This window comes from Coffea eugenioides, chromosome 6 (assembly GCF_003713205.1).
Source record: "Coffea eugenioides isolate CCC68of chromosome 6, Ceug_1.0, whole genome shotgun sequence".
Classification (NCBI taxonomy): Eukaryota; Viridiplantae; Streptophyta; class Magnoliopsida; order Gentianales; family Rubiaceae; genus Coffea; species Coffea eugenioides.
Window position 1 is genome coordinate 9,590,431 of NC_040040.1, and position 60,948 is coordinate 9,651,378.

General features: G+C 39.4%; 3 protein-coding genes across 3 annotated transcripts; all 3 read left to right on the forward strand.

The window, feature by feature from the left end:
* The first annotated feature begins 20,023 nt into the window (after positions 1–20,023).
* On the forward strand, positions 20,024–32,172 carry LOC113776082 (golgin candidate 1). The gene is made up of 21 exons (XM_027321160.1): positions 20,024–20,328; positions 22,553–22,633; positions 22,937–22,986; positions 23,090–23,710; positions 23,824–23,886; positions 24,162–24,239; positions 24,358–24,561; positions 25,201–25,257; positions 25,369–25,443; positions 25,559–25,630; positions 26,784–26,846; positions 26,926–27,024; positions 27,693–27,770; positions 28,885–28,953; positions 30,179–30,226; positions 30,318–30,413; positions 30,558–30,634; positions 30,934–30,979; positions 31,069–31,167; positions 31,274–31,318; positions 31,673–32,172. Exons 1-21 carry the CDS (start codon positions 20,301–20,303, stop codon positions 31,742–31,744), a joined length of 2,121 nt encoding a protein of 706 aa, XP_027176961.1. The 5' UTR covers positions 20,024–20,300; the 3' UTR covers positions 31,745–32,172.
* Positions 32,173–36,007: 3,835 nt separating this feature from the next.
* LOC113773505 (probable RNA-dependent RNA polymerase 5) lies at positions 36,008–47,467 on the forward strand. The gene is made up of 19 exons (XM_027318149.1): positions 36,008–36,525; positions 37,279–37,507; positions 37,590–37,725; positions 38,016–38,090; positions 39,621–39,774; positions 40,057–40,276; positions 40,353–40,440; positions 40,548–40,691; positions 42,025–42,072; positions 42,191–42,262; positions 43,069–43,175; positions 43,622–43,770; positions 44,033–44,258; positions 44,514–44,739; positions 45,252–45,394; positions 45,775–45,937; positions 46,459–46,597; positions 46,813–46,985; positions 47,069–47,467. The coding sequence occupies exons 1-19, from the start codon at positions 36,120–36,122 to the stop codon at positions 47,309–47,311; spliced, it is 3,141 nt and encodes a 1,046-aa protein (XP_027173950.1). The 5' UTR covers positions 36,008–36,119; the 3' UTR covers positions 47,312–47,467.
* Positions 47,468–49,874: 2,407 nt separating this feature from the next.
* Positions 49,875–60,739, forward strand: LOC113776047 (probable RNA-dependent RNA polymerase 5). The gene is made up of 19 exons (XM_027321115.1): positions 49,875–50,264; positions 50,775–51,024; positions 51,104–51,242; positions 51,569–51,643; positions 52,268–52,421; positions 53,259–53,481; positions 53,564–53,651; positions 53,766–53,909; positions 54,750–54,824; positions 54,946–55,017; positions 55,181–55,287; positions 55,686–55,834; positions 56,133–56,364; positions 57,292–57,517; positions 58,081–58,217; positions 58,970–59,132; positions 59,550–59,685; positions 59,866–60,029; positions 60,109–60,739. Exons 1-19 carry the CDS (start codon positions 49,895–49,897, stop codon positions 60,343–60,345), a joined length of 3,141 nt encoding a protein of 1,046 aa, XP_027176916.1. The 5' UTR covers positions 49,875–49,894; the 3' UTR covers positions 60,346–60,739.
* Positions 60,740–60,948: the final 209 nt, after the last annotated feature.

The following is a 60,948-nucleotide window of genomic DNA, read 5'->3' on the forward strand; positions in this document are numbered from 1 at the left end:
TGACCTCGATGCTTTAAAGATAACTACTCCCTCCGTCCTATTTTAATAAATTTAAATTTTTTTCCATATAATTTTAAAATATTAATTAATTTTATTAAAATAGTAAAATTAATTTATTATATTTTTAAAATATTCTTACATTAAATAAATAAAATATGACTAATTAGCTTTACGTTAAATATATTAAGTTATGCTCAATAGCAATTTATATTAAATAAGGATATTTTAAAGAAGTTACCAGTTAACTAAGTGGATTATAATTGGGACAGATAAAAAGGGAAAACAATCCTATTAAAATGGAACTATGGAAATAAATGTTAAACCAAAGTTACACCAAAATAATTTTTCGCCGGGGGGGTGGGTTGCAAATCATTGGCTTAATTGTGCGAGTTTAATGCTCCGATTTCGTGTTATAGCAGCCTGCCTGTGATTCTAGAGAACATAACAGGCATGCATGCTTATCATTTCTAACGAATTTTTATTGCTTACAAACTCACAAACTACGGGCTGTTTAGAGTTTGGTGGGTAAACTTGGTCTTTATAGATCCAATAGTTTAGATTGCATCGTACCATCTCATCAAGTGATATGGCACAATCTGTGCCATTGAATATTTAAAAATCAAGTTTATCCAAGTTTGGCCTAACCAAACCATGGCTACTTAAACTAGTACTACCATTAGGCTTTTCTTGATTTAATTTGGCTTAATAATTTCCAAAATAGTAATAACCTCCTGGACACATCCATAATCCAAATATCTCTAATCATTTAAATGGGATGGCTGGTAGTCCATTATAGAGACCTTCTAGTAAAGTCCAAAATGTGACCTCCAAATTACAGATCTTACAAAAAATATCTCTGAAAAAAGAAATTTTCCTTGCATTAATTTTACGACTAACCATTCCGCCAGATAGCGCGTGAGCATCACTTTCTCCATCCACCAAAAGCATCTTGGGTTCTTCAGAGTTCAAATCGTTCGGCCTCATAATTTATTTTTTGTGCTTCTGCAGTGCAAATTTGTTTTATATGTATCAATAACTTAAGGTATTAGTATATTGATTTAGCACACTTGCTACTTAACTAATAACCCAAGTAAGAAATTAATGTCTCAAAGTATACTATGAGTCAACTTATTGCATTAGTACTTTAATCACTCGTCGTGGAGTTAGTGGTCACAGAGTTACGCTCCTATTTAGTTGATCAGTTTTTAAATTCTGATTACAAGTTTGAGATAGGGAGGGAAAAGGAAAGTGGGGGAAGTAAAACAAAAAAAAAAACCTATTGCAGCAAATTAAATTTATAACTGTGAAGTATATTAGTACTTTAAGTGTTCTAATATAAGTAACCTAAGGAGCCAATCAAGATTCAAGGCCTCCACATTGATCGGTTGAAAAACTTTTTTAGGTGAGTTTCCAACCACTCGCTATGAATGAGAGTGTGATAGTCTTGTGAATGCTCTCCCATTTAATTAATTAATTTTTTTATAGTTTGAATCCTCTTCGTTCCCTTCACCACAAGGACCTATATATATACCTCTCTCGTCATTTCTCTCTTGCAAACCATTCGAAGAAGGAAAAAAAAAAAGAAGTTTTCTTCTTCTCCTCCCCTGCCTCTCTCTCTCTCTCTCTCAACAGGCCTTCAAATTTACCATGGAAATCGAACCAAGCTCACCACCACTAATAGCCAAAAAGCTATGGAACATTGTGAGAATAGTGTTCTACATGTTGAAAAAAGGCATAACCAAGAGCAAACTCATGCACGACCTTCACATGATGTTCAAGAGGGGAAAACTTGCCGGAAAGGCCATAAACAACCTCGTGCTCCACCTCCAAGAAGACTACACCAACTCCCTAACTTGCCGCTCCACCGACGTCCGCATGTCCATTGTCCACCCCCGCGAGTACGAGTTCAGCTGCAGCAATAGCCCCGCCTATCCTACCTACTTTTCCAAGCGCAGAAACCATCACCACCACCACCACCACCATCACGGCTATAGCTACAAGCACAAGACATTCATGTCGTCCAGAAAGTGTTCGATGTCTTGAATCATTACGACAAAGTTGAGGCGGTCCCTATGGTGCTACCGGGCTTTGGACTAGTCCACGGTGAGGCAGCTCCGAGTCACTGACTCGCCATTTCCGGGTGAAGGATAATGAGGAAAATCCTCAAGTGGATAAAGATGGCTGAGGAGTTTCATCAAAAAGTTCTACAAGGATTTAAAAACACGCCGGCGTAGGCCGCCCTGGATTTCTCCGTCGCCCTATCATATATGGGCAGCAGCACGATGAAAAAATTCCAAAAAAATAAAAGAAATGCAAGATTGTGGTGTCAACTTGATGGTTGAGGAAATTCCGACTAGGATTTTCGACATGGGTACGTTATGCTGTGCGCATGGCGACCGTCTTCATTCTTCCTTTGAGAAAAAAACTACATACGCACATAACATTGACATTTAACATCGGGTTTTCGCTTCAAGTTAAAAGACTGTATATTAGCTCACTCGGAGGGGAGGGGAAGGACAGTATGGTGCTGCGTATGCTGGCTTTTCAACATCCAAACCAGACTCTTTCCAGCAAATAATTTTGCCTTTTGGGTACTTTTTTTTTTTTTTTTTTTGGTGGGATAAACTTTTACCTTTGGCTTTTGTCTGTGTGTAAATTTTGGTACTACTGTGGAAAAGAATAATTCTCGAATACCAATTCTCCTTTTATTTTTTTTTCTTCTCCGCCAAAAAAAAAAAAAAAATTTATTCTCCTAGTTGTTTGTTTTCTCAAGGTTCGTATCTACTGAGATAGTTTGTTGGATGTGGTAAAGAAAACCAGCCCCACGCATTTCTTAGGCTTCTGGAGTTGGTGGATTCCGGGGCTTGGCATTTTTGAAGGGTTTTCGAGACTTTTGCTACAACTAGTCTACTACTGCTGCTACTACTTTTTTTTTTTTTTTTTTCTTTTGTCTTTGCACGGTCTCTCCAACTTTGTGTTTTTAGCGGCTCAAGTTTATTGAAGGTAGTTGAAACGTCACCAATCCCAGTACATCAAATGTAGCAAACCAAATTACAACAGCAGAATCATGTTACAACCTCCCGCGAATCACTTATGTTTTCAAGCCATTGATGTTAATTAGCTAAACCAAGGATGCTTTCTACAAATTAGAAGAGTTAAAATACATTAGCGGACCCATAACTTTTCTTATTAAACAAAAAAGGGATGAATTCAGCATATTTTTTTGGCTTTGTGAGGGTTATGTAAACATTTAACATAAACCAAGGGTGCGGCATATACTTTTCTTGACAAATTTTTTATTTTTCAGCAGATCTTTTGCAAATTTTCATATGTATACCGACATATATAGAAGCTAAAATATCGAGTCTTGGAGCCGAAAACCCATTTCCTGGCATAAATTCCCACCTTTAAAAACATGTTAGTTAAAGTCTCTTGGCGCTATGATTTTACTTGCAGCATTGACCGTCGAGCAGTTGAACCAAGCGTGTCCTTTCAATTCTTCAAGGCGCCAAAGACTCGCCCTCTAAGCAGACAAGTTTCACCATGACATATATGCATAAATGGTACTATAATAATAAATGTACGGCTAAAAAATTACTGTCCTTTCTCCTAGCGAAGAGCGAACATCAGCAAAATACCAAATGATTTGCAGTAACAAAGATTTTGCATTTTGAATCTTAGGCTGATGGTCGGCCACCACACCAGCCCTTGAAATCCATGATTAGAAGTAGAAATAAGAAGTTGCTCCCCCCCCCCGGGGCGGGGGAGACCCTGTAAACATGATTAGAAATAGAACTGAGAAAAGCAAATCAGATTTAGGTGTATAATTATCTGACAATGAAAGCCCGCATGATTACACACGCTCACAGAACCACACTTTTTTCCCTTCTTATTTCTTTATTTACACATTTTTCTTATTGGTTAAGTAAGATACCCTACCCTATTACTCCTGAAAAAGAAAAAAGGTTGGATACCGTATTGCAATATTAAGGTGCAGAATCTTGGTCCTGCCCTCTCGAACCTTAGGTTAGCAGTCAGCTTCTGCGGTCAGCTGTCAGTGGCTGTATTTTGGTAAGACCAGGTTGTCAGGTTCGAACCTGCATATACGTACATATGTATAGTTGTTTGTGTACGGGAAAATTTTATAAGAGTCTCATATTTAATTTCGATAAGATAACTGCGCGCCTCTATTCAATGATAGAATACTTGCTGGTCCTTAACACAAGTTTTTTTAGGCTCCTCCTCTCCTCTAGTTTAGAATAGAATAGGTTATACAGTTGTTATCATTTTCGGAAGAAAAAAAAAAGAAAAAAAGAGTGCCTCTATTCAATGATTTCTTTTTTTTTCTTATGGTAGATACATGAAGCTACATATACTTTGAAAGAAAATTTGCTCAATTCGAGCAGAGAATATATTATTGTTGAGGTAGAAAATTTTTGTCCCAATTGCACATTAGACAGGCGTATCCCATATGTGGCATTAGTGTGCAAATGCCAAGTAGATATTTGATGGAGGAAGCAATGGGGTCGTGGAGGGCAGCGGTATTGGAAGCAGATGGCGGCTGCCTGGGCTAGGTCCCATAGTTTTATGGTTTTCTGCAGCTCTAAGATCTAAAATAATCATGATCAAATCATTGTATCACGCTTTCATTCATTGTATATTCATGATTGATCAAGTGCTCAACCAGTGGAGGTTGCTTAAGTCATCTTCAATCTGGTCCATTATTCCCCGGTTATGCTTTCAAGAAATTTAATTTTTGTACCACATTTACCAACAATGGTGGGAAGTAGGAACCTTTGATGTTCATGGCCATCTCTCTTAAGTATTTTTTTTGTCTGCTTTGTCCCTGAGGAGGGTATTTCCAGGTCGGCAGAGCTGGGGTCCCGCCCTGTGTCTCGTAGGAAGTCGATCACCTCGCCGTTCGCCTCCCGTCAGGACTTCAGCCTAATTACAGCCTCGGCTAAGGTTCTCAATCACTTAGCCGAAGTCAATTATGGTGACCAGGCAACCGGAGTTGTGAAAACATGAGCTCTGACACCTCTGATACCTCTGGTAAAGCTGCTCTGACACGCGCCGACTGACACAGCTGTCCCAGCGCACCTTTCTGCAGAATCCATTAAGTCACTTTGATACGCTGACTCTGCCATATCTCTAGGGACCTGTGCAAACAGTCCCTCTCTCCTGTCCATCCTCTATAAATACTCAAGACTTCTACTGAGAAGGGGACGGCCAAACTTCTGGTAAAAGCATACTAGTCTTCTCTATACTCATTACTGCTTCACTCCCGAACTGACTTAAGCTTCGGAGTTACACCGGGGACTTTAGTCCCTCTTACAATTTGAGCAGGTGACCTCGTCTGAGTCAACCACCTAGGATAAGAAGTCTTCTCCAGCTCGGGTGATCCACTCCAGCAGGACAAAAACGACCTCTTCAATTGGCGCCGTCTGTGGGAACGCGAAGACATCAGAGAATGAGGCCTACGCGTTCTAGGAGCAGGAAAGCTCTCACCATTGGTGCTGAGCAGGGCAATGCAACCCAACAAGAAAATATTCCTGAAGGGCAGGAGTCTCCGAAGACTCAGCCCGCGAACGAAGAGGCCATCACTCGTATGGCCGAGTTCGTAACTGAGAACCCCAACATCTTCGAGGAGTTGGGGAGATATTTAAAAAGACAAGGCAAGCAGAAGGCCGGGTCCTCCAAAAGAAAGTCAGAAGGATCTCCCGAAGGCTCATCCGAAGAGGAGTCTGATGGGAGGCGCTTAAGCCGGAGTGCATCGAAGCGCGCATTTTTCAAGGCCACCTCCAAGGTAGCCTCCCTGACAAAGGCCTTCTCTCGAGGTCTCATGGGCCGACAACCTGAGGGACCTCGACCCGTGGAGGGAGCCGGGGTGGATTACCAGAGGGCTCCGCCCTTCACCGATGACATCAACGAGGAGAGACTTCCTCCCAACTTCAAGCTTCCCTCGATACCGTCTTATGACGGCCGAGGTGATCCGGAAGACCACATTCATGCCTTCATCTCGGCCTTCCGCCTATATTGCATCCCTGATCCCGTCATATGCAGGGCTTTCCCGGTATTCCTCCAGGGAACGGCTCGAAAATGGTTTTGGGGTCTAGAACCTAGGAGCATTTCAACCCTGGGGGAATTAGTGGAGAAGTTTCTTCACCGTTTCATTTCCTCCCGACCGGCGACCCGGACCTCGGCGTATCTGTTGAATATACAGCAGAACCCGGGGGAATCACTTCGGTCGTACGTCCAGAGATTCCACGAAGAAAGCGTGCAGATACCTAACCCTAATGAGCAGGTCACCATTGCCGCTTTCACCCACGGGCTCGTTGCCGGGGTATTCAACACGGGGATCCATAAGAAGTATCCCCGTTCACTTCACGAACTATGGTTGAAGGTCGAGAAGGGCATACAGGCCGAGGACCTCAACCGCATGAAAAAAGAAGTCCAAGCTGCTCGCCCGAGGGTTGACGCCCGAAGAGGGAAGGAGCCTAGCCGAAGTGAAGCAGGAACAGGAACTGGCTTCCAGAGTCCCGGCCGAGATCGCCGGAGTGTGTTCGACAGGATCTCCAAGGGAAGGCCACCCATTCCTGAATCCGAACTGACTCCCTTAAACACTTCCCGATCTCGCGTACTGACAGTAATGGAGCAGAACAACCTCGGAAGGGCCCCTCCCAAGATGTTCGGCAACAAAGACAAGAGGAACTCGAACCTCTACTGCCTGTACCACCGGGACGTCGGGCACGAAACCGAGGACTGCAACGATCTCAAAAAAGAGATCGAGAACCTCATCAGACAGGGCCACCTGAAACAGTTCATCCGCCGAGGTGGCGGACAGCCACGAAATGAGCCCCGACGTGACCACCGAAGTGATCAACGCCGGGACGAAAGGCGGACGTCGAGAAGCAGTTGTAGGCCCCCGGAGGATCCTAGGGAGACGAAAAGGCCTCCCCGAGACGGATCCTCAGGTCATGGGCTAGGGTATGGATCCAACATAGCCGGGGTCATCAACACAATTGCCGGAGGTCCGACGGGAGGGGACAGTCAGAACTCCCGAAAGAGGACCTACAGGCAGGCCAACCCGAATCAGGCCGAGGAGAGTTCCCGCCTATCCGAGGTAATTACTTACGGACCTAGTGACCCCGTCCCGGCCGCCTCTAGCAGTCATGAAGCCTTGGTGATTGAAATTCTCACCAATAATTACATCGTAAAAAAGGTCTACATTGACCCAGGAAGTTCAGTTGACGTCATGTACCTCCGTACCTTTGAAAGCTTCAAACTGGCCAGGGAGTGCATGACCACGGTGAGGACCCCTCTTGTTGGGTTCGGGGGACACATTGTGCATCCTGAAGGGATGGTGGCTTTGACGGTAACTATAGGGCGTCACCCCCGCTGTAGAACCATCCTAGTCAACTTCGTAGTCGTCAAGGCTGACTCCCCCTACAACTTACTTCTCGGCCGACCTACACTTAACGCTTTGCGGGCAGTGTATTCCACCTACCATTTGAGTTTTAAGTTCCCTACTCCCGCTGGGGTAGCCGAGGTCAGCAGCGACGTCTGCGCTGCCCGAGAATGCTATCTCGCCACTCTGCAAGCAGCCTCCCCATCAACCTCCGGGGCAAGGTCCGAGAAGAGGTCAAATATCCTCTCAATAGATAGCATTGATCCTCAGCGAGCTGAGAAAATCCCGAGGCTAGAGACCGGGGATGAGGTGGAAGAGTTCCCTCTGGACCCCACGAGGCCTGATCAGACAATTCGCGTTGGAACCCGACTGCCCGGCCCTGTCAAAAGAGCCTTGGTTGACCTCCTCAGAGAATACCGGGACGTTTTTGCTTGGGCCGCGGAAGAGGTTCGAGGAGTCCCGCATCACCTCATGATACATGAGCTGAATGTCGATCCCCAAGTCCGCCCGGTCAAACAAAAACGGAGGCACCTCGGCCCTGAGCGTAGCCGAGCTGTGGGTGAAGAAGTGGATAAGCTCCTCCCTGCAAAGATCATCCGGGAGGTCCAATATCCGACCTGGTTGTCCAACCTGGTTATGGTGAAGAAGGACACCGGGGCCTGGAGAATGTGCGTCGACTTCACCGACCTCAACAAGGCTTGCCCCAAGGATTGCTACCCGCTGCCTAAAGTCGACACCTTGGTAGACTCGGCAATGGGATATGAAGTCCTGCTTTTTTGACGCTTTTAAAGGGTACCACCAGATCGGGATGAGCCCGGAGGATCAGGAAAAGACCGCCTTCTACACTGATAAAGGCACATATTGTTACACCACCATGCCCTTCGGACTGAAGAATGCCGGGGCCACGTATCAACGCTTGGTTAACCAAGCTTTTAAATCTCAGATCGGCCGGACTGTCGAGGCCTACGTAGATGACATCCTATTGAAGAGCCAGACAACCTCCACGTTCCTTGCTGACCTGAAAGAAGTTCTGGAAGTCCTTCGGAAGACTCGAATGATGCTGAACCCCAAGAAGTGTGTTCTCGGGGTCACTTCGGGAAAATTCCTAGGCTACCTCGTCTCCCGACGAGGTATTGAGGCAAATCCGGACAAGGTAAGGGCAATCCAGGAGATGTCCCCACCACGGTCAGTCCGCGACGTCCAGAGACTGACGGGGCGGTTGGCCGCCCTGAATCGGTTCTTATCACAGTCAGCCTCTAAGGCGTTGCCCTTTTTCAAAGTCCTTAAGAAATCTGACAAATTTTCCTGGACGGAAGAATGTCAACAGGCCTTTGAGCAGTTAAAGGATTACCTCAACCACATCCCAACTCTCACCTCACCTCGCCCAGGGGACAAGTTATTCTTGTATCTGTCTGCTGCAGCCGAGGCGGTGAGTGCCGTACTGATAAGGGAGGAAGATGTCCAAATACCTGTTTATTATGTCAGCCGAGTTCTCCGAGGGCCGGAGACGAGGTACACTCAGGCGGAGAAACTTGTGCTGGCCTTGATCCATGCAGCTCGTAGGCTTAAGCCTTACTTCTTAGCTCACCACGTCTGCCTGAGGACAGACCAACCACTTCGGCAGGTACTGTCGCGACCAGAGGCCTCTGGACGCCTCACCAAGTGGGCCATCGAGCTGGGTGAGTATGACTTATCCTATGAGTCTCGCACGGCAATTAAAGCCCAGGTTCTTGCAGATTTTCTTGCCGAGCTTACTTTTGACGAAGTAAAGGAGACCATCCCGGTTACCACCCATGCCGTCACTTCGGCCACCCCAGAGCCTCAACGATGGACCTTGCATGTGGATGGCTCGTCCAATAGTGAGGGCAGTGGAGCCGGCCTGCTCCTCGAAGACCCCCAAGGAGAGATATGCTCATATGTCTTGAGGTTCGATTTTGCTGCTTCCAACAACGAAGCCGAATATGAAGCCGTCATTGCCGGTCTGCAAATAGCTCGTAAGCTCGGGGCCGCGCATATCATGGTCTATAGCGACTCCCAACTCGTCGTGTGCCAAATACTAGGCGAATATGAAGCCAGGGAAGAGGTGATGCAGCGTTATCTCTCCAAGGTATTCCAGCTAACCACACACTTCGAGTCTTTTGAAATCCAAAGAATACCGCGGTCACAAAATCGAAGGGCTGACGCCCTCTCCCGGCTTGCTTCCACCTCTTTCTCCGATCTGAACAAGACGGTTCTCGTAGAAGTTCTAGCCAAGCCGAGATATTTAGCTGAGGTCGTGTACCCCATCTACCCTGGGGACACATGGATGGGGCCCTTGACTCGATATCTCAGTCGGGGTGAGCTCCCCGAAGACCGAGCTGAATCGCGAAAGCTTCAGCGAAAAGCAGCTCGGTACACTCTCCGGCAGGGCCTCCTGTACAAGAGGTCCTACCTCGGCCCCTGGTTACGGTGTATCACCCCGGAAGAGGGCGAGAGGGTCCTTGAAGACATTCATGAAGGACTTTGTGGTGCCCACGTCGGCTTCAGGATGCTGGTGAAGAAAGCTTTGCTTCTGGGGTACTTTTGGCCCACCATGAAGGTGGACGCCCAGGTCATGGTGCTCTGTTGTCCTTCTTGTCAACACCATGCCCCTGAGCACCACCAACCGACTAATCTTATGATCCCCATCACCTCGCCATGGCCCTTCGAACAATGGGGGACCGACATAATCGGTCCATTCCCCAGGGTCCCAGGCAGCTATGCCTACGTGGTGGTGGCGGTGGATTACTTCACTAAATGGGTCGAGGCTGAGCCCCTGAGAAGCATCACTGGATTGGCTGTCCAAAAGTTTTTCTGGAAAAACGTGGTCTGCCGCTTCGGATTACCTCGAGTGGTGATCTCGGATAATGGAAAGCAGTTTGCTGATAACCCTTTCAAGGCATGGTGTGAGAACTTGGGGATCAATCAACACTTCACCTCGGTAGGGCACCCTCAGGCGAATGGACAAGCCGAAAACTTCAACCGAACTCTCCTCCATGGCCTTAAGACCAGGCTCCACCGGGCTGGATCATCGTGGATGGAAGAGCTCCCCAGTGTGCTATGGTCCTACCGGACTACGCCGAGGTCAGCGACCCAAGAAACACCGTTTTCCCTAACCTATGGGTCCGAGGCCGTCGTTCCAGCTGAATTCATCACACCCAGCCCGCGAATGGCTGCGTATGCTGCCGAAGTCAATGAAGAGGAGCGGCGAGTTGACCTCGACCTCGCCGAAGAGAAGCGTGATATGGCCGCGGCCAAAGTTGCGACATACAAAAATATCCTAGCTGGCTATTACAATGCTCGGGTCAAACACTTAAGGTTTAGTCCGGGAGATCTTGTGCTCCGGAAAAACTCTGTTAGCCGAGCTGAGCCCCAGGGAAAACTCAACCCCAAGTGGGAGGGACCCACCGTGTTATTGAGTCCAGCCAAAATGGATATTGTAAACTAGCTTACCGAGATGGTTCGCGGGTGCCCCGAACCTGGCATGCTGAGAACCTTAAGTTGTATTACCCATGAGGGGTACGTGTTTTTATATCTCACCTCTTTAAATCATTTCTCACTTATTCTCATTCTGTCTTAAGTGAAAAATAAGGGGACAAAGCAGCAGCCAAAGAAGAAAACTGAACTCAATCAAAAAGAAGACAAAATGCAAGTCAAAAAACCAGTTGTATTGAGATACGAAAAGCAAAAAGCCGAGGTTATCTATGACCTCGGCTTACCTATTACAAAAATCAGCCTATTATCTACGCGCCCCTTGTTTCGGCTTCCTGGTTATCTCCGGTGGCTTCACCTCCGCCATCACTGCCGATGTCGTCACCTTGGAATTCGGCCCCGTCCAGATCAAATTCAGATAGCCATTTGTTGAACTCCTCCTTCACCTCGGCCAAATCCCTTCCAGTCCGGATGCCTTCGGCCATACGATCGAATAGTTCCTTTGCATCCTCGTTGAAATGTTCCTTATCATGAAGGGACTCCAGCTGATCCGGGGTGAGGAAGAGAGCCGCATCGCGAACTGCCGAAGTGTATCCGAACATGAAGCTCGGCAAGGTGAGCTCGCCAAGATCCTTGAGGAAACCCTCTGATTTCCGGAAGGCTTCCAGCGCCGAGGTCCCCGCTTCTTCGATGGCCGCCTTGGTAGACTCTTCTTCTTGAGCCCTTCTATCTTTTTCTTCGGCAAGGGCAGTCATCAAGGAGTTCTTGGTAGCCTCGGCCTGTTCTCGCGCTGCTTCGGCCTTGTCACGCTCCTGCTCGGTCGCCTTCAGTTTTTCTTCAAGCTCGGCAACCTTCTTCTCGAGCTCGGCAGAAGGTTGGTAGTTTTCAACCAACCTTGTATAGCGTTGGGTCAGCTCGGCGAGGAAAGCAGTGGTGGACGCCCAGGAGACGGAAGCACTCTGCATCAGTTCACCTGGGGAGAGCTTCCTGGCGTAAGTATTATCTCGGGGAAGAACTGAGTGGACCAGAAGCTCCTGAGCCACCAAGGGGTCCTTGCAGCGGTCATTCACGTTGAGCTCCCACTCCGGACACCATTGCGCGCCGGAGTGCCGTTTATCCTCCCCGGCCTCTTGTGAGGGGACGTTGTGAAGATTAAATAGAGAGGACCCCGTCACGAGGACTATGGGAAATGTCGTTGTCCCTCTGCCCCGAGGCGGAGTGGCAATTGTTATCCCCCTGATCGGCACCCCAACGGGAATAGCCGAAGTACGACCCACCCCGACCGGAATCGTTGAAGTGCGGGAGCCCTCCCCGGTGATTATCACGGGAGACCCCCCGCTTGCCGTCGCCGTAGTGCCGTGGGCCGAGGTGGTCTTCTTCTTCGGCCGAGTGGATGGTTCGGCCTGGTCTTTACGTTTGGATGGCCTCTTGTTGACCCCGGAAGGCCCCGCGGTGATCAGATCGGAAACCTTCTTCACTGCGAAGCATAGAGGGAGAGTTAGTTAGAATCAAGGAAATAAATAGACGAAGTAAGGAATAAGGAAGTACAATGCTTTTCAAGCCTATTAGAATAGAATGGCGGATGATCCGGGCTGATAAGAGCTCGGCTGATGCCGCCGTCGACAAGAACTGGTTCCGGAAAATCCCAACAATTGATCCAGAGGCCCGACCCCGTCAGCTTTCTGAAGTTATCCTCCTCCAGTTTACCCGGAGAGGTCTCTTTGACCGGGGTAGACGGCCTCCACCAGAACCCCCTGGGGAAGTCACCAGCCGGGACGAAAATGAAGTTCCTCTTCCATTCTTTGATGGAAGAAGGTGCATCTACCACCAACTTCGGGACTTTGTTCCCGAAGTAGTACCACCCCTTCTCAGTACCACTATTCTTGAGCGAGTAGCAGCGACGGAAGAGGTTGAGTGTGGGAGTTATTTCTTGATGTCGGCACAACATTTGGAAGCCGACCAGGACCCGGATTGCGTTGGGGACGAGCTGAGTGATTCTCACCCCCCAATATCTCAGACAGTCCCGGAGGAACCTTGTGGTTGGAATCCTTAGCCCTGCTTCCAATTGATCGATATATATGGCCACTCTACCTCGTGGAGGGAGCTCGGCTGATTGGTTCGTCTGAGGAGTATAAATACTGTAGTCCCTCCTCCAGGGATACTGACGAACCACCTCGATGATCATTGCTTCCGTCATTACGCTGCCGAATTGAGGAACAATGCCGTAGTCAATTGCTCCCAGGTTCGGAGGAGTAGTAGGCTCCTGCACTCCCTCGTCCCTTGGAACTTCGTCGCCGAGGTCATCGTTGTAGAGGACCTCTCCCTGGACCTCGGTTCCATCGTTTTCTCCCTGGGGTGTCCCGGCCTGATGAGACGCTTCGGTCCCCCCTTCCCCGGCCTCAGAAACCGCTCTCTCTTCGGAGGGTTCAGGCCTCTCTGCTGCGGCGAAGTCGGGCCTCACCGTCTCTTTATGAGTACGGGCGGTTCTAGCCATTGCTAGAGGGAGAAGTGAAGAAGAAGAAGAAGAAGTGAACTTACTCAAGGTGTGGTTTGAGAGTGTGCCGAAGTGAAAAGATGAAGAAATAGAGCTCTGTGGTGATTCTTGATTTCTGGTAAAGAGTAAATTGGTAAAAAGGGACCCCTATTTATAGGCTAACAGGGAGGAGATGAAAGGGCAAAATCTTGGGGATCCGTAAGGGCGCAACCTCTCTCCTCATTTAATGAAGACTGTTCATCTGACCGTTGATTTCACGCCCATCCACGGAGTCATCATTAAAAGCTGACAGCCGTCCTTTCACCCCTCATTCAGTCTCACCCGCACGGTAATGACGTGTCCCAACACTCCGTGTCTTACACCCTTATCAGCCCCGGGAAGTAGCCACTTCGGGGTATCGCGACTTCGCCCTTCCCGAGGCTTGGGGGGCTTAGTGAGGAGGGTATTTCCAGTTCGGCAGAGCTGGGGTCCCGCCCTGTGTCTCGTAGGAAGTCGATCACCTCGCCGTTCGCCTCCCGTCAGGACTTCAGCCTAATTACAGCCTCGGCTAAGGTTCTCAATCACTTAGCCGAAGTCAATTATGGTGACCAGGCAACCGGAGTTGTGAAAACATGAGCTCTGACACCTCTGATACCTCTGGTAAAGCTGCTCTGACACGCGCCGACTGACACAGCTGTCCCGGCGCACCTTTCTGCAGAATCCATTGAGTCACTTTGATACGCTGACTCTGCCAGATCTCTAGGGACCTGTGCAAGCAGTCCCTCTCTCCTGTCCATCCTCTATAAATACTCAAGACTTCTACTGAGAGGGGGACGGCCAAATTTCTGGTAACATTAGCCATATTGCTCTCCAGCATATTGCTCTTTAAAATACCGAACTAACTTAAGCTTCGGAGTTACACCGGGGACTTTAGTCCCTCTTACAATTTGAGCAGGTGACCTCGTCTGAGTCAACCACCTAGGATCAGAGGTCTTCTCCAGCTCGGGTGATCCACTCCAGCAGGACAAAAACGACCTCTTCAGTCCCAAAAGTGAAAAAGAAAAGAAAAGATAAAAATCTTCCAAATTAAGGAAACCACATCCATGTTTGACGGAGAAGGCCTCAGGTTTTTGTGCCGCCACGTAGAGGGAAATTCCCTTGCAATGGGGGCTAAACAAAGAACAAAGAAAAAACTTAAATCATAAGAATACATAAATTGATCTTGTTTTATGGCCAAAGAATCGGGGTTGTCAGGGCCCCTGGAGGAGGGTGATACTCTTTTCTACTCATTTTTCATCATCAGTCTTGTCAACCTCCATTGAAAACGACCATAATTTAAGAAAGATTCATGTTGCCGGGCCAATCAAGCAAATAGACAAGGAGGAGATTATAATTAACTTTTGCTCGTGTACTTGATCATACCGTGTTGCTCAATTTTGTAATGATTAAAATTGTGATGCTTGATGATTTTCATTGACCTTAGTTTGATCATGATAAATATCTCTTTTTATACAGATTGGGATGGATCAATAATGCTAATGCTCGGATGTATGCATACATATCAAAACACACGCTTTATATATATGGATAAAAAATACACACACTTTGGAAACGATACTACCTACTTGGATGCCAAATTAAATAATTGAGAGCAAATATTAATTATAAGGGTAACTATATAGAGTATTTATAAGCTTCTTAGTAATCTTGAATCCAGAAAGTTCTGCTACTAATGATATTTTCTTTACATATATACCTAAAAACTTAGTGCAAGGTAACCTTCCATTGTTCTTAAACTAAGTATCAAGCAATTCCATTGTTCTCAAGTTTCGATATACTTGTTTTTTTTTTCTTTCAAACGATAGAAACCAACACACACACACACAATTAGATTACACTCAGAGGTTACATGAAATCGATATACTTGTTCACCAGTTCTTTTTTTGATCATAATTTTTCACCTATCAAAAAAAAATTTCTTGCGAAATTCAATCTAATTCAATGGTCAATAACATTTTTGCTCGACACAAATCTTGATATTTACTATTCTTTCAGCAACTGCAGAAAACTGACCAACCCAGGCCATCTTATTCTATTTTAGATTGAGAAGCATGATAACAAGTTAACAGGCATCAGTCTCGGGCCATGAAATAAACACAAGCATGCGTGTTGGGCACAGAATTACTCAACTAGATCTAGAAGTAATAAAGGAGGGCCCTGAAGGGTTGTGGTTGTGGCGTTGCATGATTAAAGCATAGTCTCTTTCAAGCATTTAAGGGTCATCGCTTCCTCCCTCTCCCTCTTTTTTCCTCTCTCAAATTGACGGGCTAAGGTCGATGCTTATCCCGTACACGCTATTAGTTCCCATCTCCGCCCAAACCTGACTGATATTTCCATAATTTTGTGGCATAAGGTTTTTTTCTTCAATTTCTGCATTTCGTTCCAGACTCTAACAGGCTTAAAATAGGAAGAGACACGTGCCACCAGGAATTCTTTGACATTGATGAATCTGGCAGCCCACAATTCTAATCATTGTAATCATCATAGTTCAAAAAGATAAAGCAAGGAGTTTGGACATGCTACGTCGACCCTGAACCAAATCGGCACACGTCATTTGATCGGAGATGACACCTCAACCATGATTTAATACTATGATACAACATATGTCATGGCATTAGCTGCGCACGAGAAGTCAGATAAAATTCGATCAGATCAGAGGTGCTGCTTATAAGCACATCTTTTGTGTGTGTGTTTTTTTTGAGCCTTTATGAGTATGTTTGTCTTTGAAGATCAAAATTCTTATAACGAATAAAAATGGCTAATCTATTTATGATTAAGAAGTGTTAATGGAGGTGAGGTCGTGGCTAGCTTCTCAACCCATATATAGCTCTCACACCACCCTCAAATAGTAGTATGATTGATAGGTCGTAAATCGTGAGAGATGCATGTAGTACTGACTTACTGACCAGGAAAAAGAAGAAAAGAAGAAGAAGAAGAAGAAGATGATGATGATGATTAATTAGAGCATTTTTATTTTGGTTCGGAGAAAGAGAAACGAAACAAAAGAGGCTGAGGTTGTACTCTAGATGATTAATGAGGCTAACATGCAAAAATTCCTAGTGGATTCAAGCTAGTAGTTGGAGCAAATTGATTTGGTTCAGGTAGGGCACACTTGAAAATCCTTTTCTTGACACTTTAATTAAAGTGCATGCTTGCAACCCCCTTTTTTTTTTACCGGGGCATTGCATCTTTCTGAGCTTTGTGGACTGGAGAATGGTACGTACACGATGGTCCCATGCATTCCATTATTGATTTGATTAGTCGTCGTAGGGCTACTAGAAACCCCCCGGAAGCTGCGTCCCTCGTGTAACTGTTGGGGAAATGGCCCTCTAATAATGTTAAAGAGCAGCGGCTATACATACACTATATATGTATATATATATAAAGCATCATGTCTGGTTCCAAGAAATTTGTGGCTGCTGATTCAAATCCCAAACAAAGTTGCAGGTGTTTTCATTATTAATCCAATTGTCTCTTATACTACTTTGTTAGTTAGGTAAAAGAAGAGCCGCCTGACAGATAGGGCTCTCCCTTCACTTTCGATCATATATAATTCTACTTAAACTAGCTACTAATATGTTGTTGCTATGCTTTATGTTTCAAAAGCTTAAACATGCTTAAAGTAGGCGTAGATGGTACTAGGAAAGCATTGTTCTTTGGTTTTAATGATTTAATATCTGTAATTACCTTAAATTATGATTACGTACCAGTTGTACTGATTATGTACCTAAGTTGTTGTCCATCTATTATTTCCTCTGGATTTCTGGTAGAGGTCCAGCTAGCTACCTTTTCAAAACTTTAACTAATCCAATATGCTTGGGATTAAAAACTAGTATACTGTATTCTAGTTTTCAGTATATGTTCGTCTTTCTTTCATAATCTTATCCACCAACTTTGTTTACGGATCCTCTAAGGACATATCTGAACCAAAAGAATATTGGGCGGCGAGACAATCAGCACTCCTTTTTCCCTCGCCTACCTAATCGCTTTGGGATCTTCATTTATGTAAACTGCACATATGGAAAAAAAGAAGAAGAAGAAGAAGATAGGGGCAATATTTATTAGGCAATTAGTATATATTTCAATTTCTTATTTACTTAAATATATTCCATTTTGTCTATGTATGTCCTTAATTACGGAATTAGTAAACTCTAGGATCGCCAGGCACCGGTTGCCAGCGGCCCTTACCGCGTTTGAACTTTTTCTGTGGACTCTGGAAGTGACCCAGAATACAAAAGCAAAACGGGTAACCAACAGGAATATACTTCTAAAACGTGAAGTCAGGTTTTGGGGTTTGATTACTATCTGAAATCTCAATTGACTTGTCAGAGCTTAAATTTGGAATTTGTGACATAATTAAAGTTCTGCTATTAGTTGGACATGGGGATAATTTTGGTGTCTTCTTTTTATACAGAACGTTCTCGTCAAGATTAATGGAACTGGCAACAACAGCTAGTGGAACAAGAGTTTCACAGTGAGAAAATATATATTAAACCTTTATGAGGTTAATATTTGATTTGGTTTATACAGATTTGTGAGTGGATACGGTGGATTTTCAATTCATGCTGTATATCCCTTTTCAATTTGAGGGGCTTAAATAACATTTCCTTTTACAACTATAACATCCCTCTAGGTATGAGGATCCGAACTGGTACACTTTTTGTACATGTTTGCATGTTAGCATCCTTGCTAAATTTTCTTTTGAAGTTTTTTATTGATAAGTTGGAGGTTTTGAATTCAGAATCTATTACTTACAATTTCTTTTCCTTACCATCCAATCCAAATCCCCTCCCCCCAACATCCTTTTAACTACTTTTGGCGGAGAGGAATTGGAAAGGATGGATCTTTGAAATGGAAGTCCTTAACGTTTGGCCACCTTGAAATGAAAATGAAAACAATGTGCCTCTTTCCCCTTCTTTGGAAGTTTGAATTGTCCCATAAACACACATTTTACAGGCGAAGTTGAGTGCATTTAATTTGGCCACTTTTATGTGAAATGTTTTTAGTTTGCTAGATTTTCCAATAAAGACACATGGGAATAGAAATGGCAACGGGTCGGGGGTGGGGCGAGAGACCTTTCCCCACTCCCCATTTTGTTGCCCAAATATTCCCCCTGCCCCCCGTCCTATCCCCTGTCACCCGTTTCCCCTATGAGTGCCTGTAGGAAAAAAGGTATTTAATTAGTACAAAGTGTATAATCAATAAAAAAGTGTAATTAATAATTTAGTATAAATATATTAGTATAACTAATCAATCATTTATATTAATATGAATATATAATTATTAGTCTATATATATAGGTGACGAGGTTGGGATAGGGCAAAGTTATCCTATCCCAGTCCTCGCCTTGTTTTTGAATAGGGGGAGAAAATAACCGCCGCCCCAACTCCCTCCTCATTAACCCCCCGCGGGGCAAGTATCCCCAGTTGCCATCCCTACAAGGGAAACATGAGTGAGAGCATATAAACATGAACATTTCCTTGTTAGAAATGTAGCCCTACTTATGTCCTCCTTCTTTGTACGGTTTCATTCATATTATTGGCTGCCAATTTCAAATTCCATCATCAACTCAAGATTCATACTATCATGTACTGTCACAATTTTTTTTTTCAATTCAAGGAAGACAATTTTTGAGAGTCTAACTAGAATGTCGTCATTAATATTCTTACTAATTTAGAGGTAACTTCTATTTTTTTGGTATGTAAACAAGATTGGTGTTACCTAACCCAGCCAAAAACCAACTCCTTCTAGAGTTTTAAAGTTGGCCACAGGAGAGTTTTAACGTTCTATTTAAGTGTAGGTCAAAGGAATTATTCCATTGACCTGCATTCTAAAAAATTCAGACTTTCTTAGAAAAGTTTGTCTGCAGGTGCTACGCACTTATCTGGGTCGGTGGTGATTTAGTCCCCTCTAAATTTTCCTTGAGTTTTTTTAAACTATACTACAATCATGTGCATTTGGATACTAAGCCCAAGAGATAAAGAACTAAAGAACTGGTTTTGGAAAAGCCTGATCTTTGTCATCCAAAGTCGATTTCAAACTCAACCTAAATCTTACCCGTGCTCATTTATATGTGCTCGTATAATAGACGCCCTTTCTTTAAGTTCACAACAAATTTGACTTTTTATTCTCATCATCCATGTGTTTTGAGTCTCTCTGTCAATTGTCGTTTTAATATTAAGCCTATGAATGGAAAAGAAATTCCAACAGCAAATCTCCAAGGACAAACAGGAAACTATCCGCTTTTGTTTCTTTTATTGGGCTGGATAGAGAATCCTGACTTGACGTATGAGAAATTGTATCGTCAATCAGTGTCTCAATGTTATCTGGGTTCATCCGATTATGGGCTACGAAGCAATGTGAAATCCCTGTTTCTATCTTCAAATTTTTGAAACTTCAAAGCCCCAATTGTCACACAAGAAGATGTTCTTCTATCCAGCCCAAGCAGCCCAACAAGTATGGACCAAGGGCACTTACATCAATCACGTTGATGGCAATGAAATCAACGGTGTTGATCGAAGTAGCACTCTATCACTCTATTCCTATATCACACCGTAACAAGTCCTGGATTTTGCGTCATAATCTTGCCATTCACACCCCCCACCTCCCCCACCCCCCCGGGCCCTCTTTCTTCTCTCCCTTCCAAGTCCCAACCCGCCCTAACTAACGACTCTTCTCATTTAACAGACAATTACTTCTGATCCAATTTTTTGCAAATAAGATTTTATTTCCTAATTTTAATCAGCATTTTTCAGTTATTCTTTAATTCCCTTAAAATCTATCATCTCAGGAGAATAACGAGAGAAAGAAAATAGAAATAAGAAACGAACTACTGATTCCTATTTTTTCTCAACATCAAGCATTTGAGCTGTTGATGATCAATCGTTAGGGCATTTGAGCTCTTCTTCAATGGCGTCCTGGCTCAAAGCCGCTGAAGGTTCAATTTCTATACTCTTTAACATTTTTCTTAAGTGCTTCTTTTAATTGTGATTTAGAGGCATTGCGACCTGTATGGCGCGATCTGAAGTGTGTTTTAGGTGGAAATCTAGTTTTAATTTAGTCTTAATATGTTTGTTTTGGTAGTGCTCAATATTGGTGTTCACTAGAGCTTGTGATTTCGATTTTATGCTGTGCTGTTCGTCATGGAATTTATTAATTGGATGTGCATTTGGGATTTGTGTATTAATCATTATTCGAGTTGTTAAGTATTGAGTATCTGAGCTTTGAAAGGAACATTTTTTCGATTAGAATGGATCTTATTGTGCCTTGAATGTTTTCTAGTTGTTATTTGGATTTATAACGGTGTTTTATTCTAGTGAAAGTTGACGAATAAATATGACATAGTATAATTTGCAAATTAAGAAATTCTGGGAGTGATTGTTTTGATAGGATGACACGACTGGAAACTGAGGTTGCATTGACATTTTTTGGGATTTAGTGCTTGGTGAATGTCAGTTAGATTGAAGGAACGTAACACGCTTGAAGTTTTGGAATGCTCGAATGTGGTAAAAGTTTGTTGGATGGGTGTGGGGAAATGTGTATGGAAGATGGGTTTGTGGTAAATCGGAAAATATAGCCTGAGAATTTACATCTTTATGATCTTCTTTAGCAATATTGCTAGGTAGAGGGGATAAGAAGGGAAAATCTGTTAGAGTGATTTGGTCATACTCAATATTGACCAATAAGTACATCTCTTGGGAATGCGAGTTAGTGGAGAGGGTAGAGGTTGATGAGTACCAAAGTTTGTGTCAGATAAAGATGTGTCAGTTTGACATGTCATCAAGAAGTTAGCACTGACCAAGATAATCAGTGCACCTAGTTTTCTGTAACTCATTGTAAATGGTTTTAAAATTTTTCTTGTTTGGTGTTGAGTTTTTTAATTCTCTGGCTTCTAGTATAGATTCCTGTAGGAACTCTCTGAAGATATGCATAGGCTTAATCAATCTTTGCCTGATGTTATAGAGCACACTCTATTTGTTAATGAAGAAACTGTTATTTTGCATGCTTCAGTTCTATCCTCTCTTAGCAAAGAAAAAATGGGAAACAAAGTGACTGACAGCGGTCATTACAAATAAACGTTGATGATTAATTGAAGGGGAAAAAGTGAAAAACGAGAGACGTGAAGTTAAACCTTTGGCTTTTAATAAGTAGCTCACATTTGGTATCAAATTTCTGTGTCATGGTTTTCTTCTGGTATTTTTTTCTATACGCTTAATTACTGGGAGTCTATTGAAAATGATGTAACAAAGGACATAGATTGGCCGTATGCGATTATTTGAAGAATGGCGTGAGAGGCATTGAGCATAATCTTTTCATTTGTTTCATTTGTTTCATGAGCTTGGGCTTTAATTTCCAGCTAGTCCTGGCACCATCCTGACGTACAAGCCTCTCCAGTAGGCCTATTTGTTTACTTGTAGCTGACTTTAGGTGAACTGGTAAAGTCTTGCAGAAGAAGAGGTGACCTGAGATTTATTATTATGTCATCATAAGAAGAATTCATGCAAACTCGATGACATAAAAAGCATTAGGAATTAAGGAAGTTTTCCTTTCTGTCCATTGACATGTGTACCAACACAAATGCAGTCTTTCTAGCGCAACAAACGCTTTTGTGTGAATCTTCCTTTAGAACGGGAAAGAGGATGGATATATTATTTTCTTGGGACTTTTTCTGCTTGTCTATTGTGGCTTAGAAGGTATTTGCAGTTGCTATTTCTCAGGATTGCACTGGTAGTGGGTAAGAATAGGATGCCTCTTGCAGAGGTGAAAAGAATATGCAGGAAATGTGTTCTTCCCTTTGTCCACAGCCCAGGCTTGGTGCATATTTACCGCTTATTGTTTGCTAAAGAAGAATGTCTTGTTCATGTTATGCTTCCAATATCAAGTCATCTTTTCCCTTGACGGTTGAGGAAAAATTTTTAGTATAGATTATATAGTATCCTCGCATCCAGATTTGGGTACTCAGAAGAGAGGTGTTCCTCATGTGGCATTCCCAATTGTATCTATTGTCTTGAAAGATATAGGAGAAGAACTTGTTTACGATATTTGTCATCTATTTGACAAATCCTTATTTGGCCATGCAGAACATGTGTATCCTCATTTATGTCCTATTTTGAATTAATTGAAATTTCAAAGAATTGATAATTCATAATCTTCTTGCACAGATTTATTTGAAGTGGTGGATAGGAGGGCAAAGCTTGCTGCTGGGGATAATCCCGATGAACAACTTAATCTTCAGACACCAGGTAAAGATCTAATGATTGCTCTTTTAGAAAGAGCTTCTTGTACACGGCACTGTCTGGCCTTTGAACTGCTACCATATTTAGTCATCCAGTCTATCATGTTGTGTTTTGTGTTACAATTTTGCTTGAACTGTGATAACCTTGTTTAGGCATCGTATCTGCTATGCTATAGAAAAAAATTGAGGTTGTTGTTGATGATGTAATTCCTCTTTATAAGCATTCTCAACTTAGCTCAAATACCAGCAAAACTGCTGTTGATGTAATCAGTAATGCTTTTTTCCTTTATGCCTCTTATCACATTTAAAGCTTCTAATGGACGAGGATCTCAACCAAAGAGGACAAGACCAAAAGCAAAGGTATTACAGTGAACTGACCTTAGTTAGAGATTTTCAGACATGAAATGGTATAAATGTAGAAATAAGTTCTATCTGCAGTTATCTGAGTGTAATTATATTTCAGACTAAAAAGCCTCTCTCTTCGGATGAAACTCCAGTGATGGTTGATACTGAAATTAAGCAGAGTATACCTGAAACATCACAAACAGAAGCTGTATTAGATAAAGATACGGCTGCCCAATTAGCTGAAAATAGTGTGGTAAGTCCGCATAGTGTTACTAGAACAATTGTTAATGAGGATCAACATGGTGTCGGTAGAGCTGGCTCCATTGCAGAGACTCCTTCACCTGGAGATGTTATTAATGAGGACTTGAAGACTGATGCGGGTCACATTGAAGCAGAAGCTACTGGACAAATAGAAGTTGTAGCATCGGATAACAATGGTGAAATAGCACAGAAGAATGTCACAGATGCTGATGAGGGAACTGCACCACTCTCTGCTGGTGACCTTGATCGTGCTAATCTCCCAACTGAGTCCAGCCAAAGTACTGTTTTGGGAGAAGCAAAATTTCCTGCAAATATTAGGAATGATGGATCTCAAATTTCAAGTTCAGATGCAATTAGTGATGCTGAAATTCAGCCTAGGGAATCTGATTTAAAAGTTGAATCAGGTCCAGATCAACAGAGGCATTCAGAACGAAGTATTGTTATTTCTTCTGAGAAAGTACAAGAGCAACTTGATGAGGTAAAGTATGTTATAGGCAAAATAATGTGGCATTTTTCTTATTTTTAGGGCAGTAGACTTTCTATATCTTTATTGTGCATGGTCTTTGTTAATGTTGTCCTATAATTCTACAGGCTCAAGGACTACTGAAAAATGCAATTTCTACTGGTCAGTCCAAAGAAGCAAGGTTAGCCCGGGTAAGGTTATAGAATTATCATTTTGTCACTCAGTTGTAAAATCGTAGAATACTATTAGAAGCATTGTTTGCTCTTGATTTTCAGTTACAATTATCAAATCTTTTTACAATTGTTTTACTGCTATGGCAAATTATCAATCATGTGCAACTTCTATCAGATTATATACTGGAAATTTTGACCTGTTCGTAATTAAAAAAGTGCAAGAAAAATACTTCTGCTTGATGTTTTAAATTACTCCAGTAATGCTTAACTGAGATTTAACTAACCATTATCAGATTTGTGCTGGTCTTTCATCTCGTCTTCAAGAGTATAAATCTGAAAATGCACAGCTAGAAGAGCTACTTGTTGCAGAGGTGAGACACAAACGATTTCTTTCTTTTTGATGAGACTTTTGGATCTGTAAAATTGACCTTCAGTCAGTATTCCATTAAATACAAGCTGTTTTTACTTATTGATTTCCTAATGCACCAGAGAGATCTGAGTAGATCATACGAGGAGAGCATTAAGCATCTTCAAAAAGATTTATCTGTCTCCAAAAGTGAGGTTACCAGGGTGGAGTCCAACATGGCTGATGCATTGGCTACTAAGAATGCTGAAATTGAGGCACTTGTCAATTCTGTGGATGGACTGAAGAGACAAGCTGCTTTAGCTGAAGGAAATTTGGCATCACTGCAGGTCTGTTTACGTGGTTGTGCAGCAGGCACAGACCTCTTTTCTGCAATATTTAGTTTCTATATGGTGACCAATGAGTTGCCCAAAATTGGCACTTATGTGTAGCAAATCACTTTTCCTTGTGCAGCTTATGTATAGCAAATCACTTTGATTTTGGGTTCTTTAAAATGGGAATGTTAGCCTGAGACGTTTTTCTCTTTCTTTTATACTTGGTATATGCCTAAAAGGCTACAATTCCTGTCTTGGTTTTCACATTTAATTATCTCTTATCTTTTATGGTTTTTGGGTTTTGTGGAGTTGGTAACTTGGATGGATGCTGGGGAAAGACTGGGTGACACAAAATTGAATGTTTGACCCTTTTTTTTTAATGTTTGTCCTTGGTTGGTCTTTCTTTTAATTATTTTCTCTGCAATTTCCTTTCGATAAAGACAGAAGGAACAAGTCATTTTCTGATGTTTTTGATATCCATATAGAACAGCATTAGAACATGCTATATCTTTTACTTAATAATGATATTTTTTGGAGCTTATTTTCGTCAGTATCAGTCCTATTGTTTTTCTCTGATAATACATGTATATTTTCCAACCTTCACTGTTGCATTCAATAGTCATTGATTCCTATTCCTTTGTTACTCTTTTTCAGGCAAACATGGAGTCTATAATGAGAAACAGGGAGCTTACAGAAACAAGAATGATGCAAGTAAGTTAATCTAATAGGTTGTGATATGCCATGCTTGCACTTGGAGATAGCAGCTATGATGCTGCTTTGTGCATATTATTTATGTTGGCAACAAACATTTTCTTGTTTCAGGCCTTAAGGGAAGAGCTGGCTGCTGCAGAACGAAGAGCTGAAGATGAGCGTACTGCACATAATGCTACAAAGATGGTTCATATCAAAATACTCATATTTTACTTCTCCTGTTTTGTAATTGGCTCCCTAGGTGTGGGGATTGGAGTGCCATCTATTTGAAATTTGATTGACCTTTGATCTTAATGAATAGGCTGCTATGGAAAGGGAAGTAGAATTGGAACATCGGGCTATTGAGGCATCAACAGCATTAGCTAGAATTCAGGTACTAAAGAGTGGTCGTCTTCTCTTTCATGCTTAAATCATGTTTGTGTTACCATGACTGTTTTGCTTTCAAATTCATCTCGCATGCTGAAAGTTATGCATTTTTGGCACTTGGGAAGAGTTGAAATATTATGATACTGATTTCAGTATTCATTTAAGAGAATACAGGTACTCCCTTTAGCACCATTACTTTTATCATGATCAGCCATTCAGTTTACCCAGGCTGTTGGGCATACCCTTGATTTCAACCGAGTAAAGCAAGAGTCAAATCAGACCAACTATGCAACAATCATTTAACTACTGGAACAGAGCTAAGAGTAAAAAATGGTTAACGGAATCCTCAACTCTAAATATGAGCTAAGATTGGAAAGAAGAAGTCTCCTTAACTATTGGGCATTCAGTTTACACAAGATCAGCCATTCAGTTTACAGAAGCTATTGGGCATACCCTTGATTTCAACCGAGTAAAACAAGAACCAACAGAATCAAACCAATTATGCACCAATCATCTAACTACTAGAACAGAGCTATGAGTAAAAAATGGTTAATGGAATCCTCAATTCTAAACATGAGCTAAGATTGGAAAGGAGAAGAAATCAGAGACTTTGTAAAAACATGGAAAGCAGACAGTGACGTGTCTTTCTGAAAATTTGATTCTGTAAGTTAAAATCAAAATAGAGAAGAAACCATTTTATTGTTTGCTTAAGGTTGGTTTTCTGAATAGTTTCTAAACCTCATACACATATACTGGCATTACAGTGGAGATGCTGCTTTAATTTTGCCCTGCACCATTTTTCCCCCTTAATTTTTCTCTAGTTAAGATGTGGGGAAGGAAAAGGGGATTAGAACCGAGAACGTCTAAATCCTGGACCCTTAACCTCAGTATCTGCACATCATGTATTTTGGCCACTTCTTTTTCCTTGTTTCTATTCTTTACCAGCAAGGGTTAACCTCATTATAATCTACTCATCAAAAGATTTGGATGTGACCCTCATCAAAAGATTTGGATTCATAAGAATTTTTAGTGATGATTTTGGAGTAGCAATTTTCTTGTGTTCATAGCTGAATCTTCCCTGTCTTCTGACATTTAATAGTTAATGTGATAATTAAACTTATGGTTACAACCTTTAGAATTTGACATTTTTCTTTCTTCAGAGGACTGCAGATGAAAGAGCCACAAAAGCAGCTGAACTTGAGCAGAAGGTGGCACTGCTTGAGGTAGTAAAGATGTCTTTGAATTGATGTCCATATGCTTATGTCTTCTTGATAAAATAACAGCACTTACAATTGATATCAGGTTGAATGTTCAACTCTCAATCAAGAACTACAAGATATGGAAACTCGTGCTCGCCGTGGACAAAAGAAGTCTCCAGAAGAAGCAAATCAAGCCATTCAGGTTTGAGAAATTGCAGTTATGGATCCAGTGTTGATGGAACTTAACAGATGCTCATCCATAGTTCATCATATGCCCTTCTTTCTTGCATGTATTTCATGCTTCTATGATTTATGTCATTTGTTGAAGAATAGAAGGAATAAAGAAATGGAATAGGTCTATGTTCAGAACAATGCCTTTCTATCTCTTGCATATGGTTGAATGTGTGATAGCAACTGTTAAAAGAGTAAGGTATGTAGATGCCATACCTGAATATGACAAATGACGATTATGGCACCAATTTCTTAAAGTGCAGACCCACATTAAATTTCCAACGTCTCCGGTACAATGATTTTTGGTCTAATCGTGGGAACATGTATCTCTGTAACTTGGGCCTTTATACTTTTAGTCCCTAGACATTTCCATCATCATTCCTTTTGCTTCCAAACTTGAACATGCTGTTATTTACATTTTTCACATCAGAAAGCAAAGCAAGTAATGTGGTTTTTATGTTTAATGTTCTGTAATTCTTTTTTTAATTTTATATGGCTGTTGCTTGTGGATGGTTCTACTTTGAGTTAAAAGATGTGTACTGCATTTGCCCGTTTGTTAACCACATAAAAAGTTTGGAGATGGTATTATCCATTTTTCAGCAGTTTTGTTGTTAATGGCATGAATATTTTTCCATGAAGATGCAAGCATGGCAAGAAGAGGTGGAGCGTGCACGTCAAGGTCAAAGAGATGCTGAGAGCAAGCTTTCTTCTATGGAGGCAAGATATTCTTCCACTATAATGTTCAATAATAATTTAAAGTAGGCTCATTTGCTGACATATTTGGAAGAGTGACCTTGCATGAAGACTGCTAGGAAATGTAATCCTATGATGTCTTATCTGCAGTTGGTTTTGTGGTTTTTATTTACCCAGTATTTAACCCATGTCCATTGTGTCTGCAATTTATTGGAGAGTATCATGTTCATGTTACCAATCAATATCCACTATACCTACCTCAGAATCATACTGGTTGTTTTTACCAATTTCAGCTTCTTACCTAAGTGGACCAAACCTTACTAAACAGTGCCACCATTAGTGCCACATTAAACCACCACCATCACACATGTATTCTGCCATTGCTTAACCTCAATACCAACTCAAACCAACCATTCAACTGTCTTGAAATCATTTCTTTGAGCAAAAGCTCTTGGCTAATAATAATGAGAAGATTTTCTGCAAAAGTGAGTTCCATGGCAAATGCTAAAATGGAGAGAGAGAAAGTTAACATTAAGTTATTGAAACTAAAAGCTCAAACTCAAACTGTTTCCCCTGCCAAGTTAATGTGCCAAACTAACACCTCTGCAGCCTAACAAGCCTTCCTGTTTTGTCTCAACAATTTCCTTTTGTTCAAAATAATAGCAGCAGGGAATGTGAGAGATTAACAATGTGGAAAGGGATGTGATGACAGCATGGGGTGTGGGAAAGGGGCAAAGGAAGTGACAGATGGTCAGGATGAGGGGTTGAAGGGAAGAGAGGAGAAAATGGAGAGTGTGAGTATAATGGTGAGGACCATAGGAGCTATGCGTAGAAACAATTGGCGATTTACATGGTTTAATGTATTCTCTTTTGATCCTTCAATTAACATGTCGATCCCAAAATTCCACTACCCCTGCTTGGCCTAGATAACCCCAGATGAGGGATTTAAATGGATTTTATTGGCACAAGAAAAAAATGAACCCAAAAATGGATATTACCCTCTCATGGATATCATTCTGCTAACTGAATAATCCATGAGTGATGTTTTTAAATATTTTTAGTTAGTACGTTAGTCACTTACGCTGCAATTTCATTCCTCAAGATCAATATGTAAGGTTCCTTTTGCGATGTCTTGCAGGCTGAGGTACAAAAGATGAGAGTTGAAATGGCTTCCATGAAGAGGGATGCTGAGCATTACTCACGTCAGGTGACTAACCTGGTTGTTGTTCTCTAAGGATAAAATAGGATGACAAATTCTGAAATGTATGTTAAAAGGTGTACAAGAATTGCCTTTGAGTCCTGCAGATTTGTAAAATGTTTGGATACACACTATTCGACTCCAAGAATCGAAGATTGGAAATATGACTATTTGCTGAAGCAAGAAAAAGTCTTTAAAATGCGTACAATTTATTGTCTTTCATTTGTTATAATCGCAGTCTTTGAAGTAGAGGTCATTATTAGTGAAAAAAATGTTCAGAATGTTTTTTTGGATCATGTATATATGGGCATCAATGGCTGTAAATCTATTCATGCTTTTGATGCTTGAAACCATTAATTTCAGTTGATTTGTCTGTTAAGCTTTATGAGGAAGATGGTTTATGATGAAGTCTTCCGCACGGAACCTTATAAGTAGTTATGACATGCTACTGTTTACATCAAAATTTGGTATTATTTTGCTCCATTTTCTGTCCAAATCAGTTGATAAGCCACTTGGTTACTATCACCTGTAATATGTATTGTGCATGTTTACTTTTTATGAACTGTTAAGGCCATATTCTATCCTTTTGGGAGATTTGGCACTAAATGAATTGACTGCTCCCGATTAGGGTTCCATTTGGATTGTGAGTTTTTGGGGAAAAAATGTTGGAATATTCCGTTGACACATTTCCCAATTACCTTATTACCTCATAAACACCACATCACTTCTGTATATTTATCTGCAAGATCTCTAAAAAGTTGCAATCCAAATGGGCTCTAAGTTGTTAATATACTAGTTACATGCCAATGTTATTGCTTTGGGATACATTCTTCATAGCGTAGGGTGATTTACTGTAATCAAGATTGGATGCCTTCTATTGAGTTTGGAAAGGAACAAAAGTCTGAACCACGAGACATTTAGAGTTGGTTTTAATAGCGTCCAAACTTGTGTCATGTCTGGCTGCAGTGCTACCTAAGAACTGCGCAAGATTTAGAAAATTTGGATATTTTCGCAATGAATCATTGAAGCACAGCTAACTTCAATCAGATTTCGGCCACTCCACTGTGACAGTTGCCTAAAAATTTATCATAATTTCATAATCTCACATCTTTAGGGAGAGACTGCAAAGGCAGTTGCTGTCTCTACTTTTTTGTTCAACTTCACCTCATTAACTATTGCTGATCATGTGTGCTTGTGTGGCATGCCCCTTAATTTTGTGGTTGTCTTTGAACAGGAACATATGGAGCTCGAGAAGCGGTATCGTGAATTAACTGATTTATTGGTACTTGGACTTGTTCATGCATCTCTTATATGTGTAATTTGACTGAAGAACAGTATCATTTCTCAGTTCTAATGGTCATTTATTGAATCAGTACTACAAACAAACACAACTGGAGACCATGGCCAGTGAAAAAGCAGCAGCAGAATTTCAGTTGGAGAAGGAATTAAAACGTCTCCAGGAAGCACAGGTCCGTATATGGCTCTGATTCTTGCCTTTTTGTTTTTTTGGCTGTGTGTCTGCCTCTTCCTTACTACTGACATAGTCATTTTCTTTTGCCAATTTTTTATTATGTCTTCACATTATTGTCTTTGTTGTGTTCATTCTCCGGTAGGTAGAAGCAGAAAGGAATAGAACTTCTCGTCGAGCATCATCCTCTTGGGAGGAAGACACAGAGATAAAAGCACTTGAGTATGTTTATTTTAATTCTTAAGAAGTCTTAAGAAGTCAAGGATAAATGATTATGTTTGATCACAAGTCTTGGTTCGCCTTGGAAGTTTTGTCCTAACCAAACTTCACTTTGTTTTTAGTCAGTGACCCTGTTGCTCTCCTATCGGAAAAAGTAAAAATAGGAGAGAAAGTACAGCTAAATTAGATTTACTTGAATAAGTGGTCATGTTAAGAAGCTAGAATGAATTACTGTGGCCACTTTGCTTTGGCTACTTATTATTGCATCACACAACTCATCGACTGATAAATCAAAATATCAGGACTCTTCCCTTGCATCACCGCCACATGGTTGGGGCAAGCATGCAGGTGAAATTACTAGGGTTTTTTTCCTCCATTTCATTGTTGGTCCTTTTTTGTTTATCTTCTTAGTTTTATTTTTCCTTTGCTTATTGCAGCTTCATAAGGCAGCAAAGCTTTTAGATTCTGGAGCTGTCAGGGCCACAAAGTTTCTATGGCGGTATCCATATGCTCGAGTTGTCCTGCTTTTCTATCTGGTTAGAATGTTTAAATACGACTCAAATCCTGATTTCTTGACGGAAATAACTCTTTATTGTTAGTTGTGCTGAAGTCTTGAATCTAAGAAGTGGATATTCAATGCAGGTATTTGTACATCTTTTCTTGATGCATCTTTTGCATCGCCTTCAGGTACGTTCTCCTAATCCCAGCGATCTGCTTAAGCTCATGAATTAGGTCTTATTGGAGCCTCTCCCTGGTTGGTTATGGAGTTTGCAAAGCACGAATTACTAACGAAGCATAGCTTACTGTTGTAGAGATACATACTGGGCTTAGTATTTGATAATACTTTTTAAGTTGACAATGCTATGTTAAGCTACTCAGCCAGTAAAATTACATGTTAAATCATCTTGGCACTAGTGTTTCTATTATTCTAATTTATATCCTGGCAAATCATTTGATAGAGTTAGTGCCCAGTCTCATGTCCTATTGATCATTGAAGAAATCTTCAAGTCTTATTTGACACACAGAATTTGCATTTTACAGGAACAAGCTGATACATATGCATCTAGAGAAGTCGCAGAGTCCATGGGGCTTGCCAATCGAACGCTACCTTGAGCTTCTCTGCTGCAAAGATTGCTTGAATTTTTTCTCTTTAATACAAAGTTGCTTCTGGATATGTGGTTTTTGCTCATCATTATACGTGTAGGTCATCGAGTTCATCCATTATGTGAAGAAGAAAATTTGGGTGGTTCAGCTGACAGGTTTGCCTTTAACCCTCGATTGCCGTGAACCACTAAAGTTGCCAACAAATGCAAGGAATCCTGAGCAAGGTTTATTATACTCGGGATTCGACTACGGTAACAAGATGTATATGCTGGACTTGATCGTCTTCTGTAGAAGCAAGAAATTATTATATAATACATCTCTTATGACATGCCTTTTTCTTGTACAAGGAACACGTGTTAACATTTTTGCAAGAAAGTTTCCTGTAAGCACAAATTGATTGGAGAAACAAACAGAATATGATATTCTTTTCTCGTGTATGTCTTTGTGAACCATCCGTATTTCTTCCAAGTATGCAAATCGCCACCGCGTGCAAAATGAATCACGTGATTAATGTAATGCAAGTGCTAAATTTTGGTTAATGAAGTCCTGAGAAACCATCAAAGTCACAAGTGTTAGTACATATCTTTGTGCTCTGTCTGAAGGGTGTCCTAGTAAAATATATTTCTGATGTTATATTTTTAGAAATATAAGATTAATTAAGAAAAGTATATAAATACAGGAAGATTGATTAAAAAAAAAAGTATATAAATACAAAAAAAAGTAATAATTACTCATGTATGTACATGGTAGAATTTGTTAACGAGTTTCTATAGGGTATTTGTTAAAAAAATTCTTGTAAATATTCCTTTTACATGAATATAAATATTTCATAACTATAAATATGAATTCAGGCATCCGACCAACTAGTGATCCATCTATATATTGGACTAAAGCCAGTCTGGCCACTGCTCCATCCAAGAGACGTAGCCAGGTTGTAATTGATGACTTCGTACGATGAGGAATCAGGAAAGATTAAAGAATAACTCCTCCTTTATTTCTGTGTCAAGGGATTTAAAAAAGATTCCTCCTAGTCGTCTATTCTTGTAAGGTTATGTTGGTCCCTTAACCTTTATCTATTCTGTCAGTCGCTTACGTATATATAGATAGTGGAGACAGGCTGCACTTTCTTGTCATCTTTAAACCTTCTTTTTTTTTGTCAGCAACCATCTTTAAACCTTCTTTGCAATGCTCATATGCGATTTATCTACGGATGTATACGCATTTCCATGCGATTTCTTGTCATCTTTGAACTTTTCCTGACTGTACTAAATCCAGTGCATTCAGTCCGGACAAAGGATAAAAAGCAAGAGAAGAAATCAAGACCGTCCAGTTATCACTTGGAGACGAAGTAACTGACTGCACACTGCTGGATGATCTTTCAGAGGTACGATGTTTCCACAGAATCTTGACTCTTGAGCAGGAAAGTGGCCTTTGATTGACGTGTTCTGTTAGTAGCTTTTTCCTTTACTTTTTTGGCTTCTTTCCATTTCGAAAGGAACACCGGTGCACTTTGCTTCACCTTCCACACGTCTTTCTGGCTTCGGTTCACTTCAACCAATTCATCTAGGGGAGTTGGCGGCTGGCTGAATTGTGTATTTTTTTTTTTAAATCTGTTTTTTTTTTTAAAATACACTATTGTATTACTAGTTTTTTAAGTTTTTTTTTAAGATTTGATATATGTATTGTAAGTAAAAGAAAATATATATAAAAAAATGTGCAAGGATATATTTTTTAGAAAATCAAAAAGTTTCACAAAATATAAAGTTTCAAATGAGACTTGGGTTTCTTGTTAGGTTACAAGATGGAAATCAAATCTCTTGACTTATAGTCCATTCCGAATATGTTTGGGACATTATTTAAATGTAGAAGTAACTTAGTTTAGTTTCCTCTAAATTTTTTTCACCTCTTCATATCGACCCATTTCCTTTATTATAAAAGTAAGAGTAAGGGTAACATTATTGACAATGGAAATAGGAATTTTTTTAACACGTTTATCAATCAACTTTTTTAAATTTCATATAAATCACATTTGAATAAAAGTGCTACAATGTAATGAGATTGTTTGGATTGCATTTTTTTAGAAAATATTTGAGAAAAAAAATTTGCTATAGCACATTTAAGAATTATATTGTATGTAAAGCAGAGAAAATGACAATCCAAAAGCATTTTCAAATAAAAATTAAAAAAATCAAATTTCTAATTACGTTGAGTACATGTTAAAAAAAAGTTTAAAATTTTTCTTCCTAAAGAGTTGTTAAGACACTTAAATCATACTTAATTGGGTTTTTTCAAATAGATGTCGATTTGGCAATCATTGACACATCTAAAATTCACCTAACCTACCATACATTTACACATACTAATAATTATTATCTTTCCTTGCATTTATGTATTTTTTCTATTTAATAATATCTATCATCATTGCATTTATTTACTTTTCTTGATTAATTTTAGATTTTAAAAAATGACACTAAATATATTCTAACGGCTTGCCTATTAGATAGGAACCTTACTTAAGATTTATCAGTGAATACATTGCCTCAATATTTACTATTCCGTGCATTTAAATACTATCTTGAATTAGTTTGACTGTTACCAAAAAAAATTAACACTTGTTGCTAGGTACCTGCTCTAGTCATGCATTATATATTTATGTCAAGCGGGCATGGACCGTGCTATATTCTACGTGAATCCAAAAAGTGTGAGTCACATACGTCCTTTTGAGAGGCAAAAACTTGGATAAATCCGATTTACAGCACCACCTATAGATCGAGTGACCAATAATGTGCCATATCATGAATATGACTCAAAAGGGCTGAAAACTACAATGTTGCCCTTTCTTCTCCTATCCAAACCATATCTGTCTTCTCCGACAATTTACTCCTTCCCCTTTCATCTCCTACGATTCAAGTGCCCACCATCATATTGTCCTTCTCCTTCGTTTCTATCTCATAAATTATTTCAAATAATAAATACATTTTTCAATTCACCTTTTTGTATTTTTAATCATCTTTTTATCTCATATACATCATATCATATATTATACTAATTATTTCAAATAATACTCTATCCAAACACATTGGCAGAAAGGGCCGTAGAGAGTTGGTGATTTGTGGTGGAGCTCTTCTGGCCAATTCAGTGAGGGAGAGGTTTCTTGACTTATCCATGTTAATTGTCTCACCTTCATGTTTTTTTATTTTATTTTTTTGTATATTTTGTATGGGCTGGAATTCTTGGAAAATCCTGGCTTTGTGTTTGGATTGCATTTTCCGTCATTTTTCATGGAAAAATTACTGTAGCGATTTGATATATGTGAGGGAAAAAGGTGATTGAGAAATGTGATCACGGAAAACGACAATATTTTCCGACGGAAATAAGCAATCCAAACAAGGCAATTACTTTCGTGGGGAAAATGAGAGGGAAAGTAATACGAAAAAAAAGGTCAATTCTTACTGCCCCTTACAAAATCTTTGCTACGAAACATGTAAATCTGCAACCCTTTTCTCTTGCAATCCAAAAATTTTTGGCTTTGACAAAAGAAAGACCTAGTAATTTAGACCCACGATCCATTGATATGCTAAGGGGAAGGCCAACAGTAAAGAAAGACGGCTTGCTGCATATTGCATAAGCTGTAGCTTTGCCTGTTCGCCAGAAGCTTCTTTCGGATGTTGGCTAATAAAGATCTCTCCCTACTTCACATTTTGTTACAGGCCTGGATCTTTTGGTTGCAAGCCAATTTCTGCCCAAGGAAAGCCATCTGAATTGTTGATTGTAGAGGAGAGAGAGCCCTTTTTTTTTTTTTTTGTTCGTTCGTTTATGAGGTTGAACATCCTCTTCGTATGCTAGGACGGATGAAACTGCCTTCAGCTGGAGTTGTGCAAAGCAAAATTCTGCCGGTTTCCAAGTACTTTAATCAGTATGGATGACAGCCGTGGACCGTGTCTACCCAAGTATTTGCTCTTTTGTTTTGTGAGATGGACCACCTTGGATTTGTGCGCATCAGAATTTGCAGCCATTGCTAATTAGTGTAAAATAATCTTACAATAAGAAAGATTGGCGGGTAATTAAAGTTGCTGACGTGAGCCTCCAAGTCCAAAGATTAATCTTTTGGCGCGGGAAGAATAAGAGATCCCCAGTGCCGCTCACAATCCGCATATTATTATTATTATATATATAATAATATAATAAGGAGTGGAGAACTGCGTCCTCTCCTATGTGACAAAAGTGATCGTTAGAACCCGGAATTCAATTTCCCAGTCAAAAGTCTCTTCTGTCCCTCCCAAATTCAAAACATTCCTCTGCAGCAAAGACGCCTATTAGCACTAGAACTAGTAGAGTATTACACCCCAAATATCTTGCATTCCCGGCAGTACAACAAACAATAATGGATAATCATTTTCGGACTCCACCTCCACCTCCACCGCTTCAAGGTCAAGTCCCTCTTCCACCAAAAGTAGAGGAGGTAATAAACAGAATCTGCGCAGAAAAGCACCATGATCCGCCGGATCACTTGGCCCGGAAAAAGCTGGCACAGGTGGGTGAAGAAGCTGCTCTTGATGTCGTGAGGAGCATTTACAATACCCCGAACCCCATCCGAACCTTGAGCGGTTACATTACACATTTGGTCAATCAGTCAGACTGTGGAGGTGCTGGCGCTAGTTGTAGCCAAGTAGCAAAAGTCTCTTGTGCTACCACTACTGCTGCTCCAGAGGGATCTATTCCTTACTATTTCTCTCCTCTGAAACGCCCTTTGCCCTCATCACCTTCTGCTTCTCCTATATCTCCCCAAAGTAACATTCTTTAACTCTCTTACGACTTGCAGTTTTGTTGGTTCCTGTTCCTGTTATTTTGCACCTTTGGTTTTAGTTGCTTATTCGTATGCAGCTTGTTTTTTGTTCTTTTAAGTGCCTTCCTCCAACCCAAGAAAAACGGGGAAATAAAGAAAAACAATAAAAAGAAGAACTTTTAGTTCTAGGCTGCCGTTGGAGTTGTCTCTCGTGTAACTTTGGCCACAGCCTCCAGCTCTTCGCTGCAGTTGGACTTTGTCCGTCTTGTCATCTTCAATTTGGCAAACAGGCTTGGTTCGAATCTGATGGCACTTGCTTATGCTTCTTCAAATCTAATAGCAACTCCTTTTGCATTTCCATATTTCCCGGAAAAGTGCTCATTTCGAACCAAAAAAATTTCAGTCTTTTTGCTCTTTTTCGAGTCTAATCATTTCCAAAATGTGCCATTTATTTAGACAAGCAAATATCATTACTCTTTCGAATGTCTTCTTATTATCTTACTCGTATTATCAAATTCGGATTTTTTTTTTCTGGGTTACTTCTTCATTAGCGTAATTAAAAACATTTTGGCCAAATCTCCTCTAAAATATCTGTTGCTCGTGAGTGGAACTTCCATGCAATAACACGTCCAATGCTTTTTGCTTCGTGGTCAACAGTGGACTCATTGAACAATTTGGTAGACTGCATTCGCTATGTATATCTGAACCACTCTGTTGAGATGTCGTCTGATTGATGCGGGCTTTAATGAATATACAGATGGTGAAAGCTCTGGCTATCAGAAGTTGGACCTTCATGTGGGCTCACCCTCATCATCAAATTTACCAATGGCAAAGGCTAGCAAAGTTAGTCGCCAGCTACAGTTTTCTGGTGAACCTGAGTGTAATGAGGAGAAGATAACTCCTGAGGTTTTCAGCTACCAGAGGACTATCTTAACTAGTAAACTGGAGTACAGAAAGCTATTCTTAATTTACAGTTACATTGGAAGGTCGGTTAATTCTTTAATTCCAGTATTAAACCCTGTTTGTTAACACTGTAGCAGTTTCTGACTGAGCCAGTTTCATTTGCAGGAGAAAGTTCGAAGATGTTGTCAGTGATGATGATGCAGACAAAATTTTGGAGATGAAAGATCTCCCGATGGGTAATTTTGAATCCCGCATCTGGGATGCTTATGGAAAGCGATACGTTCCAGCTGATAGAAGACAGGTGAAGCTTCCATTCGAAGTTCTGTCCTTTTTTATTTTTATTTTTTGGGATTCATAATTGCTCATATTTCTGCACGGTCATCATCTGATCATTGAGTACAAATTAACTCGGTGTTTCAATTGTGTAAACTTGAAATTTCGCAAGGATGAAAAATTGATGGAAAATCATGTTTGGTAATTGGTGTGCAATTTGACCAATGACATTATTGGTTTGGAGCAGACCTTCTCAGTGTTGTTCTTCTGCTAGTTTGATAGCATTTACCATCACTGTTTAATCTGTTGGTCTTGCAGAGCACCGAGTGGGATACCGGGAAAACGCATCGGTATTATTGTTACGTATACGCAGATGGAAGTTGTTCTTTTAAGGTTCGTGTTTGTAGAATAAAGAGAAAAGCATCTACTAAGGTTTTTTTATTAAACAAATTACTATTTTCTTGCTTTACTGCACCCTGCAATTTTCTTTGTTTGCAGTTTTCCCAATACTTTATATACTCCCTCCGTCCCGTTTTCTTAGTCTTGTTTTCCTTTTTCGTCTGTCCCAAATTGTAGTCCATTTTCCCATTAAGGAATGTAGTAATCTTTCAAGTTGCCTAAAATACCCTTATTAAATAACTTGTTATTAATACATTGTCATTAAATACTAACCCACTATATTAAATGCATTGAGCTTTTCCAATACATAGATAAATGCATTAGCATAAGGGTATTTTAGGAAATTATTAATCTAAATTTATGTTTCCAACCAAATTAATTACACTTTCTTAATCTGTGTGAAAAAAAAATCAAGACTAAGAAAATGGGACGGAGGGAGTACTATTTTGTCTTGCGGAAGCCATATCCGTCATCACCTGCCACTCTAAAACAAACTTTTGTGATGGTTGTACTTCCATGAGAAACCACCTTGTCTTTTGTGACAAGGCCATGGTTTTGCGTCCTTATAATTAGATTTATTTTTTTGTTTTAAATGTGCGGGACAAAGTCCGTCATTTTCTCTTTTAATTTTGGAGGCGGTAGAATTTTATCTTCTGGTTTTGATTTTTGCCTAAGGCACAGCCCATAATAGCTTATCCTCGTAAAGGTCACGTAAAAACATCCTGACCATAAATTCAGTATGTTCTCATTTTCCGTTGGAGTAATAATTTATTTGTCAAATTTTTTCCTTCCTTTTGTTTTGGTCAATTTTTTATTTCAAATATGTACACATGGGAAACTTACCCAAGTCATCCTTCACTATTTTAGATTTTTTTTTTCATTCCCACATTTAAAATAATGCAAAATCATCCCTAAATTTTTGAAAATGCACCATTTTTGTCCCACAATGCAATTCCAATCAACCTTCAAGCTCAAAGTCTCATGTCCCAGCCACACTGACACACATATTATATGAGGGCCAATTCAAAACCAGAAATAAGATTCTTCCCCTCCAAATTTGAAAGACGAAAAGACCAATTTTGTCCCTCACATTTTCAAATATATATATATATAAAATATAATATAATATGTCTACTATTTTACGGGCTATTTGTCAAACAAGTGATGAAAACAAGAGTAGCTGGCAAACTACAAGTCTAAAATTTGATCTGCTTCACAAATGATGAAGTAGAAGGCAAACAATTCATTTCTCATGTTCCAGGCAAGCCTGTAAAAATGCTTCAACTAGCTGGTAATTTACAAGCTCTCTTCTCTGAATTGTATATATGCATGTGTTTTAGCCCCGGGAGAGGAGGGGGGGGGGGGGGGTTGGTATATTCACCATGGCTTATCTGTCAATGTAGTACAGTGTCATGTTTGCCATAATGACATTATGAACTTGAATGCTCAATCTTAAAATTGGAAGCGAAGCTTCTATCTGTCTTCTTATTGCTGTAACACATATGTTAAATTTGTGTTGTTCAGGGACCTTGTTTGGATACTACATCAACTCATCTGCAAAGAACATTAGGAGACGACAATATACTAATTGTCAAGTTTGCTGAAGATGGAAGGAGTTCTATTGACAGGATTTTAAAGGAAGGAATCCTTGTTGGTTTGAGATGTTACAAATTTTTTGGTGAGGTTTTCCCTCCTTTTCCTGATCAGAAATGCTTAAATGTTCTCTGTTCCTTTCTTTGTTAATTACATTGCTCTACTTTAAGCTGCTTTGTACCCAGAATATTCTTGGTAATTATATACCTGTTGAAAGTGCGAAACCAAACCTTAATGCCTATTGTGTCTTCTCTTTGACTTACAAGTATTGAACTTTTCTTTTAATAATAATTTACTTGCTTATATGATCTTTTGGAAGGCTAAATGACTTACCAGTATTAGGTATTTTTTTATCTTTATTTTGCAGTTATTAAAGATGAAAGCAAAGGTACCAAGAAACAAAAGGAGATGGAGAAGGATAAGACTTCACTTTCTCCTGCTGTTAGATGCTATTTTGTTAATTATGACTCTATTGCTGCTCGTGGTAATAGTGAATCATATAGTTTGTGTCCATCGAACTTAAACAAAGCTAGATGCCATTTTATGCACGTTCATATGGTATCTAGCTTGGCAAAATACATGGCAAGGTAAGATTCCTTAACTTCATCAATGACCAAATCTTAGAACCTTACAAGTAGTAACACTTGATACCTTTTAATGCAGGTTTTCGCTGATATTGTCGAAAACAATTAAACTTCCTGTTGATCTGTCTAGCATTGTTATTGAGACAATTGAAGATATACCTTGTCATGTATAATATTTGCTTCCTTTCATTCATTGCCATCACTTGCTTGTATACAAGAAATTTGCTTCTACTAAAGAATTATTTATTGTATTTTGAAATTCCATCAATTGTAGGATGAAAATGGTGATGAAATCCGTGATGAAGATGGAGAAGTGCTTGTACTCACAGATGGAACTGGTTTCATCTCAGAAGATTTAGCTCTGAAGTGTCCCCAAAATTTTTGCAGTGCAAAATTTTTGAAGGATAACGATTTTGAGGTGACATGCTATGCTTGTAAACTAAACTGTTAGCGTATCCACCTTTTACTAAATGATTGTTCAAAGGGTCAAAGACTAGCTTCCTTATGTTAGGGTCAAAAGATTGTTTAGACAATGAAGAGTTTGAATGTCTAGATCGCCCAAATGTTTAATTCGAATTCAAGGATTTAGAGATAATTTTGAATAGGAAAAACATGTCTGAAATAAGCTGTAGTGCCATGATAACAGATGTTCTTAGGTTGTTGATCTGAGAGCAAATTTAAGAAGTGCTTAGGAGACAAAGTTCTTTTCTTTTCTCAATTAAATTGATCAGTAGTAGTTAAAATGTGCGATGAGATTTGTCTGAAGATGACAATTCTTGTGGGCTGAATTTCTGGATAGTGCGACCTTATCTAGTTATGCCAACAGGGTGCCTACATAATTGTAATTATAAAACATGATAACTATCATTCTGCTGATGTGATACAGAATTTCAGTAGTGCTCAAGCAATGGTTCTTTTACTGTCAAGTTTGAAAAACTATAGGAAACTGTGTCCCAGTTTAGAAGGGCTGGACAGCACTTTGTTAGCACGTGATTCAAGGGGATTATCAAATTAATATTGCAACTGATTTTCAATGATGGATTAAAGATTGAAAACGTTCAAGATGAGAACGAAAGTATCACGTAAGATTATAGGATCCTATTGAGCCTTTTATGTCATGTTGCAGTTCTTTTCTGTTTCGTCCTATGTTTTTACTTCTTGTGACTGCTGGTAAACTCTATCATAAGCTTCGTACATGTGGTTGTTCCGTTGAACATATAATCATGCATACATTCATGGTTTCCAACTTGAATTGCAAGCAAAGAAAGTAGCTTGTGAAGCAAAACAATGAACTGTGGCGAACCCAAAACATCTAAGATTCAAGGTAGGGGGTGATCCTTATAGCTGTGACCATTCTTTCTTCCACAAAATGATACACGTAACAGATGCTCATATGGGAAAGTTGACTCTTGGATTTGGAACCTGGTTGAAAAGTGGGAAGAAAAATTAAAGCAATGGAATGGGCTTTTAATACTGCTACAACTTTTAAAGCGCTATGAGTTGGAGTATAGAGATGACCATTATATAGTATGACTGCAAAAGCCTCTAGGCGAGCAAATGGCATAGTAGAAGTATTCGGCATGGAAATGTGCTGAGTTGATCTCATAAACTGCCTTGTCTTTAATTCAAATACAATCGTATGGTGGCCTGGTGTGTTTTTGTCTTGAACTTTCTTTTTAAACCTGTTTATGTGTCTTTCAAGTTTTATTCACTTGTTCTTTTCTTACTGGACTATTTTTGTTGAATTTGAGGATGTGCTGCATCAAGAAAGAAGAGTGGAAGACTGGAATAGGAAACCGGTACAAGCTTAAATCTATTACTTTCTTTGTTCTATTGTTTTGGGAATTTCTCAGTTGATTTTTCCCCCTCTCAGTGGGGATATGATTGTAAACTCTTCTTTTTACCTTTTTGTTGTAGCCTCTACTGATGCAGTGCCGTCTGTTCAGTAGAGGTTTGGCAGTCAAGGGAACACTTCTTGTCAATAGAAAGGTACTTTCTATCTTTTCTTCGTAGTGTTGTATAATGCCAATTATTTTTTGCACTTGTCTTGTTTACAAGGACAGTGGTGCCTTCTGTATGTGACATGATATTGGTCTTGGAGTGTTCTGGTGGGATCTTCGTGGACAGAAAAAGTTTGCACTCGGTCTCTGTCTCAAGTGGTTTGGAGAGAGACAGTCCGGCTCTTATGCCTTCTGACTTGCTTGTGTTTTCCTTTAAGCCCATATTTGCTTCTTCCTATCTACATGGAACAATTATCCTTGCACTGAGAAAAGAATATCCAACGATTTGCACATAAGATGACACCAGTCTTTGAACAACCCTAAATCTTACATTAGAATAGAAGAACAATACTTGCAGTTACGTTGCCACTTTTTGGATAACTTTTCCAGGAATGTGGTCCAACATTTACTTTTCAAGGTTTGCTGCATTGAGCAGTCCTGTCATTTCTTTGCCTGTGATTCACGTTGATGTGTAGAATTTCACTTTCATGGTGAGAATGGTGATAACCAACTCAGAGTTATGGGTTTTGTAGAAGATGTTTAGTCAGTGCTCCTCTACTTTAATGGTGATACCCAACTCATAGTTCTGGGTCTTATAGAAGATGTTTAAGCAATTAGTCAGTCCTCCCCCCCCCCCCGCGGGGGCAGGCGACAAAAACCATCCCATAAAAGAAGGAAATTTATCAAATTGTATCAACCGTTATAAATGGGATTTGTTTGCTGTTAAAGCTATATGCCAGTTTGTCTGTTGAATTTGACACCAGACATTACCGATTTATCCTTGTCAAATTTAAGCTTGATGCAGGAACAATTCAGATCAGATCCTCCATGGTGAAGGTCGAGAGGGATATCAGGTGTCCTGTTACTCCAACATTTGACTCACTTGAAATTGTAGCAATAAGGTGTCTTCCTCTCCTGAGTGATCTTTATTCCTTTTGCTCTTTATACTGCTGCAGTTTAGTGAAGTTCAGTGCATGAAGTATTAAGTTGTTGCTCTTTATACTGCTTTCATTTTATTAGAAAATCGATTGATCTGTGCTTTAATTTGGGTTGAACTCAAACTAGTGCAAAATTTTGTCATTCTGGCTTACAGTTCATGTTCTTAATAATCCAAGCTTTAGTTTGCTGCAGCTGACAAGGTTATGATTTATCTGACTGTTTTAATTAATTCAATGTTTTACATTAATCAACTCTTATGTCATATCTATACCTAGGTTGCAACCAGCTTTGCTTGCTACTTAAAGGTGTTAAACTGCAATTTAAAGATTGAAGAGAGAACAATGCAATGTGATGCATCTAATTACAAGTTTGATTAGTGATCATGAAACTTTTGTTTTTCATATTTCAGCCATAAACCAAGGAGATGCCAGCTATCAAAAAATTTGATTGCTCTACTGAGCTATGGAGGAGTGCCAAGAAACTTTTTCCTGGATATTTTGAGAAATGTTCTTGAAGAGACGCAAGCGTTATTTACAAACTTGCATGCAGCGCTTAAAGGTATTGCAGATCTGAATCTTATCTGCCATATTTGCTTTAGAGGACCAATCATTTTACATGCTCTCCTTTGATTGATGAGGATTTATAAAACTCTCTTGGCCAAAGATGGATGATGATGTCTTTCAAATAGTTGTTCCACTCAGAATCTTTTTTATGTTATTTTACTTCAACAGTCACCACCAATTGCCAAATTTTGAAAAAAAAAACCTTCTATACAAACAACATTGAAAAGTATCTCTCTTGGGGGCAATTGATGTTGCAGTTTCTATCAGAAATGGAGAGATGGATGATGGTTGGACTACCGCAAGAATGATATTAGCTGGAGTGCCTCTCAGTGAGCCTCACCTTCAGGATCGTTTAGCTAAACTGGCAAATTTTGAGAGGAGATCACTTAAAAAAGGAAAGCTCCCCATTAGTGAAAGCTTTTACGTGATGGGAACAGCTGATCCAACGGGCCTGTTGAAAGCTAATGAAGTCTGTGTGATCTTGTATGTGGACTACTTGGTTTCTTGTTAGTTGCGCATTTTACAATTCAGGCACATTTTGTAGGTGTCATTCACGGGAGCGAGGAATTGTCCTTGCAAGCATTTCATATCTTTTTCGATAATCTGGTTGAGTTTTGAACTTCTTGTTTTCTCCTCTACTGAGATTGTTCGTCTATTTTGTACCATAATCAAGAAGTGTGTTTTTGCAGGTATGTAGCATCTTATCTGAATGTTAACATCTATATTCCTGTCTATTAGGGAGAATGGGCAAATATCAGGAAAGGTACTAGTATACAGAAATCCTGGTCTTCACTTTGGTGACATACATGTCCTTGAAGCAGTGTATGTGAAGGAGTTGGAAGACGTAATTGGTAATGCCAAATTTGGCATATTTTTCTCCACCAAAGGACAGAGATCAGTAGCAAATGAAATTGCCAATGGAGATTTTGATGGTGATATGTATTGGGTTTCCAGAAACCCGCAGGTTGGTACTGATATAAGCCTTTAAACCTATCCCTTATATCAAGATGCACTTCACTTTTTGAATGCTTATTATGGAGCTGATGTGCTTAATGTGATGATTTAGTCTATGTTGAATTTTTCAGAGAGAGACAAAGAGACAGATAAAGAGAGCACTACAATATTTGGGTGATAGATATGTAAACAATATGGTGGCTGTTTAGAAGTAGCCAAGATATCAATCCGTTGGCTTCTTTTCTTCCTTTTTTCTAAAAAATAAAAAATCATGAGGCCAAGTATTGTGGTTAAAGCTCATGTTGATAGTTTTTTTACTCGACGGACATTATGCTTTAATTGCAAACTTTTCGCGGATCCAGGAAATTGCATTTTTGTCGAAGGATCTGCCTCTCTCTTTATATTTCATCTGGTCTACATCTACTTATGAGCTTCCTTGTCTTAATGATAATTACTATAGTTCGTACTCTTCTGGATATGACAGAAGTTGTTGAAGTTTGTCCACCACTTTTTATATTTCAGCTTTTGAAGTACTTTAGAGCCAGTGAACCATGGACTCGAGTGTATTCATCTCCACCAGCAGAAAACAAGAAGCCCAGTGATTTTTCAGCTGAAGCATTAGAATATGAGCTTTTTCGACTCTTTCTAGAGAAGCAGAAGCCAAGGTATGCAGGCTATGTGCTCATTATAAACACATACAGAGGTAGACGTAATTAAAACTTTCAACAATCTCAAATCTGATACCTTTATAGATGCATGAACCTAGATCTGTGGTATTACCGAAAGGATATGAGTTACTTGTTTGGAGAAAAGTTTTCTGTTGAGTATGAACCAGGAGACCATGGGATGTTGGAATGTTTTTGGACGAATCTGTGCTGTTAGTTAAAGAAGCACTCCTTGAGCATCTCTAGTTGTATCATGTACATTATTGTTTGTTACTCCTATGACATTTTTTTTTTTGACCAGTTAAATCACGCGTTATGTTTGCTGGCTCATTATGTGATGTTTGTATGTTGTGAATGGTTCAAATGATTTGCTGTTTCAGCTTTAACATGGCTGTTGCTGCTGATAGCTGGCTCGCATTCATGGATTGTCTTTTGGTACTTCGGGATGAAAATGCTGGTGACACAGATGGTCTAAGGCAAAAGATACTTAAATTGGTTGACATATATTATGATGCATTAGATGCACCCAAAAGCGGAAAGAAGGTAAGCTTCAGCACTTGAGAATTTTCTTGGCATTTTTATTCAACGTGTTTTGGCCTTGTGGATAGCTTTCTTAATTTTTTATGATCTTGACATGCCTTTTTTCATGGAATTTGATCGCGGAATTACACACTTCTTAGTTCAATGCTTTGGTTAGGTGCACCCATTTGTGAGTCATGTGAATGGGCAACCCTTTCAAAGCTCTGGTTCCATGTTTGGTTTGTCGTGATACCAAAAAATGCCAGTTCCCAAGTACAATCAAATGGTGAATTGAGCGTTCGACCACTTATCTTTGCTTCAGTGAAGAAGATGTTTTGGCTTCCATTTACATGTTTTTATATGCTTATCCTACATGCAACTTTACGTACAAATAGTTGGCAGATGGAGGACTTTTTTTTTTTTTCCTTTTTTGTTGCCCTTCTCCTTTGAAGGGGAGGAGAATAATTATTATCTGACGAGGGATTGTTAGTCTGTCCACCAACATTCATTTTCCTCAGCGTATCCTTCCTGCTTTTCTGAAACAGGTAAATGTTCCCAACGACCTGATAGCAAAAAGTTATCCACACTATATGGGAAAAGGAAACAGCTACCATTCTACATCCATCCTGGGGGATATCTTCGATCAGACTGAGCAGTTTCAATCTGAAAGGCGCTCTATTGGAGGTAAAAATTAGTATTAATCGAAGTAAAAAGGTCGTGCAAAAATATACACTCGGGATGTTTAGGTTGATGAAACACTTTGTAGTGAAATGCAACGTTGAGAATTGTGGGTTTGTGACCGTCTTCGCTCCTACATTTTTTCTATTTTCTTTGTTTCTTGACTAGAAGAAATTGAAGTAGTATCCATCATTTGGGCATATTATATTATTTTCTGCTAGAAATATGGAAGCTGCCTTGTTTCAATTCACGCATCCCTGAAGAGCACCTGAGCATGTGGAGGGCGAGGTACGATGATTACCGGTATGAGATGCGAGACGCATTGGAACAAAATCCCGCCGCCGACGATTTGAAGAACAAGGCCGCAGACAGAGTGATCAAGAAATACAAGGAGGTTGGTAAATAATTACTCCTAGCGAAATGGATAGGATAGAGGATTGAATAGTTGGCTGAAATGAAGATTTTTTGCTCGTGTAGTTGCTGTATGAAGCGGCAGAGTTGCAGGAAAGTAAGAAGAAGATGGAAGAAATCAATAACGAGGCGCTTGCCATCTACCATGTGAGCTATGATCATGCCATAGGTCGAGGATGTATTAGCAAATGCAGTTTTGCTTGGAGAGTGGCGGGTTCTGCTCTCTGCAATCTTCATGCCACAAACACCAGCACCAACGAATATCCAACGCTAGTTGTACCATCAGTCCTCCGGAATGCTTTATTTTAGCCCCCCATTCTGCAACTATTTTTTTTTTTTGGCTTCTTCTTTTTTGTTTTTTTGAAGTTTGTAAGCGTGAAAATATTTATGTTAATGTCAGTAGTGCGCTCGACTTCCCTATATGTAGAATGATTAAAATTATCAAAAAATAACTTTGAATTTTAACTCTTTTTTTCTTTGATTATTTAAAAAGTTTATAATCTAAATGCAGAAGGAAACAGAAACATTAAAAACTCCATGTCTAAAATCAGAAAATATATTTCCCTCTAGGCATCTAAGGGAGATAATTATAGAATAAAAAAGGAGTATATTTATGATGTATTATTGGATATTCACCTCACTCAAACGGGATATTTACTTGGGCTCCGTTTGGAAGGTGTTTTTCTGAATTTTTTGTAAAAAAATTATTATAACGATTTAATATATATGAGATAAAAAAGTGATAGATAGATGTGTTCATAAAAAAAATATAATAATTTTTCGGAGCAAACTCGCAATAATCCAACATGTTCTTTCGTCTCTTTTTGGGGCGAATCCCAAGAGTAATCGACTTACGAAAAGTCTTTTTATTTTTTTTTTATGGCTAATGAAAGTCGCCCAATATTATGACAAATTTTTAGCGGGAGACAAAGGTTGGTGGTGATTAGGCACGAACAGTCTTTCATGCGAGGAAGAAGAAAGGCCAAAAAGGAAAACAGACAAAACTCCCCAGTTATGATGTTACCCCTCGATAAGACATGTCGGTAGATATTTTCCTCAAATGTCACTCAAAAGTAAAAAGTGATCATGCACTAATATTCCGTTCCCACGGGTACGGGAAGTTTTTTCTTTTTCCTATGTGGGGTCGTCAGTTAGCTATGATCTCGAAGGCAGCAAGTTATAATTACGAAATGCACGTCCATGTGCTTTTAGATTTGCTTTCCTTAAATCAGTCCTTGTACGATACTGGGAAATTAGTACTCTAATTATTAGCTTAGTTTGGGAGTTTAGAATAGAAAAGAAAAGAAGAGAAAAAGAGAAGTTAGAAAATACAGTAAAAGAAAAGACGGAAAAGGATTCAAGCTCCTATCTTAATTTCAAGAAAAGAAGAGAAGGTAAATAATTTCTTTTATTTTGGAAGTTAAAAACAACTGAAAAAAATATACAAATAAATTACCTTACAAATTTGTTCTTTTTGTAAATAAATGTGAATTAAGTAAGTTGAGAGACTCATCTGATTGGAAATTAAAATTTTTTGTATCATAATTTCAGGGCAATATTATCATATTAAAAATTTTACTTAAGCTTCCCTTCCTTTTCCACCCTACTTTGGACAGAAAGTTTTCCAAAACACAGAGGAAAGTGAAATATTTTCATATCTTTTCTTTCCTTCTTATTTTTGCTCTCAAATAATAGAAAAAGTTTATAATCCTTTTCAATTCATTTCCTTCCTCCCAAACTAGCCATAAGTAAAATTTTTGCAGCAGCATTTTTACCATTAAAATTCAAATATCAATGGATATCTTCGGATTTGAGCAATTAAGGAGGTTGTCAAAGGAAAAAAAAAAAAAGGAAGAATGAAAAAGTTAAAAAAAAATCCATAGATACACACAGTAGGCCTACCAATAAGGTGGTTAATGGGATTCACACGCCGAACAGTACAGTACAGTTTGAATAGTAAATTCTTTTGAATAGTTTTTTTTAATAAAAGTATTGCAACACACTTTTTATCTGACACGTTAGAGAGTTTGGATATTCAATTACCTTTTTATTTCACATACATCACATCATAAAGAGTGCTACAGTAATTATTCCAAATAATACTCTATCCAAACAAACTAACCAGTGAAATAAAAATATAATTAAAAAATATGTTGATGAGATAAAATTTTACAAATAATCCCCAATTTCCAAACAAAGTGAATGTATATCTTCTATATAATGCACACTGGGATCTGAATATAATTTTCTCTTTTTTAAAAATTTTTTCTCTTGATGAATTCCATGCATCGGTAAGTGTCGGACAGTAAAATTAATCTGATATTCCTAACACTTACCCTCAGATAAATTGTGCGTAAACTGATTTGTTTGTTTAGGCCTCAGATAAATATTCCCACCCATTTGTTCTTCTTTTTTTTTTTTTTTTTGGGTGCGAAATTCTCCTCCAATTATAAACTAATAAAGTTGGTGGTTTAGGCCGGGGCTCCAAAATCCTAGCGCCCGAACCGTTTGACAATCGGACAGGCCTCCTTCGGACTGAAGCTAATCGAGAAGAATCAACCACCCTTTAATTTGCGCGGGAATCTTCCTCTCCTTTCCCTTTTGTCTCCTCTCTCTCTCTCTCTCTCAGAAGTCAGAGTTTATACCTTGTAGACTAGAAAGCAGCGACAGCTATGGACTACTACTACTGCTGCGTAGCGTAACGACGATAGCAAGTCAGTTCCCACTGCCCACTTCCCAAGACAACGCCCGCCACTTCCATTTTCCGGTTTCCTCCTCTTCACTGGTGTACTAAGTATTACAAGTATAAAGCACCTGCGAAGAATGGGAGATTATCATCCTCGTCAGCCCACCGCTTTGCACCACGCACCCGCTACCTCCAAGGCAGCAATAATGGCATCTTCTCCTCAAACTCAACTTCGAGGGTCGGTTTCACTTTCAGAACCAGTGGAAAGAATGATCGAGCAAATCTGCATAGAAAAGCAGCAGCCACCACCTGATCATTATGCTCGCCAGAGGCTTTTTGATATTGGCGAAGAAAAAGCTTACGAAATTGTGAGGAGGATATATTACTCCAAGCAGCCCATCCGGACTGATCTCAGTCGCTACATTACCTGGTTCGCCGACAGCCCTCAAAGTCCCATTCGCCAGTCCTCTTCTCCTCCCTCCCCGCGCACGCCGCCACCCCAACTTCACGCCTGCTCTTCCCCTCCTAAGCGTGCTCTGCATTTTCCTCCGCCTCCTCCCACTTGTTTTTCCCAATGTACGAGTACCTCCTTTTCTTCTTACTCCTACTACTTCAGTTCTTCCATAATTTACTGCACGCTGGAGTATTGATTTACTACTGCGGGTGTTTTGGTTGGTCCTTCTTGCCGTTGCAATTATTCATCTGGACTGTTTTTCTTTTTGTTCTTTGATATACATTATTATGTATTTGTTTCCAACGTTGGCTTTCTTTCTTCATCTCCGTTTCTTTTTTTTCTCATTTTTCACCTCCCCCCCCCCCCCCCCCCCCAAAAAAAATACCCCCAAGAAAAAAAAAAAAAACCGTTTGCGGCGCTAGTGGTTGTCCTTATGACCATGATCAGCTTTTTCTTCCCCAAGAAAATATCTGTTGCTTAATGTAAGTGAGCTTCTAGACAAGAGAATAAGTATTAACGAGACTGTATTTTTTAATAGTTTATTCTTTTTCTCGAATTTTTGTTGCATTCATTTTACTAATTTGTTGTCCCTATGATTCGTGATGGGCTTGGACGTTTGTACTGCAATGCAGGTGATGAAAGCCCTTGTTCTCCGATGTCAAAGCAGAATATGAGCTCTCCCTTACCGCATCCTGAGAGTGCAAGCCCTTCACAGACTACTCACAAGTCAATGTTTTGTTGTGAACCTGGCGTTGAAGAGAGCACAAGCACCCAGGATATCGGTTATCATTTTAAAGTCCTCAATGAAAGCAGCTACCAGTTGACGGTCCTTAGTCAACTTGAGTTCAGAAAGTTCTTTCTATTGTACTCTTACATTGGGAGGTTAGTCCTGTTCTTCATCCACATGTCAAGTCTGGTCTATTGTTGGCCATTTCTTTAACCGAGCCAGTTCTTTTTGCAGGAGCAAGTTGGAAGAGGTTATAACTACCGACAATGCCAATAAGATTTTAGAAATGAAAAATCTCCCAATGGGGGTTTACGAGTCTTGCATTTGGGATATGTGTGGAAAACAGTTATGTGCTCCGTCAGATAGAATAGAGGTTAAAATCACATTCAGTCTTTCTGATATTAGTTTTCTTTTGTATATGATTGTCCTGCTTTTTTCCCTGTTAGAGCCACCTTTCTCGTTGAGAGTCATAATTGGCAGGCATTTCTTCTGCATGCTTCCTTTTTTTGTTCAACCCACCCCTTTTGCTTTCCCTTTTCTAAACTTTGAATTATATTATGGTCCAGAGTTCTATATGAAAAGTGAAAGTGTTGATTTACTGAAATGTTAATTAACCAACAACGTTTGGTTAGAGCATAATATGACAAAATGATAAAGTAATATTTATGAACTTTCAATCCATCATCTTTTGTCTTGTAGGTCATCGATTGGGACTCTGGGAAGACGCATTTTTACTATTGTCACGTTTATCAAGATGGAAGTTATTGTTTCAAGGTTTGTGTGAGAATAGTGAAGGAAGATACATCAGGTGTTCATTTTTTTGTATTTTGAAAAGATTTGAATTTTGCAAGAGCCTCAGGCATTTGTAATATACTGCAATTATCATGACTTGAAGCTGTTCAAGTAGTGTAGAAGGTGATCTCTTCATCATGGTTGGTGTATCTTGGCATGCTAACCGAGGCGAGGCTTTCTTATAGTAGTGTAATTTTACTTTATATATCGTGAAGAATATTAGGTTTTAGAAAGATACTGAGTTTTTAGTATTTCCAAATTGTCCTTGTACTGTAAACAAAGTAATCATTAGCTAGAAGGTTGAAAATAAAATGGGTGAACAGAGTTTTCTGAACTGGTCCAAGTTTCCAACTGGCTACCAAATCATCTTTCCCCACATCCTTCTGTAGTTGTTTTTTCCCCTTCGTTAGTAGTTATCTCTACCTAGATAATACTACATGTTTTTATGACCATGTAGTTTCGTTAGCTCTCATTTTGACTTTACTTTATTCACTAGTTTAATAACCTGTGTACGTTATTGTAGAATTTGAACAAATGCTGATACTCAGTTTGAGTATCATTTGTAGAATTTGGCCAAATGCTACATAACAGATTGCATTTTCTCAGGGACCTTACTTAAAGACCATAAGAACTCACCTTCAAAGAGCGTTAGGAGATGACAACGTGTTGATTGTCAGGTTTGTTGATAATGGCAAATGTAATTCTGACAGGATCATTGAGGATGGGATTATTGTTGGTTTGAGGCGCTACCGCTTTTTCGGTTGGTTTCCACTCCTTTCCCTAATTGGAAGACGTTCAATTGTTTCATCTTGATTTTCCATTTCCCAAAACATAATTGCTTGGAATTGCTTTTATATTCTTTGTTCTAGACAGCTATAACTTCTTTAGATGCATTGCTAAACTTGCTATCTTTTGCATTTCTTTGAGTCGTCTGTACTTGAGTTATTTCCTGTCAGCAACAACATAGTCTATTGCCTCATACAGCCTTACCTTGGTCCTGCCAATTACATCAAGATTAACCTGACATTTTTTTCAAGTTTCTTCCAATTGTACCAAGGTTCTGCTTTAAGCTGGCATTATTTAATGAAAGCACTGGCCTACTAGGTCAATATTTGGGTAAGAATGCAAAAGAAAAGACTTAATTGAGCAACCTTGTTATTGTTGTCATCATTTAAACTCTTTTTTTTGCTCGTTTGTAGATGTCATGCTGTACATGGTTATGACACTTGAACAGAGTGCATGAATCGTTCTACGAGGTTTTACTATTGCATTCCAGGCTGCAACTATCCTTCTAGATAACCTCTTTCTCTCGTACACTAGCTTGTTTGCCATTTTTCAATAAGAAAATGATCATCTGTTCTTGGTCAACAGCAATTGGTCGCAACTTTGTTTGTTTCACTTATAAGGATTCTAATTACAGGTTTGGCATATGGTAACAGCTTGCACATAATATGACATCTATCTAATTGGCTGTTGGCACTTTCATCCCATTTCCCTCATGTTAAGCTTTTGGTTTGTTCTTGTACAGATTGTTTTACTAAAAGTAGGCAGTATCTTGTGCAGTCATGTGATGATTTCTTTGTTGTTAATTTTGCAGCTTTTAAAGATGAATGCAAAGATGCCAAGAAGAAAAAAAAAGGATTGGAGAAGAATGAAACTCCTCTTTCTGCTTTTCCCAAGTGCTACTTCGTTCGATTTGACTCTATTGCTACTTCTAGCACTGATGAGCCATACCTTTTATCTTCACTGGAAGTAAATGAAGCAAGGCGCCTATTTATGGATGTGAACATGGTTTCTAGCATGGCAAAATACATAGCAAGGTGATACTTCTATTGTTAATGTGGATGTCCATATCTAAGACTTGTACGAGTGGTAAATGTTCTGTACTTGTTCTAAGTGCAGGTTTTCCCTGATCTTGTCAAAGACGATAAAACTTCCAGTGGATCTTTCTTCTGTTGTCATTGATACAATTCAAGATACAGAATGCCATGTATGACCTTTGCTTCTTTTCCTTGTCGTTTTCACTTCCTTCCTCAGCTAGAAGCAATTTCCTTCTTCCTCTCATAGTGGACATGTTCTTGCTCTATTATCCACTCTACTGTAGGATGGGAATAATCAGCCTATCAAAGATGATAATGGAGGACCTCTTATACATACAGATGGAACTGGTTTTATCTCCGAAGATTTAGCACTGAAGTGTCCGCAAGATTTTGGTAGAGCAAAATACATAAAGGACAAGGATTTTCAGGTGAGAACAAAGTTCTTTGAAACGCCAAGTTTTCACTTTCAATTGCATTGATAAAAGTTCCAAGTGTCAAAGAACATGTGCCATGATGGTTTCAGTTGACATATGTAGAGAACTAAATCAGATTTTGTTTTGAGATTTTGTATTAACTTAAAGGTCCATTTTGCTATACATATAATTCATAGTTGTGATAGAGGAAAAACCTGTCTGATACCATCATCCTTCCTCTCCTTAATAAAAAAAGCTGTGGAGCTTTCTACTTTTGCCCCCATTGCTGAGTCCTAAAATATCATGACTACATGACAATTTTCTTTACATGTTACTGTTGATTGCATTTCTGTTTTTTAAGGTTCCATGTTGCAGTATAGTGGCACTTCTTGAACCCTGTACTTTTAGGATAAATTTAAGTTATTTGTATTCACCAGGTCGGGAGTGTATACTCCATATTAACATGACAAACATGATCTCAGAGATGGCACTAGTTGTAGTTTCTATCACAAATGTAAACATTGTCTTCTGCGCAAATTTCTCCCACGTTTTGACTCAATTTGAGATGTACTTTGGAGTCAAATATTCCAACAAAGGGATCTACTGCAAAGTGTGGGTTAGCATTTATCTTAAATTGGGCTCAGAACATTTCATATGCATGTCCATATTCTTGCAGTACACCCATAAAATGGAGATAAACATTCACTACCTGAACAAATCAAAATTAATGCTCACCTAGTTGGCTGTCATTTTATTGATAGATAAATAATCTGCTAAATCATCTTGTGTACTGTCTTTTTTTTTTTATGGCTGAATTGTTCAATATAATTTTCTAACTGTTTATTCTGCATGTAGAAGTTTCACAATTTTGTCGGATTCGTGGATGCGCCATTTGAAGTGAGAGGTACAGAAGCTGGGAATAGGGACCCGGTACGGGCACAGATCTTAATTTTTTCTATTAAATTTTATGAATGGATGTCTGGAAGCATCTCAGCTGATGTTTTTAAGATCTTTAGAAGTTTTTCCTTTAATATTTTTGGTTTTCTTCCAGCCTCTGTTGATGCAGTGTCGTCTCTTCAGTCAAGGTCTTGCTGTTAAGGGAACTCTTCTTGTAAATAAAACGGTAGCATACCGTCTTTCCATGTGAATATTCTTATTGCAAAAGATGTATCTAAATGCTCTGTAGTTTTGCTAAACTGAGTATGTTTACTGCACAAAGCATTTGATTTGTTCGTATTTTTTTTTAACTGTCACCATAGCTTATAAAATCATCTCCACAAATTCAGCTTAAAGCAGGAACCATTCAGATTAGGCCCTCCATGATAAAGGTTCGGAAAGGTAGAAAAGGTCCCATTGGGCAAACATTTGACTCGCTGGAAATTGTTGCAGTCAGGTAGGCCATATAAACCCCACACCAGAATCCCTTACTTCCAAATGTGGGATAATCAAGTCCCACTCCCCTTACAGTTGGGTCATAATATGCAATAACTTTGACACTTAAATAAGGCTTTGCATTTTTTAAAATGATTTATGATTATTTATCAAGATTTAATTTGCTTCGAGACATAAGTTCAATTTGTGGAAAACAAATTTGTCCTTTTCAAAAAATTATCTATTCTTTATTTATCACTATAATAATTAGGTCCACTTGCTAGAAGTATCGTAAATGTGGTTAGATATTAGGACAATTTAAAAATTGTATCATAAGGAGGGAGCAAATATCAAAAAATTGTACTGCTTTTGGTGTGTCCTGTTAGAGATTGTAAACTGTTATTATTATTGGCCTTTCAGTCATAGACCGAGGAGGTGTCATCTATCAAAGTATTTGATTGCTCTTTTGAGCTACGGAGGCGTTCCCAGGACGTTTTTTGTGGATCTAGTGACAAGTGTGTTGGAAGAGACAAATGCTGTCTTCACAGATAAGCGTGCTGCATTCAAAGGTGATCTGAGATACTATATTTCATTCTATGAAGAGCTTCTTTTACTTTTGCAATTTTGGGAAGTTACCTATCCTTTTCTTTTCTTTTTTTCTTTGACAGATACAGAGTATTTTGTTAAGCACAAGTTACTGAATTTGGTTGTTTTTCTTGAAATCTTTGTTGTCCTCAGTTTGTTGTTTTGCTTAACTATACAGCAAAAAGTGATAACCTAGTTACTTTTTCGTTATTTTTCTTCGTTTTCCTCATATGTAGTGATAATTTTCTAAATGTTGTTCCCTCTCTGCTTTAATTAATGCAGTTGCACTAAATCAAGAAGGTTTTTATGATACTGGCGGTGCTCTAAGACTGTTGTTAGCTGGAATCCCTCTTAATGAGCCTCATTTACAAAAACGTCTATCTGAGTTGGCAAATAATGAAAGAACCCTATTGAAAGAAGGAAAGATCCCTATTAGTGAAAGCTTTTACTTGATGGGAACGGCTGATCCTACTCCTACAGGCTTGTTGAAAGAAAATGAAGTTTGTGTGGTCCTGTATGTAGACTTTTTACATGCTCTGTTCTTTTAATTGGCTTCGATTATTCTCACCACTTGCATGATTTATATTTAAGTGAAGTGATTTTATTTCATCCTCGTTCTTTATGCATCAAGGGAAGTACTAGTTTGGAGAGAATGCCATGTACTCGAATTAGTACCATTATCTTTAACTTTGTTTAAGGACTCTCATAACAAATGTGGTGAAAACAGGTCCTTTATGCAAGTCCACAACTCATCTTGCAAAGATATGAAGGGATAATATTAGAAACCTCCCTTAAGAGATTTCTCTTAATATCACTTGGCATTCTTGAGGTTTTTGAAATATCACTTACCTCCCCCCTCACTTGACACATAATTCACATATCAAATAATTGTAGCTCAAAAGTAAAAGTAACTTTCTTCTCTTACCTTTTTTTCTATCATTCTCTATTACTCATTTTTTGTAATTGTGATAAAATGGGGTATGATTTATTTGGTTATTTTGAGTTAATTTTTATAATGATTGGTACAATGTAATAGTTTGGGCAAGGGTTTATAAGAAATCAGTTTTAAACATATAGAGTGAAATTGGTGCAAGTGTATTTCATTTCAAATTTATTTTTTATGCGGTATAACATTATGATGTGGTAGTACTATAAGAGATTGTTTTTTAGGCGATGGTTTTTTTGAAGTGAACAAAGTGATTTAGGAATATTGTTATTTAGCAAGTGAATGGGTAGTTTAGGGCTTTTAAAAATTTTGTTACACAAATAACAAAAATAAGGGAGGTAAGTGATATTTTTAAAACCTTAGGGGTGGTGGGTGATATTAAGATAAATCTCAAGGGAGGTTTCTGATATTATCCCATATATGAATAATATACGATTGGAATCCAAAATAATATCTTCATGCTAATTTTGATATTTCTGGTTTCTTGTATATTAGGGATAATGGTCAGGTATCTGGGAAGGTTTTAGTTTACAGGAATCCAGGTCTGCATTTTGGGGATGTCCATGTCCTTGAAGCGGTTTATGTGCCGGAGCTGGAGGATATAATTGGCAATGCCAAATATGGTATATTCTTCTCCACGAAAGGTCGGAGATCTGTTGCTTCTGAAATTGCAAATGGAGACTTTGATGGTGACATGTATTGGGTTTCTAGAAATCCTCAGGTTCGTATTCACTAATCTTGTGATTAAATTAATAGTAGTCATTTTTTGATTCCTATTCTGAATTTTTTTATATTGGTCATAAGATTTTATGTATCTTGAGCGTGTGGGTATTGATGTGAAGGAGAGAGAGCAATCAGAAACTTAAGATGCTAGTCAATCTGGTTTTTGCTTGCAAGTTGCAAATCTATCAATCTAGTTCTCTTGGTCTCGTGTTGCTTATAAGGTAAAACGTGAAGAGAGATGTTGAAAATATAAAATGCTGTGGCACTTTTAAGTTAAATCTGGTCCAGCAATGAGCTGTGCTGTGTTTCTTTGGTACCATGTTATGTTCATGTGTTATGGTACCTGTCTGCTTGAGGTATCCCAGCATATATTACAACTCTGAGATTTTTCATTTAGCTAGATCCACAGAATTGCTTGTCTTGGAATCTACCTCTCCTGGCATTTTTTTTTTTTTGGCTTCTAGCATTCATGTATTTGCAGATGTAGCAAAGTTTGCATATGCTCTTAATTTGTGTAAGAAATTGGATCTAGCTTTGATTTTTTATCTCTGTGGATGACAGCTCTTAAAGTACTTCAGAGCAAGTCCACCATGGACGCGTGTTTATCCAAGTCCGCGAGCAGAGAGTAAGAATCCAAATGAATATTCAGCTGAACAATTGGAGCATGAGCTTTTTCGACATTTTCTAAAGAAGCCAAGGTATGCTGCCATCTCTGCATGTAAGAATAGCATGTGCATATCGTTCATGTATTGACAGTCACAAACAAGCATAAACATGCATGGTGTTTTAAAATATTTATGTATCTCTGTACAGGAGATAACATGTTTATCCATATGATACGCATATGTAAACACATCTTAGCATATATGTAGTATTATGCACATACAGATACTTTGCTCGAACATGGTGAATTTGGGCTTATTACTGGATTGATAAGATACTCACGTGACACCTCTGGGTTCAAGCTTAGATTTGTGTACTTATTCCTGTTTGAATGCCTAAATGTTTTGTGAATCTTTGCAGAGTACTGCCTGTATACAAAAGGAGAACCATGTGAAATTTTGTGAAGTACTTGTGTCATCAATTATTATTCAATTCCAGATAACGGGCGTTTCCAATATTTCTCTGTTGTGTAGTAGTGAGTTAGGAGAAAACATAGAAGTAAATTCCTTTCAGAAGAACATGTTGGAAGTTTTGGATGCTCAAGGATGATGGTGATGAGGCTATTAATCAATAATATTAAGAAAAATGGCTCAAATGCATAGATCATCTACCTTGTTTATGGAAGTGATAAGAGCGTACGAGCCCAAATTGAATGTTTGTCACTGTTATGTCCTTCGATTGCTATCTCCTCAATTGCAAATGCCACATCAATTAATATCTGGAAATAACCTCCCGACAGATTTTGTTTTTGTTGTGAATGTCTCTAACGTTTTGATCTTCTTTTCAGCTATAATATGGCCGTTGCGGCTGATAGTTGGCTAGCTTTTATGGACCGTCTCTTGATATTGGGTGATGACAATGCCAAAGAGAAACATGCTTTGAAAGAAAATATGCTTAAGTTGATTGATATATATTATGACGCGCTGGATGCACCAAAACGTGGAACGAAGGTCAGTTCTGTGGATACAAATCTTTTTTGCAACTGCCATTCAAATTTTTGTGGACGAGTCTGTCATGGTTACTTTCTAGATTTTTTTTTGGCTTGATGTGCTTGTGTATTTGTGTGCGTTCCTCTAGCACTTTGAAGTTGTGCTTCTTCGCTTGGATTTTAAACATGTAGCTCTCATTTCTTCTGGTAAATGGTGATTGCTTTTTAGCTCTTTTCATACTTTTTATACCTTGAGAAGTGATGTTCATTGCCATCTTTTTAATTGTGATTTTAGATATTTGTGTGTTTTGGAGAACTAGCATGTTTGTATTTGTTTGGTGTCAAAGATAGGCTATAAATGTTTCCTACTATCATCAACATGCCGAGTAAGTAGTTTGAAAATCATCTGATCAACGTAGTCCATTTCATTCTTTCACAGGTCATTGTACCTGAGGAGTTGAAGGCAGAAAGATTTCCCCATTACATGGGAAAGGATGGTAGCTACCGTTCTTCTTCTGTGTTGGGTGACATTTATGATAGAGCAGAGGCATTTCAATCTGAACAACGGTGTATAGGTGGTTTGCATTCTTCTCTGTGCCTGTACCTTGATATTTAGGGGTTGATGATCTTTCTTGTCAATTACGCTGGATTCTTTGGAAAAAGCCTGATTGGTTTTATATTCTTGACAACTGACTCCAAAACATGAGTTCTACTAAGTTCCAAGACTGACCTCCATCTTCCACGTGTAACTCTAGATATTGAAAAACTACCGTGTTTCGATGTCGAAGTTCCCCAAAACTACTTGAGCTCTTGGAGACGAAGGTACAACGAGTATCGAAAGGAGATGACAGTGGCAATGCAAAAGGATGATGAATCTAGGAATGATGCTGCTGATGACGTAATCAAGAAATACAAGCGGGTCAGTTTTCATCTTTGTAGTTTATTTACATTGTGGTAAAGAGAAAAATTACTTGGTTGAAAGAACTATGTGATTGCAGTTACTGTACGAAGCAGCAGAGTTTGAAGAAAGTCAGAAGGATGTGCAGGAGATCCACAAGGAGGCACTTGCATTATATCAAGTAACCTATGAGTATGCCATTAGCACAAAAGACGCAGGAAAATGTGGGTTTGCCTGGAAAGCAGCAGGTTCTGCTCTCTTGAACTATTTTGCTACTGGCAGAAACGAAAGACTCGTACCAGTTTCACCATCTGCTCTGCGAGAACTGTTTTCTTAGCCTCTCTTGGTCTTTCGCAACTGGCTTCGAAAGCACTGACCCAACTAGGAGTGTAGTAAAATGTTAAAGAGACCTACTGGTATTATGCCCCGAGTACATCTCTAAATAGCTCATCCCTGAGCAAAGTATTGCAAGGAGCCTCAGAAGTTCGTATGTATTTTTGTTGTGGCCTCATCTTCCCTAAGCAACTAGTTGTTTGTTGTTGTGTAAATTTCTGAGCTCCTATAGCTTCTGTAAATATAGGGCTACGCTCAGACAGTCGCATGCATGTATGTGTTGGAGATCGCAGTGGGTCGGATGATGCCGTTGTCTAAGCACCTGCTTATTATTGCTATATCTTTCTGTGTCTGCCGGTGCTTTTGCATTGGTAAAATTTTCAGTAGCCTTTTGACCTTTCCTGTGTATGCTTTTGCATTGGTAAGTGAAGAAGCGCAGACGCTTCCCCGAGGAGAGCTGACCTGATCAGCTCGGGGTGTCGATGGGAGAGCTGATCCAAGACCTGCAAAACAGAGAAGATGAGCTAACAGAGGGGGCCCGAGGGTTGTCCCCGAGGCGCTCCGACGGCCAAGTTAGTTTTCCGGTGAGTAGGGTTCACGGGAAGTA

Excerpts from the sequence above, each read along its gene's own strand:
- LOC113776082 (XM_027321160.1), top strand. The coding sequence starts at position 20,301 with ATGGCGTCCTGGCTCAAAGCCGCTGAAG. Across the intron at positions 24,562-25,200 it reads GAAATTTGGCATCACTGCAG|GCAAACATGGAGTCTATAAT; the intron begins GTCTGTTTACGT and ends ACTCTTTTTCAG. Across the intron at positions 25,258-25,368 it reads CAGAAACAAGAATGATGCAA|GCCTTAAGGGAAGAGCTGGC; the intron begins GTAAGTTAATCT and ends TTCTTGTTTCAG.
- LOC113773505 (XM_027318149.1), top strand. The coding sequence starts at position 36,120 with ATGGATAATCATTTTCGGACTCCACCTCCACCTCCACCGCTTCAAGGT. Across the intron at positions 36,526-37,278 it reads TTCTCCTATATCTCCCCAAA|ATGGTGAAAGCTCTGGCTAT; the intron begins GTAACATTCTTT and ends ATGAATATACAG. Across the intron at positions 43,176-43,621 it reads CTTGAAATTGTAGCAATAAG|CCATAAACCAAGGAGATGCC; the intron begins GTGTCTTCCTCT and ends TTCATATTTCAG.
- LOC113776047 (XM_027321115.1), top strand. The coding sequence starts at position 49,895 with ATGGCATCTTCTCCTCAAACTCAACTTCGAGGGTCGGTTTCACTTTCA. Across the intron at positions 55,018-55,180 it reads CTCTTCTTGTAAATAAAACG|CTTAAAGCAGGAACCATTCA; the intron begins GTAGCATACCGT and ends CCACAAATTCAG. Across the intron at positions 55,288-55,685 it reads CTGGAAATTGTTGCAGTCAG|TCATAGACCGAGGAGGTGTC; the intron begins GTAGGCCATATA and ends TTGGCCTTTCAG.